The 71,188-nt window shown below is 40.9% G+C and overlaps 6 protein-coding genes across 6 annotated transcripts in view; all 6 read left to right on the forward strand.

The window, feature by feature from the left end:
• The window catches only part of LOC118079197 (vomeronasal type-2 receptor 26-like), an 8,328-nt gene extending 3,663 nt beyond the window's left edge, over positions 1-4,665 (forward strand). Inside the window, exons 3-6 of the mRNA XM_035103220.2 lie at positions 312-1,172; positions 2,189-2,416; positions 2,596-2,722; positions 3,767-4,665. Coding sequence (XP_034959111.2) covers positions 312-1,172; positions 2,189-2,416; positions 2,596-2,722; positions 3,767-4,665 — 2,115 coding nt within the window. The remainder of the gene's footprint in view (positions 1-311; positions 1,173-2,188; positions 2,417-2,595; positions 2,723-3,766) is intronic.
• A 2,845-nt stretch (positions 4,666-7,510) lies between these two features.
• LOC118079198 (vomeronasal type-2 receptor 116-like) lies at positions 7,511-17,542 on the forward strand. Its single transcript, XM_035103221.2, has 6 exons — positions 7,511-7,635; positions 9,535-9,712; positions 11,407-12,252; positions 14,767-14,994; positions 15,737-15,863; positions 16,641-17,542. Exons 2-6 carry the CDS (start codon positions 9,677-9,679, stop codon positions 17,540-17,542), a joined length of 2,139 nt encoding a protein of 712 aa, XP_034959112.2. The 5' UTR covers positions 7,511-7,635; positions 9,535-9,676.
• Positions 17,543-31,202: 13,660 nt separating this feature from the next.
• On the forward strand, positions 31,203-32,102 carry LOC132592979 (vomeronasal type-2 receptor 26-like). The gene has a single exon (XM_060281297.1). The coding sequence runs from the start codon at positions 31,203-31,205 to the stop codon at positions 32,100-32,102; it is 900 nt and encodes a 299-aa protein (XP_060137280.1).
• A 2,814-nt stretch (positions 32,103-34,916) lies between these two features.
• Positions 34,917-46,861, forward strand: LOC132593060 (vomeronasal type-2 receptor 26-like). The gene is made up of 6 exons (XM_060281819.1): positions 34,917-35,044; positions 36,589-36,766; positions 37,105-37,959; positions 39,369-39,596; positions 40,492-40,618; positions 45,960-46,861. Exons 1-6 carry the CDS (start codon positions 34,923-34,925, stop codon positions 46,859-46,861), a joined length of 2,412 nt encoding a protein of 803 aa, XP_060137802.1. The 5' UTR covers positions 34,917-34,922.
• A 3,209-nt stretch (positions 46,862-50,070) lies between these two features.
• Positions 50,071-61,322, forward strand: LOC132593061 (vomeronasal type-2 receptor 26-like). The gene is made up of 6 exons (XM_060281820.1): positions 50,071-50,198; positions 51,741-51,918; positions 52,260-53,108; positions 53,733-53,960; positions 54,689-54,815; positions 60,421-61,322. The coding sequence occupies exons 1-6, from the start codon at positions 50,077-50,079 to the stop codon at positions 61,320-61,322; spliced, it is 2,406 nt and encodes an 801-aa protein (XP_060137803.1). The 5' UTR covers positions 50,071-50,076.
• A 2,640-nt stretch (positions 61,323-63,962) lies between these two features.
• Positions 63,963-71,188, forward strand: part of LOC118079202 (vomeronasal type-2 receptor 26-like) — a 7,926-nt gene continuing 700 nt past the window's right edge. The window contains exons 1-6 of the mRNA XM_060281821.1: positions 63,963-64,075; positions 66,331-66,508; positions 66,875-67,729; positions 68,952-69,179; positions 69,641-69,767; positions 70,987-71,188. The exon at positions 70,987-71,188 is cut by the window's right edge and continues 700 nt beyond it. Of these exons, the coding sequence (XP_060137804.1) occupies positions 64,014-64,075; positions 66,331-66,508; positions 66,875-67,729; positions 68,952-69,179; positions 69,641-69,767; positions 70,987-71,188 (1,652 nt within the window). The 5' untranslated portion in view covers positions 63,963-64,013. The remainder of the gene's footprint in view (positions 64,076-66,330; positions 66,509-66,874; positions 67,730-68,951; positions 69,180-69,640; positions 69,768-70,986) is intronic.

Raw genomic sequence — 71,188 nt, forward strand, 5'->3', positions numbered from 1 at the left:
TTCTCGAAGCCACCAATATGAATCTGACCAAACTGCAGGAGGCAGTGGAAGACAGGAGTGCCTAGCGTGCTCTGGTCCATGGGGTCACAAAGAGTCGGACACGACTAAACGACTAAACAACAACAACAAAATCATACGTGTGACTTTTTACTCAATGCATGTGAACTGGTATAATTGTAATGGTTCTTCTGGTACAAATGCAGCCAATTTTGTCTGCTTCCACCTGTTACCAAGAAAACATATATGTTTAATTTAATGTGGAAATAAATGCACGTACTCTCCGTCCCCCAACACATTTTTCTTTTATTTAGCTTACCTACGGTTCAACTGCAGAAATAAATGATGTAACTGAAGCTGTTTTCTTCCATCATATGTTTCCAAATGAAGACCATCAATATAGGGGAATCCTCCAATTGCTGCTGTTTTTTAGCTGGACGTGGATTGGAGTGATTTGCTCTCAGGATGATGAGACTGGAGAAAGATTTGTAAACAGCATACTTCCCCTCTTTACCGCGAATGGGATCTGCTTTGACTTCATAGTAAGATTCCCTAACCTATCTTTTTCCAATGGCATTACAGAAATGAAGAATAAGATGAATGAGGCTAAGAAAGTCATAATAGAAAGCACTGCCAATGTGTTAGTCTTGCATGGCGATGTTAAGAATATCATCATGATGACAACACTGCTGTACATGTTTGAAATGAATATACCAGTGAAGTTAAGTGGTCAAGTCTGGATTATGGTAGCCCAGATGGACTTCTCATCAGTTGGTCATCAAAGTAGATGGAAAGCAAACTTCATTGACGGCTCTTTATCCTTTGCAGTTCATTCCCAAGAATTGTTAGGATTTCAGAAATTCCTTCAGATGAGAAATCCGGTTATAGACACAGAAGATGGCTTTATCAGGGATATCTGGCAATATGCATTCAAATGCATTCTCCCCGACTCTGATATAGGTGATCAAGATATGGAATTATGCACTGGGAACGAGAAGCAGGAGACTCTTTCTGAGCCTCTTTTTGACCCAAACGTGAGTGGCAACAGCTATAGCATCTACAATGCTGTCTATGCTTTGGCCCATGCTTTGGATGACATGCATTCATCCCACGTTAAACACAGACCAATGGTGGGTGGAGGTAACTGGAAGCTTCTGAATCACCATCCATGGCAGGTAACCTTTCCAGGTGAAAACAAGAGAACTAACTTTGACTATTGTCTTGTATTACTGTTTCTCTCTGTCAAACTTGCATGTTATGTTAGAAAACAGTTGCCTTTGGTTTATCATTCATTTTACAAGTTTAGCTTTTCTCCAGCTAGTATCTTTGTGAATTTGATTAGCTCATCATTCCGGAATGTTATAACTAACGTTATAACTAATGGCGAAGTTGTATGTTATTTCAAACACCTACAATTAGCTATCTTGTTTTGGAAAATTATCAAAAGATTGGGATAAGGTTGGGATTTGCAGTGTGTGGAGTGGGCTTAATCCTAAATTTGTTCCTAAGTATTCCCTGCCTTCTTGTGCATAAAAAGATCCCTGCTGCATCAGAACAAAGGCCTATGGAAATCAGCATCCCAGATCCCACAGTAGCCAATCAGATGTCTACTAAAAATCCACAAGTAGATCAGTAGTTCACTCCTATTGCTGCCCATGAAATTCTGAGGGGCTGTGACTCTAGACCCCAAAGTAGTCTTGTCATAGCTGCCAAGTTTTCCCTTTTCTTGCGAGGAAGCCTATTCAGCATAATGGAAAATCCCTTAAAAAAAGGGACAACTTGGCAGCTATGAGTCTTGTCCCCTTTTCAAGCTTTTTCAGTTGTGTCAATTCCCAAAATGTATTATTATGAATTCCTTTGTATTTGCGGAAGAAATACTTCTGCTTCTCTGTCCTGGATAGAACAACATTCAACTTCATTAGTTGGCCCAGTGTTTTAATGATATTAGAGAGGAAGGGGGGAAAATATCTCTAATTATTTTCACATCTGTGTGATTTTAAAAATGTATTACTACTTTTTCTGTTGTCCAAGATTCTCAAGGAGGTTGATTACAAAAATATAATAATAATAATAATAATAATAATAATAATAATAATAATAATAATACGACAGCACTGTTACTAGTCAAAGTATACTCACACCACTCGCTACATAATTATGCATGGTTTTTTTAATAATATTTTTTTTTAAGGTCCACCAGTATCTCAGGAGTGTTTCATTTAACAACAATGTGAATGAAGAAGTTTATTTTGACCAAAATGGGGAAATAGAAGCTGGATTTGATATTATAAATTGGATTGTATTCCCCAACCAGTCCTTTCTTAAAGTCAAAATTGGAAGGATAGACCCACAGGCTGCTCCTGATAAAGTGTTCAACATTTGTGAACATTCTATTGTGTGGTCTAAGAGTTTCAACCAGGTAGGGTCTCTGTGTGTTTTGGAGTGCATTGAACCATTATTCAAATATTCAATAGGCTGTTGTTGTTGTTGTTGTTGTTGTTGTTGTTGTTGTTGTTGTTGTTGTTGCATTTTCAAAATAGAAAGGCAGATACATACTTTCTGAATCCTTAAACATTTCTCTCTTTCATCTATGAACAGGCAGTGCCCCTTTCCACATGTAATGACCATTGCCATTTGGGCTATCGTAAGACCAAGAAAGAAGGCGAACACTTTTGCTGCTACGATTGCCTCCCGTGTCCGGAAGGAAAGATCTCCAATGAAAAGGGTAAGAGAAGCCTTGTCCAAAGCTTATCAGTTTATAGTCACCTGCCTTCTATCAAAAAGGTTGTTCAGATGCCTAAAGGGGTAGTGTGTGCTAACATAAGGTTATAGTAGGATACACCTAGTGTTCATGCTTAACAAATAGTGGTCAGTTCAACGGCTTGATGGAAATAATGAAAAATATCATTCTCTAAACAAACTAAGTGGAAATTTATCTCTTCAAATTCCTGTATGAAATTATCTGAGACCTGGTTTCAAACTAATGAACAACTATGCATAGATTCTGTGTGTTCATTTTATTTGCATATTTATAACTACACTTTCAAAGAAAATATAACAAATCAGTGTGCAACATACAACACATTAATAACAGTATAAACACCAGAAACATATTAATGAGAAATGGTTGGATTGAATAATAATAATAATAATAATAATAATAATAATAATAATAATAATAATAAATTTATTATTTATACCCCATCTATCTGGCTGGGTTTTCCCAGCAACTCTGGGCGGCTTCCAACAAGAGATTGAAAATACATTAAAACATCAGTCATTAAAAACTTCCCTAAACAGGGCTGCCTTCAGATGTCTTCTAAACGTCAGAAAGTTGTTTATTTCTTTGACATCTGATGGGATGGCATTCCACAGGGCGGGCGCCACTACTAAGAAGGCCCTCTGCCTGGTTCCTTGTAACTTTGCTTCTCGCAGTGAGGGAACCGCTAGAAGGTTAGTCTGAAACATACCGTAGTTGTTGGTGTAAGATAACTCAGTGAGCTTCAAGGACATTTCTATTAGGATAGGCACAGTTCTAAACACCTCTAGTCTAACACGTCTACAGTGCATTTGCTCTCCGCTAAGAGAGGCAGCTTCAGTGCTTGGTTGAATTTCCTTTGATTACAGGAGATCTACACCATTGGTTGCTTTTGGAACAGACATTCTTGTAGAGCCCTATTGAGATGGCACACGTTTCTTGCAGATTTGATTAGTATAGTAAGCTACAATTTGGGATTCTATGTACAATAAAGATTTCTATCATTTTCAGACATGGGGGATTGCTTTCAATGTCCAGAAGGACAATATCCTAACATCAACAAGGATTCCTGTATTCCCAAAAGGATAAGCTTCTTGTCTTATGAAGAACCCTTGGGGACCAGTTTGGCCATTCTGGCACTTTCCTTTTCTTCCATTACAGCTTTGGTGCTTTGGGTCTTCATTCAGCATAAGGACACTCCCATAGTCAAAGCCAACAACCAGGACCTCACCTACACTCTCCTCATCTCCCTCCTGCTCTGTTTCCTTTGCCCTCTCTTTTTCATTGGGAAACCTCAGATGGTGATGTGTCTCCTTCGACAAACCATGTTTGGTGTCATCTTCTCAGTTGCTGTCTCTTCTGTTTTGGCCAAAACCATCATAGTGTTTCTGGCTTTCATGGCCACCAAGCCTGGGTCCAGGATGAGGAAGTGGGTGGGCAATAGACTAGCTTTTTCCATTGTTCTTTCCTGCACTCTTAATCAAGCTACAATGTGCAGTGTATGGCTTGCAACCTCTCCTCCATTCCCAGAATCTGACATGAACTCCATGCCCGAAGAAATTATAGTGGAATGCAATGAAGGCTCTGTCACCATGTTTTACTCAGACCTGGGTTTCATGGGTGTACTTGCCTTTGCCAGCTTCACTATAGCCTTCTTAGCCAGGAAATTGCCAGACAGTTTCAATGAAGCCAAGTTCATCACCTTCAGCATGTTGGTCTTCTGCAGTGTTTGGCTGTCCTTCATTCCAACCTACTTGAGCACAAAGGGGAAATACATGGTGGCAGTTGAGATCTTCTCCATCTTGACCTCCAGTGCTGGCTTACTGGGCTGCATCTTTTCCCCCAAATGCTATATCATTATCCTGAGGCCTGAGCTGAACAACAAGGATATGTTAGTAAGAAGAAAGTAGCATGTGCTAAACAAATGGGGGATCATCTTAAAAGATGGTCCTGGTTGCGGGCAGGCCCTCAACCCAGTTCCCCTTACCCTGCCGTGGGCGGAGCAATACCCTCTTGCCAGGGTGGCGCCATGATCACCCAAGTCCTATTGGCCAATCATTTCATTTGGGGTGATCGTAGGGGGTTATAAACTCCTGCCCATCCCACCCCCTTTAATTTGGGTTTCCTTCGGCCTTGCTTTGGACTTCGGTTGGTCAGCCGTCTTGGGACGGGGACCAGGTAGGAATTTTTTCCCAACTGGTAGATTGATATTAGCCTTTGGGTTTTTGCCTACCTCTTAGCAATCGTCACAACTTTGTAAGGTTTGTCACTTAGGCATTGGCTTATTGTTGAGTGGGGGAGGAGAGGTCAGCCATCGCCTGCCCCTCCATTGTTCAAGGGTATTCCATTAAAGGAATCTGGGACCTGGATCCTGTCCAAAGTCTGCTTGAAGGGCTAGGGACATGCCAGTCCTCTGGGAACACTGGGGGAGATGCAGGCGGGTTCCCCCGAAGCAGCTCCCTCTTTAGGTGGTTTACCCTTACTGACTTCCTGCAAAGGGGGCAGGAGTCCGATATGGAGTAGTCTTTTGCCAATGCCTAAGCCAAAACCGCTCACATTTGTTGTAATCAATAAAGTTGTGGCCAAATTTTGCCCATTAATTTAAACTAAAATTCTGTGTCAGTGTGAATTTCTTTATTTCTAATGGGGGTTGGCTTGCAAAAGCATGCATTTGGGTCCCAGGGTGGGGTATCTGTGTTGGGGTTGGGCATTGTGCACCCTCGAGTAGCCCCAGAAAAAAGCACAGGGGATGGGGATTCTGCCTGCAGTTTTGGATAAAGTGCCTAGGAAATCTGGGGATTAGGTCCAGCCATATAACACCAGTCCTAAGACCTACATTGGCTCCCAGTATGTTTCTGAACACAATTCAAAGTGTTGGTGCTGGCCTTTAAAGCCCTAAATGGCCTCAGCTGAAGGAGCGTCTCCACCCTGACACTGAAGTCCAGTGCTGAGGGCCTTCTGGCGGTTCCCTCGCTGCGAGAAGCCAAGTTATAGGGAACCAGGCAGAGGGCCTTCTTGGTAGTGGCACCAGCCCTGTGGAACGCCCTCCCATCAGATGTCAAGGAAATAAACAACTACCTGACTTTTAGAAGATACCTGAAGGCAACCCTATTTAGGGGAGTTTTTAATGTTTCATATTTTATTGTGTTTTTAATATTCTGTTGGAAGCCGCCCAGAGTGGCTGGGAAAACCCAGCCAGATGAGGGGGGAATAATAATAATAATAATAATAATAATAATAATAATAATAATAATTAGCAATTGGGTGAAAGCTGCCGTCATAAATTAATAAGTAGGGGAAAATATATCCTAGATATCCTAGTTAACTCAGTATTTCTTTATTTGTTATTATTAAACATTGCAGCATGTAAGAGCTAATATGGTTTTTACCTAGGTCATCAAAAGAGAGTATGCTATAGATATGCAAATTTAAACATATACTATTTATTGTGCTCCAGGGTCTGGCCAAATATGTATTTTGGTTTTGGTTAACTAAACTTGTATCTCTACTATTCTATTGACTCCTTCCCACCACGTACTGATTTTCAGAGCTTTCCTATTTTGGGGCCAATAGTGACTCTTCCAGGATGATGATGATGATAGTTGTTGTTGTTGTTGTTGTTGCTGCTGCTGCTGTTGCTGTTGCTGTTGCTGTTGTTCTACTACTACAGTACTATTACTACTGCTACTACTGTAACAGAGTTTAATACTGTACAGTTCTTGAAATGGCTGTACAGCATGAAAAACTTTCAGTATGACATAGAATCATAGAATTGTAGAGTTGGAAGGGATAACTAGGATCATCTGTTCCAACCCCCCTTAAATGGAATCTTTTCCCAATCTGGAGCTTGAACCCACAACCCTGAGATGCTGTACCATCTGAGCTATGCCAGATATCCCAAGACAGTTAAAAATGATGACTGAATGGAGAAGCATTCTCGATTTGAAAAGCTGGGTGACAATCTGGAATGTGGGACCACTGCTCGGTGTTTTTTTTTTTAAAATGTACGTTGTTAGTTTTATTAGATTTTTATGTTATGGGATTATATACAGGACCTGCCCTGTGAACGTAATGTCAAGGGCAGCTAAGAAATTCCATAAATTAATAAATAAATGTTTTACGCCACCCCCAGAAATATGTAGCTTTTGCACACTGTTTTCTATTTTGGTCTCTCTGCATACTGTTTCTGTTCCTCTAGGTGGAGATCAGAGGAGAATTTTAATGAACTATGAAAAACATGTTTTCTTTGGCAATGTCTGGACAAGTGGGTGGGTCTAGCTGTCCTTTTCATTTCCTGCAATCTTCTTACGCAGTGTTTCTCTGAGGCCTTGTAGGTTAAAATGGTGTCCCATGAGATGGGTTGTAACAATGTAGGAGGGTGCCCAACGGTAGGCCCTGCCAGAGGGCTGTTTGCCAAGAAGGAACCTTCCAAACCCAACCACACCCTGCCACCTCAGGGATGAGAATCAGCATCTTGTTGAGATATGAGAGTTCAGTGTTGTCTGCAATGTCTCATAGAGCATGCTATAGCCAAGAGGTGATTATCCTCCCTGTAATTATTCAATCAACTAGGATTGTGCCTCATCGTCTCCTTAGAAAATTCCACTAGCAACTAGCAAACTATAAGTAATGAACTGATGCCTGGAGGCAAGACTTTCATGCAAGATGGTGGGGCTTGTGGTGGTTGTGTTAGTGCTGATGCCTCAGGTATCATGCAATATTCATCTTGCTAACTGTACCATCAGCAGCCTTCCTATACTTCACAAGTATTATCTGCCAGGAGAGTTTCTCATTGCCAGCATCCTTTCTCAGATCTACATTTTCTCCAATCCAATAGAATTCACTAAGCATCCCTCTGAGGAACTGCTTGATCAGCCTGTGTAAGCAATTATTTTGACTCTTTCACCCTGTCATCCTTCCAGATACTATTATCTAGCAAGTGAATGCTGGCTTTACTTTCAATGTGGTGCAAAGTCACCTTAAATGCAGTGCTATAGTTTATTGTCCCCTCTTGCCAGAAAAACAGTGCATTATAGCCAACTAAGTCATAGAACAGAGCATCTGAAACCAATAGAGTGAAGTCTACCCTGATTATGACTTAAAAATTTATTAGAAGGGAAAGACAAATTATATATATATATATATATATATATATATATATATATATATATGTTGCTTCTTGAATGGGAAACAAAAGATGAATTGACCAAAGAAACAATGATCAGGTGGGCACAAGATTTAGGGAAAATAATCATGTATGAGAGATGGGAAAATTTGTGGAATTGGGATCTAAATTACATTATGAATTATGAATTACGAGAAAGTTTTCTAAAAATGCAATATAGGTGGTACCTAACACTGGCAAAATTGGCCAAAATGTATAAAGGAACGAGTGATATTTGTTGGAGGTGCCAGGAAGAAATTGGGACTTACTTGCATGTTTGGTGGCAGTGCAAAATAATAATAATAATAAAAAGGGAAGATATATACAATGAATTGAAAAAGGATATTAAGATATTCTTTCAAAAAGGAGCCAGAATTATTTCTATTAGGATTATTAAATGATGATATAAAAGCAAAAGACAAATCCTTGGTAATGCATGCGACAGTAGCCAGCAGACTGCTCATCGCAAAGAACTGGAAAAGTGACAAAATACCAAATAAGGAGGAGTGGATTATAAAATTGATAACCTATCAAAATTTAACAATAAAAGCGGGAAGGGTGAAAGGTTTGAAAGAAGAAAAACTAGAAAAAGATTGGAAAATGTTTAAACAATATTTAAGGAAACAGGTGAAAAAAGCCAACCTCCTGGCAGAAATATAAAAGGCCCAAGGTTAAAGATGGAAAATAGGAAAAGTATGCATAATGATAGAGATATATATAAACCAGAGTAGAGGGAAGACTGGAAGTCACACGAAGTGTAGGGTGTGTGTGAGGTGGAGGTAGTCTTTTATTATTTGTATTTTATTATCTATTTATATATTTTTTCCCTTATGCATGTTTTGTTCTTTATCAGTTGCATATTTCTGTTATGTTAATTTTTTTGATGTTTGTTATATGATTTCATACAAGATTATGTTATGATTTAAAGATGATTCATATATGATTTACAATTATATATGATTTATAATTTATAGTTTTTCTATGATTTTTGTATGTTTTTTCTTTTCGATTTTTTGTTTGTATGTTTGTATATAAATAAACCTAAATTTAAAAAAAGACTAATGTTGGCTGTTACCTATTCCATCCACCCTGAAGCTATATCACTGTTATTATTACAATTGCTGCTAGTAGCAGGAGTACTGGTGCGACCAGTAGTAGTAGTAGTAGTAGCAGCAGCAGCAGTATAAGTATAAGATTTAGCTAGCATCCTGCAATCATAGATCAATTTACCCCATTGATTCCCTTGAAACCCTGCAGTCCATAATTCCATTCCATGGCAGTTTTATCGCTCAGTGCAGGTATGAGGTTTCCTCTACTGAATGATATATACTGAGTTCTGACTACCATGCCAAAACATACCGAACACACACACACACACACACACACACACACACACACACTTACACTTAGCCTTGGATAATTTAGTTTATTTATATATTGAATTGAAATGCAGCAAGTAGCATATTCTAATAGTGATGCAGCATGCAACTCTTAATCCTAGGATCTTGACGCAGAACTACCAGCACATCTTGGCCTTGTTATTTGCTATAAACGAGATCAATGAAAACCCCTTGATTTTACCAAATGTCACATTAGGCTTGAACATCTTCAATAGCCAATTCAGTGCAAGCTGGACCTACCTTGCCTCACTGGAGCTGCTCTCCACACGAGACAGGTCAGTCCCAAACTATAAATGTGATGGTCAGGACAATACGATAGCAGTCATTGGTGGACCTGAGGCTGAGATAGGTTTCCACATGGCAACCATCCTGAGCAACTACAAGATCCCCCAGGTAAGATGTGGCTTTTAGTTATGGCTCTGTAAAACTGAGCTGGTTAGCTTTGCTGGTTAGAGTGTGATGTCACAGGTTCAATCCCATTAGGAGCCAACTGAATCTTAGGGGAAGGATGCTAGCTTAGTATCTGTTTTCAGGCAGAAGGTTTCAGCCATATCCAGGTAGGGACGGAAAAGGACTTATGCCTGGAACCCTGGAGAGCTGCTGCCATCAGTGTAGACAATACTGTGTTAAATTATTGGGCACTGAGTTGTAAAGGTGCTGACCTTTAAAGCCCTAAACGGCCTCGGCCCTGTATACCTGAAGGAGCACCTCCACCCCCATCGTTCAGCCCGAACACTGAGATCCAGCGCCAAGGGCCTTCTGGCGGTTCCCTCACTGCAAGAAGCAAAGCTACAGGGAACCAGGCAGAGGGCCTTCTCGGTAGTGGCACCCACCCTGTGGAACACCTTCCCATCAGAGGTCAGAGAGATAAACAACTTCCTGACATTTAGAAAATACCTAAAGGCAGCCCTGTTTAGGGAAGTTTTTAATCTGTGATATTTTAATGTGTGTTGGAAGCCACCCAGAGTGGCGGGGGGGGGGGACCCGGCCAGATGGGTGGGGTATAAACAATAAACAATAAATTATTATTATTATTATTATTATTATTATTATTATTATCATCATCATCATTATTAAATTCCAAGCAAGCAGCTCTGGTTTTACCTGTACTGTCATTTAACGTGGATAGTAAGTTTGCTGTACCTTCATTAATTCTCTGTTGTCCATATCACGTTCTCCTCCAAATCACTGCCTTCCCACAGTTTCCCTTCCCTACATTTATATTTTCTCATGCCCTCTCCTTTTGGAGTATCCCTTGTGTGAGAAAATATGGACTAAAGGAGGGGAATGTGTTGCAAGGAGAAAGTTATATGGACAGCAGAGGTTTATTGGAGGTACAGGAAGTTTGCTATCCACAATTAACGACAGTATGGATGAGCCCTCGGTGGTGTTAGGAAATTATTTTGACTTTGTGTCTGTGGAAAGCTGGCTGAAGAAGTTCCATGATGATATAGGATTCAATCCCCTTGGGTCTGTCCCATCTCATCATGCAGACCTTGAATGCAAGTATTCTCAGAATCTCCCACTGTAAACTTGTAAGAGCCACACGGAGATTTTATGAAAGGCAGCACAGAAATGTTTTAAGATAAATAAAATAGTCAATCAACACCTGGTGAGCACTAATTTGGGGATGACTATTCCATGGAGTAAAAAACATATTTGCCAAAACTGTAGTTTTGGGATCTCATCACAATAAGAGAGATGAAGAAACATTTGAATTCTCCTCGTTACACAAGTTGTTATTAACCCAAAGAAAATACAGCCACGTTCCTTGCTGTGGCCATCAAAACAAGGGGACAATTACTAAAGGCAATATGAGTGCTGATTCAAAATAGTATGCACTTCTTAACTATGATTGTTCATGGATTTTGTTATAATCCCATTTTTAAAGGCACAATTTGTGTGGTTGTATCTTATATTTTTTTTCTCTGCTGTGTTCATTGAAATGTGGATTGGAGCTTTGTTGACGTGTGGGGACGAACATTGCATTACTGTTTGGCAATTTTATGGGTTAATATGCAGCCACAGAGAAACTTTAGTTTGGAAATAGGCCTGTCATCTTTCCCACCCTCTGTTATTTTCTATAGTTCACATACGGTTCTGCTCCTGCAATAAATGACCATATTCAAGGAGCTTTCTTTCACTGGATGTTTCCAGACGGGTCCTATCAATATCGGGGCATTCTCCAGTTACTGCAGCATTTTCAATGGACATGGGTTGGAGTGCTTTTTCAGGATGATGACAATGGAAATAAGTTTGTACAAAATGTGCTTCCCGTGTTTTCACAGAGTGGTATATGCTTTGACTTTATAGAAAGATTCCCAGCACTGCCTTTTTACTGTGATTTTTCTCAATTGGTAGAGGAAACAGTTGTAATACATAAGGTCATCATGGGAGCAACAGCCAATGTATTGGTCTTACATGGTGAAATCCAGGGCATGATGACTTTGAGGATGTTGCTCCAGTTTTCAGAATATGATGATCTGCCAACAAAGACCAAAGTCTGGATCATGACAGCCCCGGTGGATTTCACATCAGTCAGCATTCAAAGACTGTGGAAAATAGACTTCCTCCATGGTGCTATGTCCTTTGCAGTTCACTCAAACGAGGTGTTGGGCTTCCAGAAATTTATTCAAAACCAGAGCCCTACCTCAAGAAAGCAAGATGGATTTATCCAAGTCTTCTGGGAGCAGACATTTAGCTGTTGGTTCCCTGACTCAAGGACGGATAAGCCGATTGAGAAGAATTGCAGTGGGGAGGAGCAGCTGGAAACTCTTCCTGCATCTGTTTTTGAAATGGGCATGACTGTCCACAGCTACGGTATCTACAATGCTGCCTATGCTCTGGCTCACGCTTTCCATGCCATGCAGTTATCCAAATTTAAACATAGAAGACAAGGAAAGCAAAAACTTCTGAATCAACAGCTGTGGCAGGTAACATAATGGGCAGATGAATGCAAAAGAGCTTGTAGTGTTTGTGGGTTCATGGACAGTCAAAGCCAAAGTAGTGCTCTGAAGGTGTGGGTGAAATCTAGCTTCCATCAGCCCCAGCCAACATGTCCAATAATCAGGGGTGATTTGTTAGAGTCCAACACCATCTGGCGGGGCACAACATTGGTTGCCTTTGTCTTGTAATGTTGTCTACTCAAATGTACTTTTGTCATGAGATCCCTTTCTCATCAGTTTATCGGCATTCCTCTCCACAATTAAGAAGACAGTGATGATCTTGGTTGTTTTGGTTTTCATCCCTAATCAGTATATGCTAATGTTATAAAACTCACGATTCTGGGAAGATTGCAACATTGCACTATGTTGATTGTTCTGTCTTGCCAAATGGGACGACCATCCATCTCCTTTCCCCTTGCACTGCTCTGAGGGTTCTCCTACCCTCTAGGGCTAATTTGGGGACATGGAGGAGGAAAGCCCTCTTATGCTGGCAAAAGTCCTTGTGTCAGCTTCTGATGTGGGGACTCATTAGTTGAATCCCACCCATTATATATTGGTAAGAGATATAACACCATATGATTGATTAATGGATATGTATTGCTTGAAGGGAACCACACTGTTCTTACAACTCACTAAGAACGATCTCAGTGGTAGAGCATCTGCTGGCGAAGATTTATGGTCCAATGCCCAGCGTCTCCAGGTACGGTTGGGAGAAACCCAAATCTGAAACTTTGGAAAGCCATTGCCAGTCAGTGTAAAAAATGCTGAACTAGGTGGAGCAATTGTCTGACACAGGCAGCTTCCTGTGTTCTTATGTGCTCTGCTCCCGATCCTCCATTCATTTCTATATTGCCTCTTTTGGATGAGAGAAAGAATTCTGTGCATCTTTACTAAGACTCTGGATTTATTGTTTGATTTTTTTTTTTTAGAACTCTCTCTGTGTGTTTAAGTATAGAAGCCAACTTTTTTAGGATAGCTGTGCCATGTTTTATCCTTCAAAGCCATTTTTTTCATGCTATGGTAGCCCTTTAATTAAAAAAAATGGAACCCCACCACTTCAAAGATCAAATTGTTCTTCAATCTAGTGTGCTAAAGGGTGTGCAGGTGTGTAGGTTATGCCATTGTTGTATGAATATATTGGAACTGAGTATGTAACTATTACTACGGTACTAGCAGTAGCCTACATATAACTTTTAAATAAATCAGAAATAAATGTATTCTCTCTAATTTTGTTCCCTGCTCCCATGGCAGCCATTTTGTGACTGGCACTCAAAATTAGAAATGTTTGCTAGTCCAAAAAATGTTGGTTGAGAAAAGTTGCTGAGTTGAATTATGCACCCTTTAAAAAACCTAATATATTGCATAAGCAAACCTAAAAGTGTAAGCCTGAGCATTATCTTGTTATGGCAAAAAAAGGGCTTCTCCTTTCAAGAAACCTGTTTGGTATTCTGCCTACTCTATTTATTTTCTTTAAGAAGTAAGCCTAGTTGGAAAAGCTATTTCCCACATTCTGCTCTGCTAAGGGTAGCGAATGTAGTGCCCTTGAACTTCAACTTCCGTTGGCCCCTGTCAGTATGACAGTATTCATGAATAATGGGAGTAGTAGTCATCAACATCTGGAAAGCACCTTGGCTACCTCTGTATTATACCATTGGAATATAGTTAGTAATTTATTTTCAGTAACAATAGTAGCTGAAAAGGAGCTGGTGCTAGCTCCAACTCTTCCATATATTCTACACCAGGCATCCCCAAACTGCGGCCCTCCAGATGTTTTGGCCTACAACTCCCATGATCCCTAGCTAACAGGACCAGTGGTCAGGGAAAATGGGAATTGTAGTCCAAAACATCTGGAGAGCCAAAGTTTGGGGATGCCTGTTCTACACAAAGATATGTGTTGGAAGCTTTCTGGCAGTATACGCATATAGATTCATTTTTAAAAGTGTTAGGTACTATCTAAATTAGAACTTATGGAAACTTTCCTTAAGTATTTCCAGAATGACATTTTCAAAATATTGTTATATCACCAGTGCCAGGGACATAAGTGGCCTGTTGGGTGGGGTGGAGCTACTACTCTAGCTTCCCAGCAAATAGCTCACTGCTGCTTACCATGTGGGAGGGTGGGGAGATTGGTGTGGTTCAAACACATCAGCAGGAACAGTTTGTACCCTAATGACCTCTCTGCTGTCTTCTCTCCCTGCCTACATCCTGCAACAGTGTCTTCACCTGCCAGGAAGCAGGTTCTGTTCCAGCTGATGAGTCAATTCCAGGTTAGGTAGATTTGAACAGAACTGAAGTTTATCCACTACCAATTGGTAGGCTATCAGGTGATCATAGGTACTTATTTGACATGCCATCTAAGGAGCAGACAGGACTAAAATATGTGGTGCAAGAGCACAATCGTATAGTGAAATATATTTTATGTATTTAGTTTTTTTAATCATAGAACATCATGAAGTTGAGTATTGTGTAATACTCTTTTTCTTTTCTTTTCTTCTTTTTTAGCTCCACCACTTTCTGAAAGGTGTCTCGTTTAACAACAGCGCAGAGGAAACTGTGTCCTTCAACCAAAAAGGGGAATTAGTAGCGGGATTTGATGTTATAAATTGGATCACTTTCATAAATGAGTCTTTCCTTAGAGTGAAAGTGGGTAGAATAGACCCGAAGGCTCCCCCTGCCAAAGTCCTCATTCTTCAAGATGATGACATTGTGTGGCCCAGGAGCTTTAATCAGGTAACGACTGTGCATATCTCAACTTCAAAATATGCTTCCAGTAATAGAGCCCAATTGCCAATTGCCTGCTAGATGCTTTCAAGTATTATACCATTACAGGAATGAGAAACTTATAAACCTCCAAATTCCTGGGGTGTTGGTAGTTGAAGTCCAGAAACATCTGGACAATGATAGGTTCCCAATCCACAGCACCCACCTATTTTTAATCAATCAATCAATCAATCAATCAATCAATTATCTTTGTAAACTTCATGCAAAGATCATTGGGAGGTTCACAACATGAAAAATACAAAACGAAAAGTCAAAAGGCATAATAAAACAAAGCACAAGCAAAACAAGCCATTAACCCCACTAACCACTATCATTTAAAAGTCCAAACAAAATTTAAAAATTCCTTCCAGTAGCACCTTAGAGACCAACTAAGTTTGTCATTGGTATGAGCTTTCGTGTGCATGCACACTTCTTCAGATACACAGCTGCTGGCAAAGTGGTGCGGCTCCCCCCAAAAAGCAGCCCTGGAGCGTGGGGCAACAGCACCAATCCTGTCCAGGGCTCCCAAGCCACCAAATTTTAAAGGTGTGGCTTATTTGCAGGTGTGGCTTATATTTGGGCCAGTACGGTGCTTCTATTTTCAGAATCCAAAGATGATTTCAATGATTTCTTGGGAAGTGGTTTAAATATTGCAATTCAAACCCCATAGAAGTATTGGATTATAAATTATTCTCTCCTCTTTTATGGACAGACATGGCCGCTTTCTTTGTGTAATGACAAGTGTCATTCAGGTTACAGAAGAAAAAAGAAGGAAGGGAAACAATTTTGCTGCTATGATTGTATTCCATGCCCGGAAGGGAAGATCTCAAACAAGAAGGGTAAGATTAGTTGTGTATAAAGCTTTTGAACTTTATTGACAGTGATCCTACATGTGCGTATTGCACATCATGCTATACCGTAACTTTCTCAGAGCTGGTGTCCTCAAGAGATTTTGTACTGCAACTTCTTTCAGTCACCTCTTAGTCTCCTAGCTCTCATCCAGGCCACCTCCCATTAACCCTGCCTTTCACCCAGGGTCCAAACAAACTCAGATATAATCCCCAGAGTTTCACAGTGACAGGCAACAAGGTTAATGGAGCTTCCTCAGAACGCCCACATCTGAATCCCATTCAGCTTCTCTGCACACACCCTCTTTCAAATTATAGCAAATTTAGATTAGCAGGGTTCCCAGGGGGTTGAACAGATGGCAAACCGGACACCCCTCAACTCATATTGCCCTTGTAATTTCCTGTTCTTTGTCAGGCTAGATGCAGAGCTACCTACACACCCATACCTAATCAACAAGATGGGGAACAGGAACTACACATTCCAACCAAATGGCCCATGTTAGAATGCCCAGTTAGTGATAGTGAGCGGAAAACATATTTCTTCAGTTATGGGATTCTGTTTCCTATAGTCACTGTGGTCTAAAACGTCAGTTTTCTCCTGGGCCATCAATATGGCTTCTTTGAAATACAACTGAATGTGAATGACTCAATAACATATTCCAGATGTTAACCAGGGAACAATAATTCAGGGCTTTCAAATAAGAATCCTTGATTATGCTTGTTTAAGAATTGTACAATATACAAGGCTGTAGAGAAATGTTTTTTCAGATATGGATGACTGCATACTGTGCCATGGTGGACAATACCCAAATAATGACCGGGATCTATGCCTTCCAAAAGATATAAGCTTCTTGTCTTTCGAAGAACCGTTAGGGATGAGCACCTCCATTTTTGCTCTTATCTTTTCTTCCATCACAGTCTCGGTGCTTGGAATTTTCATAAAGCACAAAGACACTCCTATAGTCAAAGCCAACAACATAGACCTCACTTACACCCTGCTCATCTCTCTCCTATTCTCCTTCCTTTGTGTATTCCTATTCATTGGCCAGCCAGAGAAGTTGACGTGTCTCCTTCGACAACCTGCTTTTGGCATAATCTTCTCCATGGCTGTTTCTTGTATTTTGGCCAAAACCATCACTGTGGTGTTGGCTTTCATGGCCGCAAAGCCAGGATCCAGTATGAGGAAATGGGTGGGGAAAGGATTGGCCATTGCCATTGTTCTGTGCTGCTTCACGATTCAAGCCACTATCTGCACTGTGTGGCTGGCAACTTCTCCTCCATTTCCAGATTCAGACATGCACTCAATGGCTAAAGAAATTATACTGGAATGTAATGAAGGCTCAGCCACCATGTTTTACTATGTTCTTGGTTTTATGGGTTTACTTGCCTTCGTCAGCTTTACAGTGGCTTTCCTAGCCAAGAAGTTACCCGACAGTTTTAATGAAGCCAAGTTCATCACCTTTAGTATGTTGGTCTTCTGCAGTGTTTGGTTGTCCTTTGTTCCAACTTACTTGAGCACGAAAGGAAAATACATGGTGGCTGTGGAGATCTTTTCCATCTTGGCCTCTAGTGCTGGTTTACTGGGTTGCATCTTTTCCCCCAAATGCTACATCATAGTCGTGAGGCCTGATCTGAACAACAAGGCACAGCTCATTAGAAGAAAGCATTAAGGAACATAAAGGTCTGTGATCCTCAAAAAGATAAAGTTATCTGTGACTATGTTGTTCCCCATATTGTTGGGGAGCGGTCCCCTAACCCCTATGAATAATGGGGCATTTGGTAATGGTTATATTAGTTACATTTCTTGGTAGAGAATTGGCATGATCTAGCCACACCTCCTCTTAATCTGGCATTTCAAGATTGCAAAACTCTGCCCATCCTCCCCCCCAGCTGTGCAAATAGGGTTGTTGTTGTTGTTGTCATTCCTAAATTTGCCACTGGAAGGGAGATTGTTCACATATTCTGAAGCATCATAGTGGTGAATGCAGAATAAGCCAAACCGAAGTCTCAATGAGGTGAAGCAGAACAGGGAGTCTCAATGGCTGTTAAGTTTAACGGTTGAAGATTTTATGACACTGACAGGACCCCTCTGTACACTGTACATGAGAGCAAACATGGTGCACATAGTTAATGTTAAGCACTTTATGTATTGAACTTAAACACACCCATCCCTTTAGATGTTAATCTATACAGTACTGCTTTACCCATTTCAAATACTGACTGTATTTGAAGGCTGTTCTGCTTATTCATCTGAGTGGGGGCCTGCCAGCACCACTGATGTCACTGATTTGATGCATGAAGTCACAGGTGAGGTCACCAACACATTAGTAACAGGAGATATTAGCATGAGTTTGGGTGATTGACTTCAGCTAGTTAAGCATGTTACAGATGTAAATTAATAAATATTATGGCCCATAGTTCAACCCATTCATTGTCTCATGTCTTCATTTTGCTGGTGTGTGTGTGTGTGTGTGTGTGTGTGAGAGAGAGAGAGAGAGAGAGAGAGAGAGAGAGAGAGAGAGAGAGAGAGAGAGAGAGAGAGAGCGCACAATAAACACCAGGATAAAACTAGACTCTACAGAGATAGAGTGGGAGATCCCATTGTAAATGTTGGGAGTTCATTATTGCGTGTGGAGACCCTTTAATCCAGGCCTAGAAATAAATACAGACATGACTCGTGTTTTGGTTTGGTTTTTGGCAGAATTTAGGCCACAACTTTATTGATTACAAATCAAGTGAGTGGTTGCAATTCAATTCAAACCTTTATTGTGTTAGCATACAGCCATAGCAAAATAAAACAATACAAAAATGCCAGAGACAAGCAACAAAGCATAATTCAAGGCGATATTGCTGGCGTAATAACATTTAAATTACCCTAAGACAATAATGCAAAGATTTAGATGTCAGCGCCAAAAATCTAATATGCGGATAATATGAGTGGTTGCATAGGCTCTGGTTCCAAAAGCTACCTAGGTAGCACTGACTCAGGGCACACCATGAGTCCGCAGCCAGGTGCACATCTGGGATGGGGTTACCTGACTGGCGTGTGCCAGCCAGGGCCTGATTCCCCCACATGTGCCCAGAACACTGGATAGGGCATCCCCTGGGGGAATACCAACCATTGGCCCAATGGATTCCTTTAAGAGGAATACCTGTTTTTCGATAGGGTGGTAAGGGATCATTCCACCCCTATCAGCATGAACCAGAGCCTATCCGCAACCGTACAAGTTGTGACAATTTGCTATGTGGCAGGCGAAACCCAAGTGGCACAGCCAATCAGCCAAGTGGGGGAAATTCCTGCCATGCCCCTGCACCAACGGTAGATGACACACGACGGCACAGCAAGGTCAAGCGAAGCCCTAAAATTAGGGAGAGGTGGGCAGGTGTTTTGGTGCACAGTGCTGGAGAAGAAGATCTCGACAGTCACGTGCAACGATTAAATAGTGGTCCATCTGAATCTTTGATTGACAGGCCCTCAGCCCAATTGCACCCCTTCAGATGGACCACCAATAGGGTGTTGTGGCTGCTCCAATTGTCCCCGCCCCAACACAGACCTGGTTGCCAGGACCCACTGCAACACGTGCCCTCTCTTGCAGGGAGGACCCAATTTATTAAGCATAACTTGTTCCATGGTTTTAAGTGAATTGAGCCATGCCTGACTTGTGCCTAACCGAAGCTTGCTTTACGGTGTTGATTTATCAAATGCCATGAAACAGTGGACCAAGGGCGTACCCACCATACGGCAAGTTAGGGCAGCTGCCCTACTCTAGAAGCAGGGCTGGTGGGCAGAGGCAGAGCACAGCCCGGCGGAGCGCGAGTTCGCCATTCCCGCCGCGCCGCGCCGCACCCTCCCTCCAGCTCCCCGGCGCGCCCTCAGGCAAGGCCAAGCGCGGCGGGGAACCAGGGAGCGGGGAACCCACGCTCCTCCTCGCACAGCCTACAGCGTCAGGAGCGCTGCCAAAAGGCTTCCTCCCTGCAACAAGGCGCTGCGGATTTGAGTTCCGCTCTCAGAGCCCGCGCCTCCTTTGCAGCAACGCGGTGAGAGGGCTTCTCCCATCCCACCCACTTCCTTCTCCCCACCCCCCACAAATACGGTACTGGGCACCCGCCCCCCTCTCGAAAGCTGCTCGATCATTGCCTGTGCCTGCCTGCAGTGCCTTCATTTCAAGCGGGCTCAGGGTTTGCAAGGCGACGGTTGTGTGCACAGCGCGCACGGATTCGGAATCGGCCTCGATGAACGCGGCGGGGCTGACTCAACAGATGCACTGCAGGGATGCGCAGGTTCTCCAGCGAGACTGGCGGGATTTCCACCGCCCCCTCCATTATCTCTACGCAGACCTTTTCCTGCCTCCTTCCCCCAAAGCCCCGTATTCCCTTTCCTCCCGGTAGACATCCCCGCTTTTTGCAACGCGGTTGTCAGACCCAAAGCAAAATAATTAAGACGCCGTCGGCAGAACCGCGGCTATCTTTTTGTGAGACATCAATTAGGGATAAAGGGGCAGGTTTGTTCCAAGGGATGCTGCGGTGCGACAATACTTCAATACTTCGATACGTGTCTTGTTACGTAGTAAGAGGTAACCCGTTTGCGATCAGGCTGGCCGCCACACAACCTCCCGCAGCCCATATAATCCTAGCAGAGACCGTTTTCCCAACGGAGTTGCTATATACAGTATATATATGCTGTGCTCTGTCTTTACTCGTCTTGCATTAACATATGTCCTTCTCTACCACACACATCTATTGCAATCCGCAAACCTTAAGCCACCAGCAGATACGCTCATCAAATGTTCTATTTTAAGAACATTTTAAAAGCATCTGTTCCCGCCCACTTTGTGGCCCCTCCCCTTCCGTGCCTTGGCCCCTCCCCTTGCCCCCCCCCTAGTTTTGATCCTGGGTACGCCCATGCAGTGGACTGAAGCTAGGAGAGAACACAACTTAACACAGCAGAGTTACATTCATGTCTTATCACCAAAATAAAACCTATGGAACAAGGCTTCTTCTGTGACCATTTCTGTGGCCATTTCCCCAAACAAACCTATCAGTTCCATTACCCAGCTGATTTGCACATCTCAAATCTTTATTACTTAGGCATGAAATCATACAGTATTACAAGTAGATTGCTGCACCACTCAAATATAACTTATAACAACAATAACTATAGATCAACACTAACAACAGAGTCAATTGTCTTCTGTATTGCAAATATTATTTGGGTATTAATCTCTGCCAGTAACTGAAGAAAACCTAAATTCAAGGTATGCTTTGTATGTTTTTGAGGAGGGGCTTTGGCCTCCTTAGGCCAAATATTTAAAACATTGATTGTATACTTTTACAAACTCTGGGGTAGCCTTGAGCATGATACCTCTCTCTTGTTTATCAGTGGCCCTGTTTTCATTACAGTCCTACTGGCCATCACAACTGAGTTTTGATAGCAGAAGTTCATAAAGTATGCAAGACTTCTTGCCACTTTTGAAAAGGGAGACCTTGCAAACTACTCCCTCTTTTTTGTTAGTATTCATTTTTGAACACATTACTTCCAGTTTGTTATTTCTTACTATGGGTCATTACAAACCAGCTGGGTCCCACTGCACATGTCCAAAGGAGACTTCTCTCCAGTTGTGTTAAATAATTTTTCTTCTGCAATATCTCACAGAACCAAACTGGTAAGGGACCCCTGACTGTTAGGTCCAGTCGCGGACGACTCTGGGGTTGCAGTGCTCATCTCACTTTACTGGCTGAGGGAGCCGTTGTACAGCTTCTGGGTCATGTGGCCAGCATGACTAAGCTGCTTCTGGCGAAACAGAGCAGTGCACGGAAATGCCGTTTACCTTCCCGCCGGAGTGGTACCTATTTATCTACTTGCACTTTGATGTGCTTTTGAAATGCTAGGTTGGCAGGAGCTGGGACCGAGCAACGGGAGCTCACCCCGTCGCGGGGATTCGAACCGCTGACTTTCTGATCGGCAAACCCTAGGTTCTGTGGTTTAGACCACAGTGCCACCCACATCCCTAGTTTAAGTAAAATTGATAAAATTGAACCCCGAGGAACTCCACATGGAAGGCTCCACAGGGCTGAAGAGTACTCCTCAAGCATCAGCCTATGGAAATGGCCCTCCAAGAAGGCTCAGAACAACTGCAAAGTGCTCCTAACTTGGACAGCTGGTCCAGAAGGATACCAAGGTCAATGTTATCAGAAGCTGCTAAGAGGTCAAGGGGTATTAACAGGGACACATTTTCCCTGTCTCTCTCTGGACAGAGGTCATCATGCAGGGCAACCAAAGCTGTTTCTGTGACAAAATAAGAGATTGATCTGGAAAGCCAGTTTCCTCCAAAGTCACCTGGATCTGGTCCATGACCACCAACTCAAGAACCTTGCCCAAGAAATGGAGATTGGCAACTGGCTGGTAGTTACTTAGATTTTCTGACTCCATGGCCACAGGTTGTATACCCCCTGGCCTGGAAGTATTTCCTTCCATCCTGTACCTCAACTATGCCCTGAAATAAGTACCATCAGGCTGTGACCTAAACCAGTCAATGGATATACTATTTTTATTTTATTTTTACCCCAAACTTATTTTGTTTGGTCAAGGAACTCTCCTCCAGAGTTCCTTGACCAAACAAAAGCTATATGACAGAGGTCCCTCTTCTCCGATTCATGCAGATCAATTGAAGAAGATTATTCATCCCTCTCCATTCATCAAATGACTGACCAGATGACTGGGGAGGGAGAAGCTGAACCCCCAACAGATTGAAAAGCTGTGTGCATCCCAGGGTTCTCTTATTTAAGCTGGTGTCAAAATGGTGGGGTCTTGGAAGAGGGGGGATTAAACACTGTGGTCTGGGTAGGCAGGTACTGAGCTACGGTAACAATGAAAGAAAAATCAGGAAGAAAGGGGGATGCTTGTAAGCCACTCTGTTCATCACCCTCTTCTTCCCTCTACCATGGCCTTGCCAGGTCTTCCATTGCAGCTTGCCTGTTGTCCTCTGAAGAAGCGCCAGCACACTGGCAACAGCAGGCAGGCAATGGTGCAGCCTGCAGGAGTGATAGGGTCTAGAAGCAGTGGGTGTGGGTGTCTACAATGGCCAAGGAGCAGAAAGAGGTGGCAAGCACAAGAAAGAGGTGGGAAGACAGGTGAACTAATACCAGTGTACTGGAGGAAGCAAAGATCACCAGTGTTGAAGCAATGATTCTTCAACACCAACTTCATTGGACTGGTCATGTTGTGCGGCGACTGATGATCGTCTTCCAAAGCAACTATTCTATTCCGTACTTAAAAATGGAAAGCGTAGTGCTGGTGGTCAACAAAAGAGGTTTAAAGACTGTCTCAAGGCAAATCTAAAAAAAATGTAGTATAAACACTGACAACTGGGAAACACTGGCCTGCGAGCGCTCCAGTTGGAGAACAGCCTTTACCAAAGGTGTCATGGGCTTTGAAGAAACTCGATCTCAGGACGCAAGGGAGAAACGTGCTAGGAGGAAGGCACGCTTGGCAAATCCACACTGTGATCAACTCCCGCCTGGAAACCAATGTCCCCACTGTGGAAGGGAGTGTGGATCCAGAATTGGCCTCCACAGTCACTTATGGACCCATTGTTAAAACCGTGTTTTTGGAAGACAATCTTACTCGGCTACGAGTGATCGTCAAAGAAGAAGAGAGGCAAATGCCCAGTAGTGGTGGGTGTTAGATGCTCAGAAGCAGGTGTCTGTTGGAGGCAAGAAAGAAGACGTAGCAGCAGGGGTTGGCGGCACTGCCACAAGTTTTGTCTCAAGTGGCAAAATGCCCCTGCCTGCCCCTGCATACTCCTATACAAGGGGGAAGCTGCCCCTGCTCCATAATAATTGAAGTTCCCATTTGAATGTTGATTCTTTCTCATTTTGTAAATCCAGCCCAAGTTAGAAAAATCTTTCTTCCTTTCCCTCCCTCCCTCCTTTCCTTCCTGACTTATTTTTCTGTTGGCCTCATCTTGCTTTTTCTTAGCTCACCTGCCACTTGCAATCCCATAAACGACCACAGGTGGCTTCTATTGAGTTGTAATAACTACATTTCCTCTGTACTAGCACAGAGAAACTACAACAGTATTGACTCCTGCAGCCCATAATCATCAAAATTGCCATGGTTAATTCTACTTCTTTTCAAGTCCCTATAGATTTCCAGTGAACACGGCAAAACAATGAAGTCTGAATGATGTCGTTAATATTCCTTGCTCCATTTGGAGCTGGGTCTAGAGACAGATTTATACCCTTCCACCCTCCTGATTCTTTTCATTGTCAGGGCTTCCAAATCAACCTATGGTGTGATTGTTCTTGCTACTTCAGTAATCATGTTAGAAGAGTCAAATTGGTGACTGGGAGGTAGATTTTCAGTCAATATGGTACTATTCATGGTCTCAATATTAGTGTTCCTGCCTTATATGATATGCAGTGTTCCTGTTGCCACATACACTGCTGACACTCCTCTTTCTATTATGCACAATTATTATCATTCAGGAGATCTCATCATTGCTGGAATTATTTCTCAGATCTACATGACATTTGATTCAATGGATTTCAGAGGACATCCATCTGAGAAACTGATTGATGATATCATGTACGAAGTAGCTGTTTTTAATCATATCATAATATCCACAGGCATTCTGATCTGATGTCTTTGGGTTTATGTGGGTGGGGAGTGATTGCCAAAAAGACAGTCGATCTGCTTTTAGACTCTTCTTGGATGCGGCTGCATCTCAATTTTTTAAGTTAGCTCTTTCACTGTAGGGTTCAGGATTTCCATGCCACAAGTTATAATTGATGGAGGTTGGCTGGGATGCATACAACATTCCAGCCTACCTACATCAGTGAGGTGTAGATAGGCAAAACTTTGATCAGGTTTAATTGCTGTTTGAAGTACTTAATTTAACATTGGAATGGGAGAGATCATCAGGGGGTTTGGCTTGGGTGTTCATCAGTATGCGGATGATTCCCAGCTCTACATCTCTTTCAAATCAGAACCAGTGAAGGCGGTGAAGGTCCTCTGTGAGTGTCTGGAGGCGGTTGGAGGATGGATGGCAGCTAACAGATTGAGGTTGAATCCGGACAAGACAGAAGTACTGTTTGTGGGAGACAGGAGGAGGGCAGGTGTGGGGGACTCCCTGGTCCTGAATAGGGTAACTGTGCCCCTGAAGGACCAGGTAAGGAGCCTGGAAGTCATTTTGGACTCACAGCTGTCCATGGAGGCACAGGTTAATTCTGTATCCAGGGCAGCTGTCTATCAGCTCCATCTGGTACACAGGCTGAAGCCCGCGGACTGTCCCGCCAGAGTGGTGCATGCTCTAGTTATCTCCCGCTTGGACTACTGCAATGCGCTCTACGTGGGGCTACCTTTGAAGGTGACCCGGAAACTACAACTAATCCAGAATAGCATAAGTACAACAATAGCAACAGCTGATATAATGATCGACTTAGGTAATTTGATAGCAAAATCAAAAATTATTACCAGCCATCTACCCTTACCCCAAGGCTCTTTCCATTACTGGAATTCTGGTAGCTCATCATTCTATTACCAATGACAGTTTTCCTGCAACTTGCCGGAGTGCTGTCCTTTGCTACACAATACGCTATATATCGCTCTCAAACATTTAGAAAAACCAGGATGCCATAAGCTATCCTTGTGCCAAATTTAAATATTTAAATATTTAAAGTGAAAAAAAGGCCCTGCGATTAGCAATGTTGAGAAACAGGATCCAGAACTTCTTCAATAAAGAAAATCACTAATAAAATATTTGGTCAAACCGTTTGTAACTGTGAAGAAACCACTGAAATATAAAACTTCCAAAATAGAATTTATGGCCATTATAAAACATTTCTGCTTTTATTTATTGACAGGGACAACCCCTTTCTGTGTGTAATGACAATTGCCATCCAGGGTATAGGAAGATAAAGTTGGAAGGGAAGCCATTTTGCTGCTATCGTTGCCTCCCATGTCCTGAAGGGAAGATTTCAAATCAGAGTGGTAAGAAATGCAATGTAGAGCACTTCTTCAAATATAATGGGCAGTATCCAACTACTTAGATGTGCTCGGATAATGACTTTTGAGCTTCCCCTCCCTCATCTCGTTGTTGTTGTTGTTGTTGTTGTTGTTGTTGTTGTTGTTGTTGTTGTTATATCTATACCACCCCATACCCGAAGTTCCCCTTCATGGATCAATGCCTTGTTGTGGCGAAGGGGCTTGCATAACTCAGACAAGCTATGAGCTATGCCATGCAGGGCCACCCAAGATGGACAGGTCAGAGTGGAGAGTTTTGACTAAACGTGATCCACCTGGAGAAGGAACTGGCAAGCCACTCCAGTATCCCTGCCAAGAAAACTCAATGGACAAAGACAACAGGCATATAAAAGTTATGACGCTGGAAGATGAGCCCCTCAGGTCGGAAGGCGTCCAACATGCTACTGAGGAAGAGCGGAGGACAAGTACAAGTAGATTCAGAGCTGATGAAGCGGCTGGGCCAAAGCCGAAAGGACGCTCAGTTGCGGACATGCCTGGAAGCGAAAGGAAAGTCCGATGCTGTAAAGAAAAATATTGCATAGGAACCTGGAATGTAAGAACCATGAATGGAGGTAAGCTGGATGTGGTCAAAAATGAGATGACAAGAATAAATATCGACATCCTGGGCATCAGTGAACTAAAATGGAAGGGAATGGGCGAATTCAGTTCGGATGACTATCATATCTACTACTGTGGGCAAGAATCCCGTAGTAGAAATGGAGTGGCCCTCATAGTCAACAAAAGAGTGGCAAAAGCTGTAATGGGATGCAATCTCAAAAATGACAGAATGATCACGATACGAATCCAAGGCAGACCTTTTAACATCACAGTAATCCAAGTTTATGCACCAACTACTGGTGCTGAAGAAAGTGAAATTGACCAATTCTATGAAGACCTACAACACCTTCTAGAAATGACACCAAAGAAGGATGTTCTGCTCATTACAGGGGATTGGAATGCTAAAGTAGGGAATCAAGAGATAAAAGGAACAACTGGCAAGTTTGGCCTTGGAGTTCAAAATGAAGCAGGGCAAAGGCTAAAAGAGTTCTTTCAAGAGAACAAGCTGGTCATCACAAACACTCTTTTCCAACAACACAAGATACGACTCTACACATGGATATCACCAAATGGGCAGCATCGAAATCAGATTGATTATATTCTCTGCAGCCAAAGATGGAGAAGCTCTATACAGTCAGCAAAAACAAGACCTGGAGCTGACTGTAACTCATATCATCAGCTTCTTATAGCAAAATTCCAGCTTAAACTGAAGAAAGTAGGAAAAACCACTGGGCCAGTAAGATACAATCTGAATCAAATCCCTTATGAATACACAGTGGAAGCGAGGAACAGGTTTAAGGATTTAGATTTGGTGGACAGAGTGCCTGAAGAACTATGGATGGAGGCTCGTAACATTATACAGGAGGCAGCAACGAAAACCATCCCAAGGAAAAGGAAATGCAAGAAAGCAAAATGGCTGTCCAACGAGGCCTTACAAATAGCGGAGGAGAGGAGGCAAGCAAAATGCAAGGGAGATAGGGAAAGATACAGGAAACTGAATGCAGATTTCCAAAAAACAGCAAGGAGAGACAAGAGGGTCTTCTTAAATGAGCAATGCAAAGAAATAGAGGAAAACAATAGAATGGGGAAAAGCAGAGATCTGTTCAAGAAAATTGGGGATATGAAAGGAACATTTCGTACAAAGATTACCATAATCAAGGACAAAAGTGGTAAGGACCTAACAAAAGCAGAAGACATCAAGAAGAGGTGGCAAGAATACACAGAGGAATTATACCAGAAAGATATGGAGGTCTCGTACACCCCAGGTAGTGTGGTTGTTGACCTTGAGCCAGACATCTTGGAGAGTGAAGTCAAATGGGCCTTAGAAAGCACTGCTAATAACAAGGCCAGTGGAAGTGATGATATTCCAGCTGAACTATTTAAAATTTTAAAAGATGATGCTGTTAAGGTGCTACACCCAATATGCCAGCAAGTTTGGAAAACTCAGCAATGGCCAGAGGATTGGAGAAGATCAGTCTACATCCCAATTCCAAAGAAGGGCAGTGCCAAAGAATGCTCCAACTACCGCACAATTGCGCTCATTTCACACGCTAGCAAGGTTATGCTTAAAATTCTACAAGGCAGGCTTAGGCAGTATGTGGACCGAGAACTCCCAGAAGTGCAAGCTGGATTTCGAAAGGGCAGAGGAACCAGAGACCAAATAGCAAACATGCGCTGGATTATGGAGAAAGCTAGAGAGTTCCAGAAAAACGTCTACTTCTGCTTCATTGACTATGCAAAAGCCTTTGACTGTGTCGACCACAGCAAACTATGGCAAGTTCTTAAAGAAATGGGAGTGCCTGATCACCTCATCTGTCTCCTGAGAAATCTCTATGTGGGACAAGAAGCTATAGTTAGAACTGGATATGGAGCAACTGATTGGTTCAAAATTGGGAAAGGAGTACGACAAGGTTGTATATTGTCTCCCTGCTTATTTAACTTATATGCAGAATTCATCATGCGAAAGGCTGGACTAGATGAATCCCAAGCCGGAATTAAGATTGCCGGAAGAAATATCAACAACCTCAGATATGCTGATGACACAACCTTGATGGCAGGAAGTGAGGAGGAATTAAAGAACCTTTTAATGAGGGTGAAAGAGGAGAGCGCAAAATATGGTCTGAAGCTCAACATCAAAAAAACCAAGATCATGGCCACTGGTCCTATCACCTCCTGGCAAATAGAAGGGGAAGAAATGGAGGCAGTGAGAGATTTTACTTTCTTGGGCTCCTTGATCACTGTAGATGGTGACAGCAGTCACGAAATTAAAAGACGCCTGCTTCTTGGTAGAAAAGCAATGACAAACCTAGACAGCATGTTAAAAAGTAGAGACATCACCTTGCCGACAAAGGTCCGTATAGTTAAAGCTATGGTTTTCCCAGCAGTGATGCATGGAAGTGAAAGCTGGACCATAAAGAAGGCTGAGCGCCGAAGAATTGATGCTTTTGAATTATGGTGCTGGAGGAGACTCTTGAGAGTCCCATGGACTGCAAGAAGATCAAACCTATCCATTCTGAAGGAAATCAGCCCTGAGTGCTCCCTGGAAGGACAGATCGTGAAGCTGAGGCTCCAATACTTTGGCCACCTCATGAGAAGAGAAGAATCCTTGGAAAAGACCCTGATGTTGGGAAAGATGGAGGGCACTAGGAGAAGGGGACGACAGAGGACAAGATGGTTGGACAGTGTTCTCGAAGCTACGAACATGAGTTTGACCAAACTGCGGGAGGCAGTGCAAGACAGGAGTGCCTGGCGTGCAATGGTCCATGGGGTCACGAAGGGTCGGACACGACTGAACGACTAAACAACAACAACATACCCGAAGTTCTGTTCATGAACAGCCCTGGAACCTTGTAAATCTACTCTGGATTTTCCCTCCGCCCTCCAGAGCAGGTAAGAGTTAGATGTGGAGATAACACACAGAGAGAAGAGAACCCTGCATTTCATTGCACAAGCAGAAATTATTGCTGCAGTGCATCTAATTTGTTTCTGACTGCCAATTGGAATTAATAATCCAAACTATTGATGTATATATCAGGCTCCACAGGCATTGATTGATTGATTGATTTTTTTAATTTTTGCTATTTCAAAGGTGACATAACCATTGCTGATGTAACAAGTGTCGTCACTGTATCTTTTTTGTATCAATTTCTGTAAGGGCTTTATGTGGGTGGTTTATTTTTTTAAAAAAAAGTTGTTAACTTTTAAAAACTTTTAAAAAAAAATTAAAACAAATTTTATTAGGAAAATTCAACAATATTACATATATATTACAAACATATTACAAGCCTAACCTTACATACACTATTTCATACATTCTTATTTGGAAATACAATACTGACTGCACACATCTACATACTCATTTCCCCCACCACCACCCGATGTGATAGACTTCCAATCACATCAGCTCTAATTTATTTTACATTCCATTACTTTCTCTTGCATACTGTTATCTCTATACACTTCTTATCCTTCTTTACTATAAATACTAACTAATACTAATTAATATTTCATATATCATTTTCATCTTCCTGTTTCTCTATATCAGACATCCCCAAACTTTGGCCCTCCAGATGTTTTGGACTACAATTCCCATCATCCCTGACCACTGGTCCTCTTAGCTAGGAATCATGGGAGTTGTAGGCCAGAACATCTGGAGGGCCGCAGTTTGGGGATGCCTGCTCTATATGTTTATTACAGAACTTGTCTTAATCTGATATAAGTTCCAGCTTTTCAATATACTTTTTAAAATATTCTTTAAACATCTTCTATTCTTTCTCCGTTTTTTCTTTTGAAACCCTTCCAATATTCCCAATTAATTTGACCAAATTATAATATTCTATGAATTTTGCTAGCCACTCTGTTTTCGTTGGTATCTGGACACTTTTCCATTTTTTTTGCTAACAGTAGCCTCACAGCCACTGTTGCATATAGATACAATACCTTGTCTGCTTCCTTTAAATTTACTGGCACTATTCCCAATAGAAATCCTTCTGGCATCTTCTTGAATATTCATTTAAATATTTCATTAAAAATAAAATCCCAACATTGTTTAATATTAGCACAGTCTCACCAAATATGCATCATGATTCATGATTCAAAAATGTTTTTAAATGTAGTACTATATTTTGTTGTAAGGCATCTGAAAGCTCAGGGGGAAGGGTTGGTAATAAAGTAAAATAAAACCAATCAAATATAATATAGAACATGATTTCAGAGAAATATGGTGGAATTCATTATAACCAATCTGATGACTGAGGGCATTCCCGGATCACTGATAATTTGAGGTTTTTGGCAGACATAATACTGGGTAACGAGATCATCCAAAACAGAGGGCATCTGATCTGCATGCAGAAGGTCACAGATTCAATCCCAGCATCATCTATCAGAAATGCTGGAGAGCCATGGACAGTCTGCGGAGAGAATTATGAGCCAGAGAGATCAATAGTCTAATCTGCTATAAGGTAGATTCCGGTGTTCCTGTGTTATGAGAAGATTTCCCCAATATAAATACACTTATTTACTATAAGGAAGATGCTTCTTCTACCAAATGAAACGGCTTCCTCCAAGAGAGAACAGTGACTGTTTCAAAGAAACTCCACTGAATGTAATTTGTTGAAGAAAAAAGCTTGGCTTTTACATTTATGTGAGCTTCCTTGATTCAGGACTTCATAGTACTAACGCTTAAATACTGCAGGGCACTATGTATTGCTGTTTTTATTTTAAAGAAAACCATGTTTTGCTTTCCAGACATGGATGCGTGTTTTCAATGTCCAGAAGACCAGTATCCAAATGACCAACATGATTCCTGCATTCCGAAATATACAAGTTACTTATCTTATGAAGAACCTTTGGGATTATGTTTCGCTGTTTCTGCTCATTCCTTATCTGTTCTCACGTTTTTGGTACTCAGAGTCTTCATTAAGTACTGGCATACTCCCATAGTCAAAGCCAACAACAGGGACCTCACCTTCGCACTCCTAATATCCCTCGTGCTCTCTTTCCTTTGCGCTCTGCTCTTCATTGGCAAGCCTAATAAGGTGACCTGTCTCCTTCGACAAATTACTTTTGGTCTCATCTTCTCAGTGGCGGTTTCTTGCATATTGGCCAAAACCACCATAGTGATTTTAGCTTTCATGGCTACCAGGCCAGAGTCCAGTATCAGGAGATGGGTGGGGAATAAATTGGCCATTACCATTGTTCTTTCCTGCTCCCTAATTCAGACCAGTCTTTGTTGTGTGTGGCTGGCAACATCACCCCCATTCCCAGATCTAGACATGCGCACAATGACTGAAGAGATTGTGCTTGTATGCAATGAAGGTTCAGTCACCATGTTCTACTGTGTCCTGGGCTTCATGGGCTTCCAGGCCACAATCTGCTTCATTGTGGCTTTCCTGGCTAGGAGATTGCCTGACACGTTCAATGAAGCCAAGTTCATCGCCTTCAGCATGTTGGTCTTCTGTAGCGTATGGTTGACCTTTATCCCAACCTACCTGAGCACAAAAGGGAAATACATGGTGGCTGTGGAGATCTTCTCCATTTTGAGTTCTGGTGCTGGCTTACTGCTCTGCATCTTTTCCCCCAAATGCTACATTATTCTGCTTAGGCCTGACTTGAACAAAAGAAAACAGCTGATAAAGAGGCCAAACTGAAGGAATTTAACTTTTCTTATTCTTTAATTTGCTCATTTCAAACTTGTGTCTCCATACACACCTGCAAAATACTAAATCATGTTTAGATGAAAAGCCCATCGGGGCATGTTGATTATTCAGGTGTGGTAGAGCAGGGAGATCATATGGAATAATGGGCATGGCTGGCCTGTTATGTGAACAATCTCCTATGGTAACAAATGATTACCTGGGAACTTACTGTCTTCAGAAAGTGGGACCTGCATATAGATTAAACTACCATTCACTTTCCCTGGACTTAACCAGTCCCTCATCTCACCACACTTTCAAGACATTTTTACTCTCAAGGGACACCCCTTTTGTCTTTCTTTGCCTCTCAAACATTCCTGTCCATCCTTGGACTTTTATGTGGCTGCAGAGCAGAATGGCTGATGACTCAATAGCTGAATTAATTAAGACACTTTTTCCATTGGAATGAGCAGCTTGTATTATTTGAAATCCCACTTGATTAGACAATGCATCCATACATTTATGCGTGCAATTCAAAGGCTAGATTTGTATTATTATTAGTACACAAAGCTGGTGGTGTTACTGTTGGTTTGCTCCTATATTATTGTTTGTAAAACACCATATGGTGTTTATATGCATATTGGAAACCACCGAGAAATTTTAAAAGCAAGGAAATGCAAGCATGTCAAGTGAATTTTGTAATAAAGCACAGGACTTGTAATGAACATCTGAGACTGGTGATTCTTGATCATATTTGGATCTTTAGTTAACAAAACAACAACAACAACAACAACAACAACAACAACAACAACAACGGTTGCCGATAGTCACAGTCTTCTTCCACATTTTTTGAATGCTGATACCAAGAAATGGAAAAGAAACACAGAGTTGAAATACAAGAGATATTCAGGTGAGGTTTAATGTTCTTGCAATTGAAAACTTCCATTCTGAAGAGTTAGCTGCCATCAAAAAGGTCTATTTCATTCTTCTCCTGCCCAAACTTTGTGCAGAAATAACTTTTTTCTGGGGGTATGCAGGGGTACGCATACCCCTAAACATTTTGTGAATCTTTGTACTTTTGTCCATTTACTGTATTTATTTTTCCTGATTTGAACTATAAAATGGTGATTTTCTTGAGTCAAAATGAGAGTTCCAATAAACATTTTTAAAGAAAAAAAAGGACTGGAAATAAAATGGTAAAAAAGGTTATCAAATTAGTATTAATACTTGAGAAACAGGATGAAAACTAAGATGGGGGTTGGAGCTTTGCATGCTAAGAGAATGGAAGGTGTTTGTAAAGGAAGCAAATTAGATTGCAGGGCAGCTAAATAAATTCTTTACACCTTCTTTCACTGTGTAGGGTATACTGCAGATACTAGTGCCTGAACAGATATTTCCAAAAGAACTCTCAAGTAAAAAAAGGGGGTGAATGTCCAGACCTTCCTGGAAAACTGCAATTCACAAGCCTCTCCTACTTAAGCTGGTCTTGGAAGAAGGGGCATCAAATGTACTTGAGGGCTGTATTACGCCTTCACAGGAACAGATGGCCCATGAGGCACTATGCAATGGTTTCCTCAGGGTGGCAGGTTCCTAAATATTCCCGGTGCTCACTGAGTCCTCTTGCTCCTCTGCAAGTGCAGCTGTGTCCCCCTACCATGACAATTCAACTGAATGACAGAAGTATTGGCTCACGTGTCCCATAATCATCAAAATTGTCATGGCTAATTCTAGTGTGGTGTAGTGCTTAATAGCGGTAGACTCATAATCTAGGGAACCGGGTTCACGTCTCCGCTCCTCCACATGCAGCTGCTGGGTGACCTTGGGCTAGTCACACTTCTCTGAAGTCTCTCAGCCCCACCCACCTCACAGGGTGTCTGTTTTGGGGGAGGAGGGAAAAGGAGATTGTTAGCTGCTTTGAGACTCCTTTGGGTAGTGATAAAGTGGGATATCAAATCCAAACTACTGCTCCTCCTCTCCTCCTTCTATTTCTTTTCAAGTCCTTCCTTCCTTCCTTCCTTCCTTCCTTCCTTCCTTCCTTCCTTCCTTCCTTCCTTCATTTCCCTCCGTCCCTCCCTCCCTGCCTGCCTGCCTGCCTTATTTTTCTGTTGGCCTCATCTTGCTTCATAATAATTGAAGTTCCCATTTGAATTTTGCTTCTTTCTCATTTTGTAAATCCAGCCCAAGTTTGAAAAATCAATCTTTCTTTTCTTTTCTTTTCTTTTCTTTTCTTTTCTTTTCTTTTCTTTTCTTTTCTTTTCTTTTCTTTTCTTTCCTTCCCTCCCTCCCTCCTTTCCTTTCCTTTCCTTCCTGCCTTATTTTTCTGTTGGCCTCATCTTGCTTTTTCTTAGCTCACCTGCCACTTGCAATCCCATAAATGACCACAGGCGGTTTCTATTGAGCTGTAATAACTACATTTCCTCTGTACTAGCACAGAGAAACTACAACAGTATTGACTCATGCAGCCCATAATCATCAAAATTGCCATGGTTAATTCTACTTCTTTTCAAGTCCCTATAGATTTCCAGTGAACACGGCAAAACAATGAAGTCTGAATGATGTCGTTAATATTCCTTGCTCCATTTGGAGCTGGGTCTAGAGACAGATTTATAGCCTTCCACCCTTCTGATTATTTTCATTGTCAGGGCTTCCAAATCAACCTATGGTGTGATTGTTCTTGCTATTTCAGTAATCATGTTAGAAGAGTCAAATTGGTGACTGGGAGGTAGATTTTCAGTCAATATGGTACTATTCATGGTCTCAATATTAGTGTTCCTGCCTTATATGATATGCAGTGTTCCTGTTGCCACATACACTGCTGACACTCCTCTTTCTATTATGCACAATTATTATCATTCAGGAGATCTCATCATTGCTGGAATTATTTCTCAGATCTACATGACATTTGATTCAATGGATTTCAGAGGACATCCATCTGAGAAACTGATTGATGATATCATGTACGAAGTAGCTGTTTTTAATCATATCATAATATCCACAGGCGTTTTGATCTGATGTCTTTGGGTTTATGTGGGTGGGGAGTGATTGCCAAAAAGACAGTCGATCTGCTTTTAGATTCTTCTTGGATGCGGCTGCATCTCAATTTTTTAAGTTAGCTCTTTCACTGTAGGATTCAGGATTTCCATGCCACAAGTTATAATTGATGGAGGTTGGCAGGGATGCATACGTCATTCCAGCCTACCTACATCAGTGAGGTGTAGATAGGCAAAACTTTGATCAGGTTTAATTGCTGTTTGAAGTACTTAATTTAACATTGGAATGGGAGAGATTATCAGGGGGTTTGGGCTGGGTGTTCATCAGTATGCAGATGATTCCCAGCTCTACATCTCTTTCAAATCAGAACCAGTGAAGGCGGTGAAGGTCCTGTGTGAGTGTCTGGAGGCGGTTGGAGGATGGATGGCAGCTAACAGATTGAGGTTGAATCCTGACGAGACAGAAGCACTGTTTGTGGGAGACAGGAGGAGGGCAGGTGTGGGGGACTCCCTGGTCCTGAATGGGGTAACTTTGCCCCTGAAGGACCAGGTAAGCAGCCTGGAAGTCTGGCATGGGGGGGGGGATGGCCTTCCGGCTGACTGTCTGCCGGTCCCTTCTTCCACTGCTCTCTCTCCCTCCCCCTGGAGCAAGGGCTCTCTGATGCTGTCAGAGCCTTGGTTCTCCCTTTCTGTTTCCTGGCTCTTGTAACCTGATCCTGTGCTTGACTTACTGCTTGGAGAGGAACTCGACCTGATGAGGGGGGGGGGGTGTTCCCTGTAAGCCTTCCCCCTTACAGTATACTTTTACACTCTCATTATTGCCCTAGATAATATTATTCATTGATTCTTCATTCACCAAGCTACTTCTCCCCCCCCAATAAATTCAATGCATTGTTGACAATGATTTAGTTGTTTATTTAGTTGTACCTTGGCTGTTGTTTCTGTGGGTTTCCTTTACCATGTGTCCAGCTAGACTTTTCCAACCACAGATTGTGCTTGCAGTCACTCCCACAATACCTGTTCCAGTAAACTGGAATTTTCAGGCTTCTATTTAATCTCTATAATCCTTATATTTAATCAATTGTGTGATATACAGCATATGTAAACTATATATGTAGATATGCAACTATATAAATATATAGGTATGTATGCATAGCACTTTCTAAAATTCCAACAAGTTGAAATCTCCAATACAGGAATGAGTACCAATGTTTCTTCACAATTCTCTGCACTGCAAACATATTATCTTTGTGTGTGTGTGTGTGTGTGTGTGTGTGTGCGCGCGCGCCCACCCACCACAAGCAATGTTATTAGCAGGCATATATTGAAATCAAATGTTACACATTTTATATTCAGAAGCCGGTGCACTTTGACACAGCATGCCAATCCCATTGCAGACTCTTTTTCCAAAACTATCAGCATATCTTGGCCTTGGTATATGCTGCAAAGGAGATCAATGAAAATCCACAAATGTTGCCTAATATTACCCTGGGCACACACATCTATAATAGCTATTTCCAAGCAAGCTGGACCTACCTCGCTTCAATGGACCTTCTCTCCACACAGGGAAGATTTATCCCTAACTTCAAGTGTGATGCCCAAGACAACGCAATAGCTGTTATCACAGGACCAAATTCTCACATCTGTCATTTCATGGCACACATTCTTAGCACCTACAAGATGCCACAGGTAGGATGTGCTTATCAAACATGGATTTGCAACTAATTTATTCCCCAATTCTCCTCTCTGTGAATTTTTGTTTTTGGAGGTAGAAAGCACCAGGATTGAAGCTGTTTATAAGTCAAAAAGATGTAATCAAGGAAAATAATTCTTCTCTTTATTTCATTTGTGGGGATATTGATGAATACTTTCTCTTCTTGAGTAGGTAGTTCCCAACCAGCTCCAGAAACTTGTGGATATGATTAATTGTCTAGTTCTTAGTTTAGGGTTCAGATTTAGTTGTGATACTGAAATTGTATATTAGACACAAACTCCCCTATCTCCCAATTTTTGTTTTTGTTTCTTAGCTTGTATATGGCTCTGCTCCAATGACCAATGGCAACCCTGAAGCTGTTTTCTTCAACCGGATGTTCCCAAATGAAGACCATCAAACATGGGGGATTCTTCAGTTGCTGCTGCATTTTAAGTGGACATGGATTGGTGTGGCTTATATAAGTATTCAAAGTGGAGAGAAATTTATACAGAATGTGCTTCCCATGTTTTCACAAAGAGGTATATGCTTTGATTTTATAGAACAACTGCCAAAAGAATCCTTTTCCAGTAACTTTGATGAAATGATGAATGGCTTTTCTCGGGTAAACAGTATTGTTCTGAGGAGCAGTGCCAGCACTGTGATCATACATGGTGATGTTCAGTTCACAGTCATTCTTAGAACGAGTCCAATGCTTGCTGAATATGATGGCATAAAAATGAACAGTAAAGGTAAAGTCTGGATTATGACAGCCCAGATGGAGTTCACATCAGTTCCCTTCCAAAGAATGATGAGCTTAGAGGCCTTCCATGGAGCTTTATCCTTTGCAGTTCCTTCTAAGCAGGTATTCGGATTCCTGGAATATCTTCAGATGAAAAACCCTACCTTGGAAAAGGAAGATGGTTTTATCATGCTCTTTTGGGAAAAGGCATTTGAATGTTCTTTCCCCACGGATGACACCACAGATGAGGAAATGTGTACTGGAGAAGAGAAGTTGGAGACTCTTCCTACCTCTGTTTTTGAAATGAGCATGACTGGCCACAGCTACAGTGTCTACAATGCTGTCTATGCCGTGGCGCATGCTTTGCAAGCCATGCATTCATCCAAATTCGGACACAGAGCAATGTCATATGATGGGAGAGGGATTCTTCTAAAACAGCAGTTGTGGCAGGTAATATTCTAAGTGCCTTTCAATGTTGTTCCCCAACTCCACAATCTTTGTAAAAAAATAGGGAAGTCAGCCGTGGGAAGGTTAAGCCAGAGAATCAGCATACTGTTTTGTAATGAGCATGACTGGCCAAAGGCAATATGTCAATGCCAGCCACATCTTTATTACTTAAATGCAAATGAAGAGTAATGGATGGAGAGAGGTGGGTGCTTCTGATTCTACAGCCATGGCAACTAATGTCCTGAATGCATATCTACAGAGGAATCCATCATAAATGCATATTCAACCGAACGCCATTAAATGTCTGTCTACATCTTAGGGCTGGAATGTTGACATCTGACTGGCATTTTTGCCATAGTTTCCCATCTGAGCCAATTTGATACTTCTCCCCTGCATTCAGTTCCCAGTGAAGACTATGAAACAACTCACCATTGTCAGACATAATCTTTTTTGCCAGTGATGTGTAAAAGAGAGCTGTATTTCCATTCTTCCAATTCATTTTGCTTGTTCATGAGATCTGATTTCTGCAAGCAAGACCACTAACCATAGTTTCCAAAAGGTCGAAACCATCACTATATTTGCCTATTATTGTGCATTTATGATTGCATGTTGGGGTCCCCAAAACCACCCCTCAAAATAATTCACACCACAGACAGAATTTATGTTTTGGGTTTTTGGCATGAATTTGGCCACAACTTTATTAAAATACAAAATAAGTGAGTGGTTGCGTAGGCATTGGTTCTCCAACTGTCCCCTAAGGTCAGAACTAAACTAGCCTTGTCAACAAGGGGAAACCCTACAGGGAGAGACAGGGAGCCGGGTGCTTGGCCCTGCCCTCAGGCTCCCAGGGGCTCTCGCGCGGCCCTGGCCCCTGACCGGAGGTTACGGACACTGCATATCGAGCCCCTGTATTCCTGACCGGAATTTCCCCAACACTCAGGCATTAACTTGAGGGGCCAACACAGTCAACAAGACCCTCATACAACCAAAATAACCAATGCCTAACCACCAACTTTACAAGTTGTGACCATTTGCTATGCAGTAGGCAAAAAACAGATGGCACCAGACAATCAGCCAAATAGAAAAATTCCAACCAGGCCCCTGCCAAGCAGACGACCCCATGATAGGCACAGCAAGGTCAACACAGAGGCCTAAACATAGGGAGGGAGGGCGGGTGATCCGAAGAACGCAGCCAAGAGGAGGAACAAATCACGTGCTTCCCTTTTATACCCCTGGCTGTCCCTCAGAAATTGAAACATGCTTTTCTCCCCAACAACACCCTGGATCCAATCAGAATGGTGGCCAACTCACAATAGCCCCCACCCCAGTAACTCAGGGGGAGTTTGTTAGGCCTCCACCACAACACGTGCTCTCGATGGAGAACCTGCATTGTGTGTCTTGCTTCCATTTAGATTCACCACTATCTGAGAAGTGCCTCGTTTAACAACAGTGCAGGTGAACAGGTTACTTTCGATCAAAGCGGGCAAGTTGTCGCTGGGTTTGATATTGTAAACTGGGTCACATTCCCAAACCAATCCTTTCTCAGAGTCAAAGTTGGAAAAGTAGACCCCTTGGCTGCCAAGGACAATGGGTTCACCATTTCTGCAGATGGCATTGTTTGGCCAAGCATCTTTAACCAGGTAGGTCTTGTGCAAATTTCAGCATTCAGGAGGATGTCTCCAACCTGGTAGGAAAGAACCTGAACCATTAAAAAACAACAACATGGGTCTAATTGTGGCTTTAACAGGGGAGTGAAAACACAGCCATCATGCTAGTACTCACTGCTAGCTTTATCCTCCATTAATTTGTTCTAATCCTCTTTTAAAGCCATCATTGTATCCTGTACGAATAAGTGTCACATATTTTCCTAGCTATGCAGATAGACAGACTTCCTTCTATGTGTCCTGAATGTTTCAACATTCAGCTTCATTGAATATCCCTGAGTTCTAGAGTTATGAGAACATTGGACCTGAATTTATTTGAAATTGTAATTTGTTATTTTATTTATACAACTCTCTCACTTTTATTATATATCCAGTTGTTCTTAATCTGTTTTTATAGTGTAGCAAATTTCTTAAGGAAGCCTCATGAGGAGCAATTCATTTTTTTTAAAAAATAAATTTTATTAATTTTATACAGACAAAACAAACAAAACATACAATATAGCACTGTCCCTTCGTTTTCCCTCCACCCACCGGTCCACCTCTGCCACCGGTAGTACTCGTGTGCGTTAAGAATCAAAGGGGTCCATTGTAAGTTATGAGTAGCAATTCATAAACAAATTGATAAACAAACAAACAAACAATAATGATAACTTATTGTGCCTTTATCTGCTTTGGTGCATATTAAGAGGTCTTACCTGCCCTGCGATTAGCAATGGTGAGAAACAGGATCCAGAACTTCTTCAATAAAGAAAATCACTAATAAAATATTTGGTCAAACCGTTTGTAACTGTGAAGAAACCACTGAAATATAAAACTTCCAAAATAGAATTTATGGCCATTATAAAACATTTCTGCTTTTATTTATTGACAGGGACAACCCCTTTCTGTGTGTAATGACAATTGCCATCCAGGGTATAGGAAGATAAAGTTGGAAGGGAAGCCATTTTGCTGCTATCGTTGCCTCCCATGTCCTGAAGGGAAGATTTCAAATCAGAGTGGTAAGAAATGCAATGTAGAGCACTTCTTCAAATATAATGGGCAGTATCCAACTACTTAGATGTGCTCGGATAATGACTTTTGAGCTTCCCCTCCCTCATCTCGTTGTTATTGTTGTTGTTGTTGTTGTTGTTGTTGTTGTTATATCTATACCACCCTATACCCGAAGTTCCCCTTCATGGATCAATGCCTTGTCGTGGCGAAGGGGCTTGAATAACTCAGAGAAGCTATGAGCTATGCCATGCAGGGCCACCCAAGATGGACAGGTCAGAGTGGAGAGTTTTGACTAAACGTGATCCACCTGGAGAAGGAACTGGCAAGCCACTCCAGTATCCCTGCCAAGAAAACTCAATGGACAAAGACAACAGGCATATAAAAGTTATGACGCTGGAAGATGAGCCCCTCAGGTCGGAAGGCGTCCAACATGCTACTGAGGAAGAGCGGAGGACAAGTACAAGTAGATTCAGAGCTGATGAAGCGGCTGGGCCAAAGCCGAAAGGACGCTCAGTTGCGGACATGCCTGGAAGCGAAAGGAAAGTCCGATGCTGTAAAGAAAAATATTGCATAGGAACCTGGAATGTAAGAACCATGAATGGAGGTAAGCTGGATGTGGTCAAAAATGAGATGACAAGAATAAATATCGACATCCTGGGCATCAGTGAACTAAAATGGAAGGGAATGGGCGAATTCAGTTCGGATGACTATCATATCTACTACTGTGGGCAAGAATCCCGTAGTAGAAATGGAGTGGCCCTCATAGTCAACAAAAGAGTGGCAAAAGCTGTAATGGGATGCAATCTCAAAAATGACAGAATGATCTCGATACGAATCCAAGGCAGACCTTTTAACATCACAGTAATCCAAGTTCATGCACCAACTACTGCTGCTGAAGAAAGTGAAATTGACCAATTCTATGAAGACCTACAACACCTTCTAGAAATGACACCAAAGAAGGATGTTCTGCTCATTACAGGGGATTGGAATGCTAAAGTAGGGAATCAAAAGATAAAAGGAACAACTGGCAAGTTTGGCCTTGGAGTTCAAAATGAAGCAGGGCAAAGGCTAAAAGAGTTCTGTCAAGAGAACAAGCTGGTCATCACAAACACTCTCTTCCAACAACACAAGAGACGACTCTACACATGGATATCACCAAATGGGCAGCATCGACATCAGATTGATTATATTCTCTGCAGCCAAAGATGGAGAAGCTCTATACAGTCAGCAAAAACAAGACCTGGAGCTGACTGTAACTCAGATCATCAGCTTCTTATAGCAAAATTCCAGCTTAAACTGAAGAAAGTAGGAAAAACCACTGGGCCAGTAAGATACAATCTGAATCAAATCCCTTATGAATACACAGTGGAAGTGAGGAACAGGTTTAAGGATTTAGATTTGGTGGACAGAGTGCCTGAAGAACTATGGATGGAGGCTTGTAACATTATACAGGAGGCAGCAACGAAAACCATCCCAAGGAAAAGGAAATGCAAGAAAGCAAAATGGCTGTCCAACGAGGCCTTACAAATAGCGGAGGAGAGGAGGCAAGCAAAATGCAAGGGAGATAGGGAAAGATACAGGAAACTGAATGCAGATTTCCAAAAAACAGCAAGGAGAGACAAGAGGGTCTTCTTAAATGAGCAATGCAAAGAAATAGAGGAAAACAATAGAATGGGGAAAACCAGAGATCTGTTCAAGAAATTGGAGATATGAAAGGAACATTTCGTACAAAGATTACCATAATCAAGGACAAAAGTGGTAAGGACCTAACAAAGGCAGAAGACATCAAGAAGAGGTGGCAAGAATACACAGAGGAATTATACCAGAAAGATATGGAGGTCTCGTACACCCCAGGTAGTGTGGTTGCTGACCTTGAGCCAGACATCTTGGAGAGTGAAGTAAAATGGGCCTTAGAAAGCACTGCTAATAACGAGGCCAGTGGAAGTGATGATATTCCAGCTGAACTATTTAAAATTTTAAAAGATGATGCTGTTAAGGTGCTACACCCAATATGCCAGCAAGTTTGGAAAACTCAGCAATGGCCAGAGGATTGGAGAAGATCAGTCTACATCCCAATTCCAAAGAAGGGCAGTGCCAAAGAATGCTCCAACTACCGCACAATTGCGCTCATTTCACACGCTAGCAAGGTTATGCTTAAAATTCTACAAGGCAGGCTTAGGCAGTATGTGGACCGAGAACTCCCAGAAGTGCAAGCTGGATTTCGAAAGGGCAGAGGAACCAGAGACCAAATAGCAAACATGTGCTGGATTATGGAGAAAGCTAGAGAGTTCCAGAAAAACGTCTACTTCTGCTTCATTGACTATGCAAAAGCCTTTGACTGTGTCGACCACAGCAAACTATGGCAAGTTCTTAAAGAAATGGGAGTGCCTGATCACCTCATCTGTCGCCTGAGAAATCTCTATGTGGGACAAGAAGCTACAGTTAGAACTGGATATGGAGCAACTGATTGGTTCAAAATTGGGAAAGGAGTACGACAAGGTTGTATATTGTCTCCCTGCTTATTTAACTTCTATGCAGAATTCATCATGCGAAAGGCTGGACTAGATGAATCCCAAACCGGAATTAAGATTGCCGGAAGAAATATCAACAACCTCAGATATGCAGATGACACAACCTTGATGGCAGAAAGCGAGGAGGAATTAAAGAACCTTTTAATGAGGGTGAAAGAGGAGAGCGCAAAATATGGTCTGAAGCTCAACATCAAAAAAACCAAGATCATGGCCACTGGTCCTATCACCTCCTGGCAAATAGAAGGGGAAGAAATGGAGGCAGTGAGAGATTTTACTTTCTTGGGCTCCTTGATCACTGTAGATGGTGACAGCAGTCACGAAATTAAAAGACGCCTGCTTCTTGGGAGAAAAGCAATGACAAACCTAGACAGCATCTTAAAAAGCAGAGACATCACCTTGCCGACAAAGGTCCGTATAGTTAAAGCTATGGTTTTCCCAGCAGTGATGCATGGAAGTGAAAGCTGGACCATAAAGAAGGCTGAGCGCCGAAGAATTGATGCTTTTGAATTATGGTGCTGGAGGAGACTCTTGAGAGTCCCATGGACTGCAAGAAGATCAAACCTATCCATTCTGAAGGAAATCAGCCCTGAGTGCTCCCTGGAAGGACAGATCGTGAAGCTGAGGCTCCAATACTTTGGCCACCTCATGAGAAGAGAAGAATCCTTGGAAAAGACCCTGATGTTGGGAAAGATGGAGGGCACTAGGAGAAGGGGACGACAGAGGACAAGATGGTTGGACAGTGTTCTCGAAGCTACGAACATGAGTTTGACCAAACTGCGGGAGGCAGTGCAAGACAGGAGTGCCTGGCGTGCAATGGTCCATGGGGTCACGAAGGGTCGGACACGACTGAACGACTAAACAACAACAACATACCCGAAGTTCTGTTCATGAACAGCCCTGGAACCTTGTAAATCTACTCTGGATTTTCCCTCCGCCCTCCAGAGCAGGTAAGAGTTAGATGTGGAGATAACACAGAGAGAGAAGAGAACCCTGCATTTCATTGCACAAGCAGAAATTATTGCTGCAGTGCATCTAATTTGTTTCTGACTGCCAATTGGAATTAATAATCCAAACTATTGATGTATATATCAGGCTCCACAGGCATTGATTGATTGATTGATTTTTTTAATTTTTGCTATTTCAAAGGTGACATAACCATTGCTGATGTAACAAGTGACGCCACTGTATCTTTTTTGTAACAATTTCTGTAAGGGCTTTATGTGGGTGGTTTATTTATTTATTTTTTAAAAAGTTGTTAACTTTTAAAAACTTTTTAAAAAAATTTAAAACAAATTTTATTAGGAAAATTCAACAATATTACATATATATTACAAACATATTACAAGCCTAACCTTACATACAATATTTCATACATTCTTATTTGGAAATACAATACTGACTGCACACATCTACATACTCATTTCCCCCACCACCACCCGATGTGATAGACTTCCAATCACATCAGCTCTAATTTATTTTACATTCCATTACTTTCTCTTGCATACTGTTATCTCTATACACTTCTTATCCTTCTTTACTATAAATACTAACTAATACTAATTAATATTTCATATATCATTTTCATCTTCCTGTTTCTCTATATCAGACATCCCCAAACTTTGGCCCTCCAGATGTTTTGGACTACAATTCCCATCATCCCTGACCACTGGTCCTCTTAGCTAGGAATCATGGGAGTTGTAGGCCAAAACATCTGGAGGGCTGCAGTTTGGGGATGCCTGCTCTATATGTTTATTACAGAACTTGTCTTAATCTGATATAAGTTCCAGCTTTTCAATATACTTTTTAAAATATTCTTTAAACATCTTCTATTCTTTATCCGTTTTTTCTTTTGAAACCCTTCCAACATTCCCAATTAATTTGACCAAATTATAATATTCTATGAATTTTGCTAGCCACTCTGTTTTCGTTGGTATCTGGACACTTTTCCATTTTTTTCCTAACAGTAGCCTCACAGCCACTGTTGCATATAGATACAATACCTTGTCTGCTTCCTTTAAATTTACTGGCACTATTCCCAATAGAAATCCTTCTGGCATCTTCTTGAATATTCATTTAAACATTTCATTAAAAATAAAATCCCAACATTGTTTAATATTAGCACAGTCTCACCAAATATGCATCATGATTCATGATTCAAAAATGTTTTTAAATGTACCGTAGTACTATATTTTGTTGTAAGGCATCTGAAAGCTCAGGGGGAAGGGTTGGTAATAAAGTAAAATAAAGCCAATCAAATATAATATAGAACATGATTTCAGAGAAATATGGTGGAATTCATTATAACCAATCTGATGACTGAAGGCATTCCCGGATCACTGCTAATTTGATATTTTTGGCAGACATAATACTGGGTAACGAAATAATCCAAAACATAGGGCATCTGATCTGCATGCAAAAGGTCCCAGATTCAATCCCAGCATCATCGATCTGAAATGCTGGAGAGCCTTGGACACTCTGCAGAGAAAATTATGAGCCAGGGAGATCAATAGTCTAATCTGCTATAAGGTAGATTCCTGTGTTCCTGTGTTATGAGAAGATTTCCCCAATATAAATACACTTACTTACTATAAGGAAGATGCTTCTTCTACCAAATGAAACAGCTTCCTCCAAGGGAGAACAGTAACTGTTTGAAAAAAAAAAAAACTCCACTGAATGTAATTTGTTGAAGAAAAAAGCTTGGCTTTTACATTTATGTGAGCTTCCTTGATTCAGGACTTCATAGTACTAACGCTTAAATACTGCAGTGCACTATGTATTGCCGTTTTTATTTTAAAGAAAACCATGTTTTCCTTTCCAGACATGGATGCGTGTTTTCAATGTCCAGAAGACCAGTATCCAAATGACCAACATGATTCCTGCATTCCGAAATATACAAGTTACTTATCTTATGAAGAACCTTTGGGATTATGTTTCGCTGTTTCTGCTCATTCCTTATCTGTTCTCACGTTTTTGGTACTCAGAGTCTTCATTAAGTACTGGCATACTCCCATAGTCAAAGCCAACAACAGGGACCTCACCTTCGCACTCCTAATATCCCTCCTGCTCTCTTTCCTTTGCGCTCTGCTCTTCATTGGCAAGCCTAATAAGGTGACCTGTCTCCTTCGACAAATTACTTTTGGTCTCATCTTCTCAGTGGCGGTTTCTTGCATATTGGCCAAAACCACCATAGTGATTTTAGCTTTCATGGCTACCAGGCCAGAGTCCAGTATCAGGAGATGGGTGGGGAATAAATTGGCCATTACCATTGTTCTTTCCTGCTCCCTAATTCAGACCAGTCTTTGTTGTGTGTGGCTGGCAACATCACCCCCATTCCCAGATCTAGACATGCGCACAATGACTGAAGAGATTGTGCTTGTATGCAATGAAGGTTCAGTCACCATGTTCTACTGTGTCCTGGGCTTCATGGGCTTCCAGGCCACAATCTGCTTCATTGTGGCTTTCCTGGCTAGGAGATTGCCTGACACGTTCAATGAAGCCAAGTTCATCACCTTCAGCATGTTGGTCTTCTGTAGCGTATGGTTGACCTTTATCCCAACCTACCTGAGCACAAAAGGGAAATACATGGTGGCTGTGGAGATCTTCTCCATTTTGACTTCTGGTGCTGGGTTACTGCTCTGCATCTTTTCCCCCAAATGCTACATTATTCTGCTTAGGCCTGACTTGAACAAAAGAAAACAGCTGATAAAGAGGCCAAACTGAAGGAATTTAACTTTTCTTATTCTTTACTTTGCTCATTTCAAACTTGTGTCTCCATACACACCTGCAAAATACTAAATCATGTTTAGATGAAAAGCCCATCAGGGCATGTTGATTATTCAGGTGTGGTAGAGCAGGGAGATCATATGGAATAATGGGCATGGCTGGCCTGTTATGTGAACAATCTCCTATGGTAACAAATGATTACCTGGGAACTTACTGTCTTCAGAAAGTGGGACCTGCATATAGATTAAACTACCATTCACTTTCCCTGGACTTAACCAGTCCCTCATCTCACCACACTTTCAAGACATTTTTACTCTCAAGGGACAACCCTTTTGTCTTTCTTTGCCTCTCAAACATTCCTGTCCATCCTTGGACTTTTATGTGGCTGCAGAGCAGAATGGCTGATGACTCAATAGCTGAATTAATTAAGACACTTTTTCCATTGGAATGAGCAGCTTGTATTATTTGAAATCCCACTTGATTAGACAATGCATCCATACATTTATGCGTGCAATTCAAAGGCTAGATTTGTATTATTATTAGTACACAAAGCTGGTGGTGTTACTGTTGGTTTGCTCTTATATTATTGTTTGTAAAACACCATATGGTGTTTATATGCATATTGGAAACCACCGAGAAGTTTTAAAAGCAAGGAAATGCAAGCATTTCAAGTGAATTTTGTAATAAAGCACAGGACTTGTAATGAACATCTGAGACTGGTGATTCTTGATCATATTTGGATCTTTAGTTAACAAAACAACAACAACAACAACAACAACAACAACAACAACAACAACAACAACAACAACAACAACGGTTGCCGATAGTCACAGTCTTCTTCCACATTTTTTGAATGCTGATACCAAGAAATGGAAAAGAAACACAGAGTTGAAATACAAGAGATATTCAGGTGAGGTTTAAGTTTCTTGCAATAGAAAACTTCCATTCTGAAGAGTGAGCTGCCATCAAAAAGGTCTATTTCATTCTTCTCCTGCCCAAACTTGGTGCAGAAATAACTTTTTTCTGGGGGTATGCAGGGGTACGCATACCCCTAAACATTTTGTGAATCTTTGTACTTTTGTCCATTTACTGTATTTATTTTTCCTGATTTGAACTATAAAATGGTGATTTTCTTGAGTCAAAATGAGAGTTCCAATAAACATTTTTAAAGAAAAAAAGGACTGGAAATAAAATGGTAAAAAAGGTTATCAAATTAGTATTAATACTTGTTGAAACAGGACGAAAACTAAGATGGGCATTGGAGCTTTGCATGCTAAGAGAATGGAAGGTGTTTGTAAAGGAAGCAAATTAGATTGCAGGACAGCTAAATAAATTCTTTACACCTTCTTTCACTGTGTAGGGTATACTGCAGATACTAGTGCCTGAACAGATATTTCCAAAAGAACTCTCAAGTAAAAAAAGGGGGTGAATGTCCAGACCTTCCTGGAAAACTGCAATTCACAAGCCTCTCCTACTTAAGCTGGTCTTGGAAGAAGGGGCATCAAATGTACTTGAGGGCTGTATTAAGCCTTCACAGGAACAGATCGCCCATGAGGCACTATGCAATGGTTTCCTCAGGGTGGCAGGTTCCTAAATATTCCCGGTGCTCACTGAGTCCTCTTGCTCCTCTGCAAGTTCAGCTGTGTCCCCCTACCATGACAATTGAACTGAATGACAGAAGTATTGGCTCACGTGTCCCATAATCATCAAAATTGCCATGGCTAATTCTAGTGTGGTGTAGTGCTTAAGAGCGGTAGACTCATAATCTAGGGAACCGGGTTCACGTCTCCGCTCCTCCACATGCAGCTGCTGGGTGACCTTGGGCTAGGCACACTTCTCTGAAGTCTCTCAGCCCCACCCACCTCACAGGGTGTCTGTTGTGGGGGAGGAGGGAAAAGGAGATTGTTTGCTGCTTTGACACTCCTTTGGGTAGTGATAAAGCGGGATATCAAATCCAAACTACTGCTCCTCCTCTCCTCCTTCTATTTCATTTCAAGTCCTTCCTTCTGTTGTGACGTGGGGTTTGTGATTTCAGCTCTCTTGACAAAACATGCTGGAGACAGTTCTCTAGTAACAGCTCTTTATTAAAGTGAACAAGACTGACTGTGAGGGCAGGAAGGCTACATTTATAGGGACAGGGAACTAGCTAGAAGGGGATACATTTTGGAGGGAACAATATCAGGCAATCACAGTGCTGCCTTTTGGAGGGAACCAATAAGACAGAGGATCCAAATACAGCAGCTTAAATGAACCAATAGTAGCTGTACCCTCTGGAACCAAAAGGCAGTTACTTTATCCTAATGCAAATACAGACAATAATAATACAGAGATAAAATCCTTTGACTCAATACACAACACCTTCCTTCCTTCCTTCCTTCCTTCCTTCCTTCCTTCCTTCCTTCCTTCCTTCCTTCCTTCCTTCCTTCCTACCTTCCTTTCTTTCCCTCCGTCCCTCCCTCCCTCCCTGCCTGCCTGCCTGCCTTATTTTTCTGTTGGCCTCATCTTGCTTCATAATAATTGAAGTTCCCATTTGAATTTTGCTTCTTTCTCATTTTGTAAATCCAGCCCAAGTTTGAAAAATCAATCTTTCTTTTCTTTTCTTTTCTTTTCTTTTCTTTTCTTTTCTTTTCTTTCCTTTTCTTTCCTTCCCTCCCTCCCTCCTTTCCTTTCCTTTCCTTTCCTTCCTGCCTTATTTTTCTGTTGGCCTCATCTTGCTTTTTCTTAGCTCACCTGCCACTTGCAATCCCATAAATGACCACAGGCGGCTTCTATTGAGCTGTAATAACTACATTTCCTCTGTACTAGCACAGAGAAACTACAACAGTATTGACTCATGCAGCCTATAATCATCAAAATTGCCATGGTTAATTCTACTTCTTTTCAAGTCCCTATAGATTTCCAGTGAACACGGCAAAACAATGAAGTCTGAATGATGTCGTTAATATTCCTTGCTCCATTTGGAGCTGGGTCTAGAGACAGATTTATAGCCTTCCACCCTTCTGATTATTTTCATTGTCAGGGCTTCCAAATCAACCTATGGTGTGATTGTTCTTGCTATTTCAATAATCATGTTAGACGAGTCAAATTGGTGACTGGGAGGTAGATTTTCAGTCAATATGGTACTATTCGTGGTCTCAATATTAGTGTTCCTGCCTTATATGATATGCAGTGTTCCTGTTGCCACATACACTGCTGACACTCCTCTTTCTATTATGCACAATTATTATCATTCAGGAGATCTCATCATTGCTGGAATTATTTCTCAGATCTACATGACATTTGATTCAATGGATTTCAGAGGACATCCATCTGAGAAACTGATTGATGATATCATGTACGAAGTAGCTGTTTTTAATCATATCATAATATCCACAGGCATTCTGATCTGATGTCTTTGGGTTTATGTGGGTGGGGGAGTGATTGCCAAAAAGACAGTCGATCTGCTTTTAGATTCTTCTTGGATGCGGCTGCATCTCAATTTTTTAAGTTAGCTCTTTCACTGTAGGATTCAGGATTTCCATACCACAAGTTATAATTGATGGAGGTTGGCTGGGATGCATACAACATTCCAGCCTACCTACATCACTGAGCTGTAGATAGGCAAAACTTTGATCAGGTTTAATTGCTGTTTGAAGTACTTAATTTAACATTGGAATGGGAGAGATCATCAGGGGGTTTGGCTTGGGTGTTCATCAGTATGCGGATGATTCCCAGCTCTACATCTCTTTCAAATCAGAACCAGTGAAGGCGGTGAAGGTCCTGTGTGAGTGTCTGGAGGCGGTTGGAGGATGGATGGCAGCTAACAGATTGAGGTTGAATCCTGACAAGACAGAAACACTGTTTGTGGGAGACAGGAGGAGGGCAGGTGTGGGGGACTCCCTGGTCCTGAATGGGGTAACTTTGCCCCTGAAGGACCAGGTAAGCAGCCTGGAAGTCTGGCATGGGGGGGGGGAATGGCCTTCCGGCTGACTGTCTGCCGGTCCCTTCTTCCACTGCTCTCTCTCCCTCCCCCTGGAGCAAGGGCTCTCTGATGCTGTCAGAGCCTTGGTTCCCCCTTTCTGTTTCCTGGCTCTTGTAACCTGATCCTGTGCTTGACTTATTGCTTGGCGAGGAACTCGACCTGATGAGGGGGGGGGGGTTGTTCCCTGTAAGCCTTCCCCCTTACAGTATACTTTTATACTCTCATTATTGCCCTAGATAATATTATTCATTGATTCTTCATTCACCAAGCTACTTCTCCCCCCCCCAATAAATTCAATGCATTGTTGACAAAGATTTAGTTGTTTATTTAGTTGTACCTTGGCTGTTGTTTCTGTGGGTTTCCTTTACCATGTGTCCAGGTAGACTTTTCCAACCACAGATTGTGCTTGCAGTCACTCCCACAATACCTGTTCCAGTAAACTGGAATTTTCAGGCTTCTATTTAATCTCTATAATCCTTATATTTAATCAATGGTGTGATATACAGCATATGTAAACTATATATGTAGATATGCAACCATATAAATATATAGGTATATATGCATAGCACTTCCTAAAATTCCAACAAGTTGAAATCTCTAATACTGGAACGAATACCAATGCTTCTTCACAATTCTCTGCACTGCAAACATATTATCTTTGTGTGTGTGTGTGTGTGTGTGTGCGCGCGCGCCCACCCACCACAAGCAATGTTATTAGCAGGCATATATTGAAATCAAATGTTACACATTTTATATTCAGAAGTAGATGCACTTTGACACAGCATGCCAATCCCATTGCAGACTCTTTTTCCAAAACTATCAGCATATCTTGGCCTTGGTATATGCTGTAAAGGAGATCAATGAAAATCCACAAATGTTGCCTAATATTACCCTGGGCACACACATCTATAATAGCTATTTCCAAGCAAGCTGGACCTACCTCGCTTCAATGGACCTTCTCTCCACACAGGGAAGATTTATCCCTAACTTCAAGTGTGATGCCCAAGACAACGCAATAGCTGTTATCACAGGACCAAATTCTCACATCTGTCATTTCATGGCACACATTCTTAGCACCTACAAGATACCACAGGTAGGATGTGCTTATCAAACATGGATTTACAACTAATTTATTCCCCAATTCTCCTCTATGTGAATTTTTGTTTTTGGAGGTAGAACGCACCAGGATTGAAGGTGTTCATAAGTCAAAAAGATGTAATCAAGGAAAATAATTCTTCTCTTTATTTCATTTGTGGGGATATTGGTGAATACTTTCTCTTCTTGAGTAGGTAGTTCCCAACCAGCTCCAGAAACTCGTGGATATGATTAATTTTCTAGTTCTTAGTTTAGGGTTCAGGTTTAGTTGTGATACTGAAATTGTATATTAGACACAAACTCCCCTATCTCCCAATTTTATTTCATTTTGTTTCTTAGCTTGTATATGGCTCTGCTCCAGTGACCAATGGCAAGCCTGAAGCTGTTTTCTTCAACCAGATGTTCCCCAATGAGGACCATCAGACCTGGGGGATTCTTCAGTTGCTGCTGCATTTTAAGTGGACATGGATTGGGGTGGCTTATATAAGTATTGAAAGTGGAGAGAAATTTATACAGAATGTGCTTCCCATGTTTTCACAAAGAGGTATATGCTTTGATTTTATAGAACAACTGCCAAAAGAATCCTTTTCCAGTAACTTTGATGAAATGATGAATGGCTTTTCTCGGGTAAACAGTATTGTTCTGAGGAGCAGTGCCAGCACTGTGATCATACATGGTGATGTTCAGTTCACAGTCATTCTTAGAACAATGCTTGCTGGATATGATGGCATAAAAATGAATAGTAAAGGTAAAGTCTGGATTATGACAGCCCAGATGGAGTTCACATCAGTTCCCTTTCAAAGAATGATGGACTTAGAGGCCTTCCATGGAGCTTTATCCTTTGCAGTTCCTTCTAAGCAGGTATTCGGATTCCTGGAATATCTTCAGATGAAAAATCCTACCTTGGAAAAGGAAGATGGTTTTATCATGCTCTTTTGGGAAATGGCATTTGAATGTTCTTTCCCCATGGATGACACCACAGATGAGGAAATGTGTACTGGAGAAGAGAAGTTGGAGACTCTTCCTACCTCTGTTTTTGACATGAGCATGACTGGCCACAGCTACAGTGTCTACAATGCTGTGTATGCTGTGGCGCATGCTTTGCAAGCCATGCATTCATCCAAATTCGGACACAGAGCAATGGCATATGATGGGAGAGGGATTCTTCTAAAACAGCAGTTGTGGCAGGTAATATTCTAAGTGCCTTTCAATGTTGTTCCCCAACTCCACAATCTTTGTAAAAAAATAGGGAAGTCAGCACTGGGAAGGTTAAGCCAGAGAATCAGCATACTGTTTGAAATGAGCATGACTGGCCAAAGGCAATATGTCAATGCCTGCCACACCTTTATTATGTAAATGCAAATTAACAGTAATGTATGGAGAGAGGTGGGTGCTTCTGATTCTACAGCCATGGCAGCTAATGTCCTAAATGTATATCTACAGAGGAATCCATCATAAATGCAATTTCAACAGAAGACCAGTAAATGTCTATCTACAACTTAAGGCTGGAGTGTTGACATCGGAATGGTATTTTTGCCATAGTTTCCCTTCCGATCCAATTTGATATTGCTCCCCTGCAATCATTTCCCAGTGAAGACTATGAAACAACCCACAATGGTCAGACTTATAATCTTAATTGTCAGTGATGTCTAAAAGAGAGCTATATTTCCATTTGTCCAATTCATTTTACTTATTCATTAGATTTGATTTCTGTAGGCAAGAGCACTAACCATAGTTTCCAAATGGTCATTGCCATCACTATATTTGCCTGTTATTGTGCATTTATGATTGTGTCTCTTTGCTTCCATTTAGATTCACCACTATCTGAGAAGTGCCTCATTTAACAACAGTGCAGGCGAACAATTTACTTTTGATCAAAGTGGGCAAGTTGTCGCTGGGTTTGATATTGTAAACTGGGTCACATTCCCAAACCAATCCTTTCTCAGAGTCAAAGTTGGAAAAGTAGACCCCTTGGCTGCCAAGGACAATGGGTTCACCATTTCTGCAGATGGCATTGTTTGGCCAAGCATCTTTAACCAGGTAGGTCTTGTGCAAATTTCAGCATTCAGGAGGATGTCTCCAACCTGGTAGGAGAACCTGAACCATTAAAAAACAACAACATGGGTCTAATTATGGCTTTAACAGGGGAGTGAAAACACAGCCATCATGCTAGTACTCACTGCTAGCTTTATCCTCCATTAGTTTGTCTAATCCTCTTTTAAAGCCATCATTGTATCCTGTACGAATAAGTGTCACATATTTTCCTAGCCATGCAGATAGACAGACTTCCTTCCACGTGTCCTGAATGTTTCAACATTCAGCTTCATTGAATATCCCTGAGTTCTAGTGTTTTGAGAACATTGGATCTGAATTTATTTGAAATGGTAATTTGTTATTTTATTTATACAACTCTCTCACTTTTATTATATATCCAGTTGTTCTTAATCTGTTTTTATAGTGTAGCAAATTTCTTCAGGAAGCCTCATGAGTAGCAATTCATAAACAAATTCATAAACAAACAAACAAACAAACAAATAATAATGATAATGTATTGTGTCTTTATCTGCTTTGGTGTGTATTAAGAGGTCTTACCTGCCCTGAGATGAGCAATGGTGAGAAACAAGATCCAGAACTTCTTCAATAAAGAAAAGCACTAATAAAATATTTGGTCAAACCATTTGTAACTGTGAAGAAACCACTGAAATATAAAACTCCCAAAATAGAATTGATGGTCATTATAGAACATTTCTGCTTTTATTTATTGACAGGGACAACCCCTTTCTGTGTGTAATGACAATTGCCATCCAGGGTATAGTAAGATAAAGTTGGAAGGGAAGCCATTTTGCTGCTATCATTGCCTCCCATGTCCTGAAGGGAAGATTTCAAATCAGAATGGTAAGAAATGCAAAGTAGAGCATTTGTTCAAATTTCAAATATAATGTGCTCGGATAATGACTTTTTAGCTTCCCCTCCCCCGTCTCTGTGTTGTTGTTGTTGTTGTTGTTGTTGTTGTTGTTGTTGTTGTTGTTATTTCTATACCACCCTATACCTGAAGTTCTGTTCATGAACAGCCCTGGAACCTTCTAAATCTACTCTGGATTTTCCCTCCGCCCTCCAGAGCAGGTAAGAGTTAGGTGTGGAGATAACACAGAGAGAGAAGAGATCCCTGCATTTCATTGTACAAAGCAGTACCAGTGCATCTATTTTGTTTCTGACTGCTCATTGGAATTAATCCAAAATATTGATGTATATATCAGGTTCCACAGGCATTGATTGATTGTTGGTTTTTGTTTTGTTTTTACTATTTCGAAGGTGACATAACCATTGCTGATGTAACCAGTGACGGCATTGTATCTTTTTGTAAAAATTTCTGTAAGGGCTTTATGTGGGTGGTTTATTTATTTTTTTAAAAAAGTTGTTAACTTTTAAAAACTTTTTAAAAAAAATTAAAACAAATTTGATTAGGAAAATTCAACAATATCAACAATATTACAATATATTACAAACATATTACAAGCCTGACCACACTCATACATACATTCTTAATTGCAAATACAATACTGACTGCGCACATCTACATACTCATTTTCCCCACCACCACCCGATGTGATAGACTTCCAATCACATCAGCTCTAATTTATTTTATATTCCATTACTTTCTCTTGCATACTGTTATCTCTATACACTTCTTATCCTTCTTTACTATAAATACTAACTAATACTAACTAATATTTCATATATCATTTTCATCTTCCTGTTTCTCTATATGTTAATTACAGAACTTGTCTTAATCTGATATAAATTCCAGCTTTTCAATATACTTTTAAAAATATTCTTTAAACATCTTCCATTCTTTCTCCGTTTTTTTCTTTTGAAACCCTTCCAATATTCCCCATTAATTTGACCAAATTATAATATTCTATTAATTTTGCTAGCCACTCTGTTTTCATTGGTATCTGGACGCTTTTCCAATTTTTCGCTCACAGAAGCCTCACAGCCACTGTTGCATATAGATACAATACCTTGTCTGCTTCCTTTAAATTTACTGGCACTATTCCCAATAGAAATCCTTCTGGCATCTTCTTGAATATTCATTTAAACATTTCATTATAAATGAAATCCCAACACTGTTTAATATTAGCACAGTCCATAGCTGCCAAGTTTTCCCTTGTCTCGCGAGGAAGCCTATTCAGCATAAGGGAAAATCCCTTGAAAAAAGGGATAACTTGGCAGCTATGGCACAGTCTCACCAAATATGAATCATGATTCAAAAATGTTTTTAAATGTAGTACTATATTTTGTTGTAAGGCATCTGAAAGCTTAAGGGGAAGGGTTGGTAATGAAGTAAAATAAAACCAATCAAATATAATATAGAACATGATTTCAGAGAAATATGGTGGAATTCATTATAACCAATCTGATGACTGAGGGCATTCCCGGATCACTGATAATTTGAGGTTTTTGGCAGACATAATACTGGGTAACGAGATCATCCAAAACAGAGGGCATCTGATCTGCATGCAGAAGGTCCCAGATTCAATCCCAGCATCATCTATCTGAAATGCTGGAGAGCCATGGACAGTCTGCAGAGAGAATTATGAGCCAGAGAGATCAATAGTCTAATCTGCTATAAGGTAGATTCCTGTGTTCCTGTGTTATGAGAAGATTTCCCCAATATAAATACACTTATTTACTATAAGGAAGATGCTTCTTCTACCAAATGAAACGGCTTCCTACAAGAGAGAACAGTGACTGTTTCAAAGAAACTCCACTGAATGTAATTTGTTGAAGAAAAAAGCTTGGCTTTTACATTCATTTGAGCTTCCTTGATTCAGGACTTCATAGTACTAACGCTTAAATACTGCAGTGCACTATGTATTGCTGTTTTTATTTTAAAGAAAACCATGTTTTCCTTTCCAGACATGGATGCGTGTTTTCAATGTCCAGAAGACCAGTATCCAAATGACCAACATGATTCCTGCATTCCGAAATATACAAGTTACTTATCTTATGAAGAACCTTTGGGATTATGTTTCGCTGTTTCTGCTCTTTCCTTATCTGTTCTCACGTTTTTGGTACTCAGAGTCTTCATTAAGTACTGGCATACTCCCATAGTCAAAGCCAACAACAGGGACCTCACCTTCGCACTCCTAATATCTCTCCTGCTCTCTTTCCTTTGCGCTCTGCTCTTCATTGGCAAGCCTAATAAGGTGACCTGTCTCCTTCGACAAATTACTTTTGGTCTCATCTTCTCAGTGGCGGTTTCTTGCATATTGGCCAAAACCACCATAGTGATTTTAGCTTTCATGGCTACCAGGCCAGAGTCCAGTATCAGGAGATGGGTGGGGAATAAATTGGCCATTACCATTGTTCTTTCCTGCTCCCTAATTCAGACCAGTCTTTGTTGTGTGTGGCTGGCAACATCACCCCCATTCCCAGATCTAGACATGCACACAATGACTGAAGAGATTGTGCTTGTATGCAATGAAGGTTCAGTCACCATGTTCTACTGTGTCCTGGGCTTCATGGGCTTCCAGGCCACAATCTGCTTCATTGTGGCTTTCCTGGCTAGGAATCAATCAATGCCTGTGGAACCTGACTCCAGGTAGGTCTTGTGCAAATTTCAGCATTCAGGAGGATGTCTCCAACCTGGTAGGAGAACCTGAACCATTAAAAAACAACAACATGGGTCTAATTGTGGCTTTAACAGGGGAGTGAAAACACAGCCATCATGCTAGTACTCACTGCTAGCTTTATCCTCCATTAGTTTGTCTAATCCTCTTTTAAAGCCATCATTGTATCCTGTACGAATAAGTGTCACATATTTTCCTAGCCATGCAGATAGACAGACTTCCTTCCACGTGTCCTGAATGTTTCAACATTCAGCTTCATTGAATATCCCTGAGTTCTAGTGTTTTGAGAACATTGGATCTGAATTTATTTGAAATGGTAATTTGTTATTTTATTTATACAACTCTCTCACTTTTATTATATATCCAGTTGTTCTTAATCTGTTTTTATAGTGTAGCAAATTTCTTCAGGAAGCCTCATGAGTAGCAATTCATAAACAAATTCATAAACAAACAAACAAACAAACAAATAATAATGATAATGTATTGTGTCTTTATCTGCTTTGGTGTGTATTAAGAGGTCTTACCTGCCCTGAGATGAGCAATGGTGAGAAACAAGATCCAGAACTTCTTCAATAAAGAAAAGCACTAATAAAATATTTGGTCAAACCATTTGTAACTGTGAAGAAACCACTGAAATATAAAACTCCCAAAATAGAATTGATGGTCATTATAGAACATTTCTGCTTTTATTTATTGACAGGGACAACCCCTTTCTGTGTGTAATGACAATTGCCATCCAGGGTATAGTAAGATAAAGTTGGAAGGGAAGCCATTTTGCTGCTATCATTGCCTCCCATGTCCTGAAGGGAAGATTTCAAATCAGAATGGTAAGAAATGCAAAGTAGAGCATTTGTTCAAATTTCAAATATAATGTGCTCGGATAATGACTTTTTAGCTTCCCCTCCCCCGTCTCTGTGTTGTTGTTGTTGTTGTTGTTGTTGTTGTTGTTGTTGTTGTTGTTGTTGTTGTTGTTGTTATTTCTATACCACCCTATACCTGAAGTTCTGTTCATGAACAGCCCTGGAACCTTCTAAATCTACTCTGGATTTTCCCTCCGCCCTCCAGAGCAGGTAAGAGTTAGGTGTGGAGATAACACAGAGAGAGAAGAGATCCCTGCATTTCATTGTACAAAGCAGTACCAGTGCATCTATTTTGTTTCTGACTGCTCATTGGAATTAATCCAAAATATTGATGTATATATCAGGTTCCACAGGCATTGATTGATTGTTGGTTTTTGTTTTGTTTTTACTATTTCGAAGGTGACATAACCATTGCTGATGTAACCAGTGACGGCATTGTATCTTTTTGTAAAAATTTCTGTAAGGGCTTTATGTGGGTGGTTTATTTATTTTTTTAAAAAAGTTGTTAACTTTTAAAAACTTTTTAAAAAAAATTAAAACAAATTTGATTAGGAAAATTCAACAATATCAACAATATTACAATATATTACAAACATATTACAAGCCTGACCACACTCATACATACATTCTTAATTGCAAATACAATACTGACTGCGCACATCTACATACTCATTTTCCCCACCACCACCCGATGTGATAGACTTCCAATCACATCAGCTCTAATTTATTTTATATTCCATTACTTTCTCTTGCATACTGTTATCTCTATACACTTCTTATCCTTCTTTACTATAAATACTAACTAATACTAACTAATATTTCATATATCATTTTCATCTTCCTGTTTCTCTATATGTTAATTACAGAACTTGTCTTAATCTGATATAAATTCCAGCTTTTCAATATACTTTTAAAAATATTCTTTAAACATCTTCCATTCTTTCTCCGTTTTTTTCTTTTGAAACCCTTCCAATATTCCCCATTAATTTGACCAAATTATAATATTCTATTAATTTTGCTAGCCACTCTGTTTTCATTGGTATCTGGACGCTTTTCCAATTTTTCGCTCACAGAAGCCTCACAGCCACTGTTGCATATAGATACAATACCTTGTCTGCTTCCTTTAAATTTACTGGCACTATTCCCAATAGAAATCCTTCTGGCATCTTCTTGAATATTCATTTAAACATTTCATTATAAATGAAATCCCAACACTGTTTAATATTAGCACAGTCCATAGCTGCCAAGTTTTCCCTTGTCTCGCGAGGAAGCCTATTCAGCATAAGGGAAAATCCCTTGAAAAAAGGGATAACTTGGCAGCTATGGCACAGTCTCACCAAATATGAATCATGATTCAAAAATGTTTTTAAATGTAGTACTATATTTTGTTGTAAGGCATCTGAAAGCTTAAGGGGAAGGGTTGGTAATGAAGTAAAATAAAACCAATCAAATATAATATAGAACATGATTTCAGAGAAATATGGTGGAATTCATTATAACCAATCTGATGACTGAGGGCATTCCCGGATCACTGATAATTTGAGGTTTTTGGCAGACATAATACTGGGTAACGAGATCATCCAAAACAGAGGGCATCTGATCTGCATGCAGAAGGTCCCAGATTCAATCCCAGCATCATCTATCTGAAATGCTGGAGAGCCATGGACAGTCTGCAGAGAGAATTATGAGCCAGAGAGATCAATAGTCTAATCTGCTATAAGGTAGATTCCTGTGTTCCTGTGTTATGAGAAGATTTCCCCAATATAAATACACTTATTTACTATAAGGAAGATGCTTCTTCTACCAAATGAAACGGCTTCCTACAAGAGAGAACAGTGACTGTTTCAAAGAAACTCCACTGAATGTAATTTGTTGAAGAAAAAAGCTTGGCTTTTACATTCATTTGAGCTTCCTTGATTCAGGACTTCATAGTACTAACGCTTAAATACTGCAGTGCACTATGTATTGCTGTTTTTATTTTAAAGAAAACCATGTTTTCCTTTCCAGACATGGATGCGTGTTTTCAATGTCCAGAAGACCAGTATCCAAATGACCAACATGATTCCTGCATTCCGAAATATACAAGTTACTTATCTTATGAAGAACCTTTGGGATTATGTTTCGCTGTTTCTGCTCTTTCCTTATCTGTTCTCACGTTTTTGGTACTCAGAGTCTTCATTAAGTACTGGCATACTCCCATAGTCAAAGCCAACAACAGGGACCTCACCTTCGCACTCCTAATATCTCTCCTGCTCTCTTTCCTTTGCGCTCTGCTCTTCATTGGCAAGCCTAATAAGGTGACCTGTCTCCTTCGACAAATTACTTTTGGTCTCATCTTCTCAGTGGCGGTTTCTTGCATATTGGCCAAAACCACCATAGTGATTTTAGCTTTCATGGCTACCAGGCCAGAGTCCAGTATCAGGAGATGGGTGGGGAATAAATTGGCCATTACCATTGTTCTTTCCTGCTCCCTAATTCAGACCAGTCTTTGTTGTGTGTGGCTGGCAACATCACCCCCATTCCCAGATCTAGACATGCACACAATGACTGAAGAGATTGTGCTTGTATGCAATGAAGGTTCAGTCACCATGTTCTACTGTGTCCTGGGCTTCATGGGCTTCCAGGCCACAATCTGCTTCATTGTGGCTTTCCTGGCTAGGAGATTGCCTGACACGTTCAATGAAGCCAAGTTCATCGCCTTCAGCATGTTGGTCTTCTGTAGCGTATGGTTGACCTTTATCCCAACCTACCTGAGCACAAAAGGGAAATACATGGTGGCTGTGGAGATCTTCTCCATTTTGACTTCTGGTGCTGGGTTACTGCTCTGCATCTTTTCCCCCAAATGCTACATTATTCTGCTTAGGCCTGACTTGAACAAAAGAAAACAGCTGATAAAGAGGCCAAACTGAAGGAATTTAACTTTTCTTATTCTTTACTTTGCTCATTTCAAACTTGTGTCTCCATACACACCTGCAAAATACTAAATCATGTTTAGATGAAAAGCCCATCAGGGCATGTTGATTATTCAGGCGTGGTAGAGCAGGGAGATAATATGCAATAATGGGCATTACTGGCTTGTTATGTAAACAATCTCCTACGGTAACAAATGATTACCTGGGAACTTACTGTCTTCAGAAAGTGGGACCTGCATATAGAATAAAATACCATTCACTTTCCCTGGACTTAACCAGTCCCTCATCTCACCACACTTTCAAGACATTTTTACTCTTAAGGGACAACCCTTTTGTCTTTCTTTGCCTCTCAAACATTCCTGTCCATCCTTGGACTTTTATGTGGCTGCAGAGCAGAATGCCTGATGACTCACTAGCTGAATTAATTAAGACACTTTTTCCATTGAAATGAGCAGCTTGTATTCTTTGAAATCACATTTGATTAGACAATGCATCCATACATTCTTGCGTACAGTTCAAAGGCTAGATTTGTATTATTAGTAGTACACAAAGCTGGTGGTGTTACTGTTGGTTTGCTCCTATATTATTGTTTGTAAAACACCATATGGTGTTTATATGCATATTGGAAACCACCGAGAAATTTTAAAAGCAAGGAAATGCAAGCATTTCAAGTGAATTTTGTAATAAAGCACAGGACTTGTAATGAACATCTGAGACTGGTGATTCTTGATCATATTTGGATCTTTAGTTAACAAAACAACAACAACAACAACAACAACGGTTGCCGATAGTCACAGTCTTCTTCCACATTTTTTGAATGCTGATACCAAGAAATGGAAAAGAAACACAGAGTTGAAATACAAGAGATATTCAGGTGAGGTTTAAGTTTCTTGCAATAGAAAACTTCTATTCTGAAGAGTGAGCTGCCATCAAAAAGGTCTATTTCATTCTTCTCCTGCCCAAACTTGGTGCAGAAATAACTTTTTTCTGGGGGTGTGCAGGGGTACGCATACCCCTAAACATTTTGTGAATCTTTGTACTTTTGTCCATTTGCTGTATTTATTTTTCCTGATTTGAACTATAAAATGGTGATTTTCTTGAGTCAAAATGAGAGTTCCAATAAACATTTATAAAGAAAAAAAAGGACTGGAAATAAAATGGTTAAAAAGGTTATCAAATTAGTATTAATACTTGTTGAAACAGGACGAAAACTAAGATGGAGGTTGGAGCTTTGCATGCTAAGAGAATGGAAGGTGTTTGTAAAGGAAGCAAATGAGATTGCAGGGCAGCTAAATAAATTCTTTACATCTTCTTTCACTGTGTAGGGTATACTGCAGATACTAGTGCCTGAACCGATATTTCCAAAAGAACGCTCAAGTAAAAAAAGGGGGTGAATGTCCAGACCTTCCTGGAAAACTGCAACTCACAAGCCTCTCCTACTTAAGCTGGTCTTGGAAGAGGGGGCATCAAGTGTACTTGAGGGCTGTATTATGCCTTCACAGGAACAGATCACCCATGAGGCACTATGCAATGGTTTCCTCAGGGTGGCAGGTTCCTAAATATTCCCGGTGCTCACTGAGTCCTCTTGCTCCTCTGCAAGTGCAGCTGTGTCCCCCTACCATGACAATTGAACTGAATGACAGAAGTATTGGCTCATGTGTCCCATAATCATCAAAATTGCCATGGCTAATTCTAGTGTGGTGTAGTGGTTAAGAGCGGTAGACTTATAATCTGGGGAACCGGGTTCGCGTCTCCGCTCCTCCACATGCAGCTGCTGGGTGACCTTGGCCTAGTCACACTTCTCTGAAGTCTCTCAGCCCCACCCACCTCACAGAGTGTCTGTTGTGGGGGAGGAGGGGAAAAGAGATTGTTAGCCGCTTTGAGACTCCTTTGGGTAGTGATAAAGCGGGATATCAAATCCAAACTACTCTTCTTCTTCTTCTTCTTCTTCTTCTTCTTCTTCTTCTTCTTCTTCTTCTTCTTCTTTTTCTTTTTCTTTTTCTTTTTCTTTTTCTTTTTCTTTTTCTTCCTTCCTTCCTTCCTTCCTTCCTTCCTTCCTTCCTTTCTTTCTTTCCCTCCGTTCCTCCCTCCCTCCCTCCCTGCCTTATTTTTCTGTTGGCCTCATCTTGTTGTTTCTTAGCTCACCTGCCACTTGCAATCCCATAAACGACCACAGGTAGCATCTATTGAGCTGTAATAACTGCATTTTCTTCTGTACTAGCACAGATAAACTTCAACAGTATTGACTCATGCGGCCCATAATCATCAAAATTGCCATGGTTAATTCTACTTCTTTTCAAGTCCCTATAGATTTTCAGTGAACATGGCAAAACAATGAAGTCTGAATGATGTGGTTAATATTCCTTGCTCCATTTTGGAGCTGGTTCCAGAGACAGATTTATACCCTTCCACCCTCCTGATTCTTTTCATTGTCAGGGCTTCCAAATCAACTATGGTGTGATTGTTCCTGCCACTTCAGTAATCATGTTAGAAGAGTCAAATTGGTGACTGGGAGGTAGATGTTCATTCAATATGGTTCTATTTGTGCTCCCAGTATTTGTGTTCCTCCCCGATTTGGGATGTGAAACAACCATTGCCACATGCACTGCTGTTACTCCTCCTTCTATTATGCACAAATATTATCATTCAGGAGATCTCATAATTGCTGGAATTATTTCTCAGATCTACATGACATTTGATCCAATGGATTTCAGAGGACATCCATCTGAGAAACTGATTGATGATATCATGTACGAAGTAGCTGTTTTTAATCATATCATAATATCCACAGGCGTTTTGATCTGATGTCTTTGGGTTTATGTGGGTGGGGGAGTGATTGCCAAAAAGACAGTGGGGGAGTGATTGCCAAAAAGACTGCTTTTAGACTCTTCTTGGATGCACCTACATCTCAATTTTTTTATGTAAGCTCTTTCCAGATAATTTCTTTGTAGGGCTCAGGATTTCCATGCTAAATGCAGATAGGCAAAACTTTGATAAGTTTTTATTGTTGTTTGAAGTACTTAATTTAACATTGGAATTATTATTAGTAGTAGTAGTAGGAATAGCATAAGTGCAGCAGTAGCAACAGCTGATATAATAGTCAACTTAGGTAATATGATAGCAAAAGCAAAAATTCTTATTGGCCATCTTCCCTCACCCAAAGGCTCCTCCAAGTATGTGGAGGGCACAGGAATTCTGGTAGCTCATCATTTATTACCAATGACAGTTTTCCTGCTACTTGCCGGAGTGCTCTCCTTAGTTACACAATACACTATAAATCCCTCTCAAAAATTTAGAAAAATCAGGATGTCATAAGCTACCCTTGTGCCAAATTTAAATATTCAAAGTATATATATAAAATGTAGGTGCTAGTGAATTAAAACTATTGGTTGCTGGAAATCTATGGTTGGCACAGGATGTGGCATCCAACTGTGAGCAATTCTCCCAAATATGTATATGTATCATCGTTCTAGGAAGCCATCTGAACCAGAGTTATACACAATCAACACAGAGACATTTAAATGTCAGAGAGGCAATAAATTCCTTGCACAACCTGTCACACTGCAAGAACAGGTTCTTTACAATATATGAAGCAAAGTAGAATCATAGAGTTGGAAAAGACCACAAGGGCCATCCAGTCCAACGCCCTGAAACAGGAGGGAAGACCAGACCCATGACCTTGTTGTGGTTTTAGGAGTAGTAGGGAGTCTGATTGGAGGTTACAGAAATGAATTAGCGCCCCATCTCTATTGTGTATACTTTTATACTCTCATTATTGCACTAGATATTATTATTCATTGATTCTAAACCTGCTAACTTCATTCGCCAAGCTAATTCCCCTTGCTCCATAAATTCAATGTGTTATTGAGAATGATTTAGTTCTTTATCATGTACCTTTGCCCCAAATGACTGGTGTTTCTGTGGGTTTCCTTTACCATGTGTCCAACATGAACTGGTGGCCTTTTTAGACCACAGGCTGTGCTTGCAGTCACCCCCCACAATACCCATTCCAGTAAACTGGAATTTTCAGGCTTGTTTGCATTTGACCCAATCTATTAACAGGTGCCTATTGAGTGAACTGATTTCCTTATATTTAATCAATTGTGTGGTACACAGCATACATAAACTACTGTATATATGTAGATGTGCAACTTTATAAATATTTAAGTATACAGGTATATGCCTAGCACTTTCTAAAATTCCAATAATACAGGAATCAGTACTAATGCTTTTTCACAATTCTCTGCACTGCAAACATATTATCTTTGTGTGTATTTCTTTGTGTGTGCGCAAGCAATTATATTAGCAAGCATATATTGAAATTGAACGCTACACCAGCTAGACTGGTGACTGGGAGCAGCCGCCAGGACCACATAACACCGGTCCTGAGAGATCTACACTGGCTCCCAGTACGTTTCTGAGCACAATTCAAAGTGTTGGTGTTGACCTTTAAAGCCCTAAACAGCCTTGGTCCTGTATACCTGAAGGAGCTTCTCCACCCCCACTGTTCAGCCCGGACACTGAGATCCAGCGCCGAGGGCCTTCTGACGGTTCCCTCATTGAGAGAAGTGAGGTTACAGGGAACCAGAGAGAGGGCCTTCTTGGTAGCAGCACCCGCCCTGTGGAATGCCCTTCCATCAGATGTCAAGGAAATAAGCAGCTATCCTACTTTTAAAAGACATCTGAAGGCAGCCCTGTTTAGGAAAGCTTTTAATATTTAATGCTGTATTGTTTTAATATTCAATTGGGAGCCGCCCAGAGTGGCTGGGGAGACTCAGACAGATAGGCGGGGTATAAATAATAAATTATTATTATTATTTATTATTATTATTATTACACATTTCATATTCAGAAGCAGACACTTTGACACAGCATGCCAATCTCATTGCAGACCCTTTTTCCAAAACTACCAGCATATCATGGCCTTGGTATATGCTGTAAAGGAGATCAATGAAAATCCACAAATGTTGCCTAATATTACTCTGGGCACACACATCTATAATAGCTATTTCAGAGCAAGCTGGACTTACCTCGCTTCAATGGACCTTCTCTCCACACAGGGAAGATTTATCCCTAACTTCAAGTGTGATGCCCAAGACAATGCAATAGCTGTTATCACAGGACCAAGTTCTCACATCTGTCATTTCATGGCACACATTCTTAGCCTCTATAAGATGCCACAGGTAGGATATGCGTATGAAACTTGGATTTACAAACAATTTACTTCTCAATGCTCTTGTATGTAAATTTTTGTGTTTGCAGATAGAAAGCAACATGATTGAAGGGAATAAAGACATAACTTTGAAATATGCTCATAGGTCAAAACAAATGTAATTAAGGAAAACAATTCTTCTCTTTATTTCATTTGGGTGGCGATATTATAATGGAAGACTATTCCATCCTCTTAAGTGGGTAATTCCCAACCAGCTCCAGGCACTTTGGGATAAGATTAATTTTGTAGATATTCATTTAGGGCTCAGATGCAGTTTTGAAACTGAAATTGTATTTCAAACAAAAAGCTATCTCCCAATTTTTTTTATTGTTCTTAGCTTGTATATGGCTCTGCTCCAATGACCAATGGCGACCCTGAATCTGTTTTCTTCAACCGGATGTTCCCAAATGAGGACCATCAAACATGGGGAATTCTTCAGTTGCTGCTGCATTTTAAGTGGACATGGATTGGGGTGGCTTATATAAGTAATGATAGTGGAGAGAAATTTATACAGAACGTGCTTCCCATGTTTTCAGAAAGAGGTATATGCTTTGATTTTGTAGAACAACTTCCAAACGAATCCTTTTCCAGTAACTTTGATGAAATGATGGATGGCTTTTCTCACATATACAGTATTGTTCTGAGGAGCAGTGCCAGCACTGTGATCATACATGGTGATGTTCAGTTCACGGTAATTCATAGAACAAGTCTAATGTTTGCTGAATGTGAGGATATACAAATGAACAGTAAAGGTAAAGTCTGGATTATGACAGCCCAGATGGAGTTCACATCAATACCCTTTCAAAGAATGATGGGCTTAGAGTCCTTCCATGGAGCTTTATTCTTTGCAGTTCCTTCTAAGCAGGTATTCGGATTCCTGGAATATCTTCAGATGAAAAACCCTACTTTGGAAAAGGAAGATGGTTTTATCATGGCCTTTTGGGAAAAGGCATTCGAATGTTCTTTCCTCATGGATGACACCACAGATGTGGAAAGGTGTACTGGAGAAGAGAAGTTGGAGACTCTTCCTACCTCTGTTTTTGAAATGAGCATGACTGGCCACAGCTACAATGTCTACAATGCTGTCTATGCCGTGGCGCATGCTTTGCAAACCATGCATTCATCCAAATTCAGACACAGAGAAATGGCATATGATTGGAGAAGGAATCTTCTGAATCAGCAGCTGTGGCAGGTAATATTTTGAGTGCCTTAATGCAGAACAGGACACCATATCTATCTAACAACAAGTCAGGATTGTGCTATAGGTCAGTGATAGAGCATCTGCTTTGCACATAGGACTCTTCAAGGTCAATTTTTGACAACTTAAATTAAATATGAATGGTAGAAGATCCGGTATGAAATTCAGGGAATAAGGTGCAAGTCCATGTAAATAGTACACAGAGAAAGATGATAAAGTGGTCTGACTCAGTCTAAGTCAGCATCATTATAGAAACCCTACCTCATAAAAGTTTTATCTTTTTGGAATAGCATTTCATTGTTGCTCCTTTTTGTTGTTTAGTCATTTAGTCGTGTCCAACTCTTCATGACCCCATGGACCATAGCACGCCAGGCACTCCTGTCTTCCACTGCCTCCCGCAGCTTGGTCAAACTCATGTTCATAGCTTTGAGAACACTGTCCAACCATCTCGTCCTCTGTCGTCCCCTTCTCCTTGTGCCCTCCATATTTCCCAACATCAGGGTCTTTTCCAGGAAGTCTTCTCTTCTCATGAGGTGGCCCAAGTATTGGAGCCTCAGCTTCAGTATATGTCCTTCCAGTGAGCACTCAGGGCTGATTTCCTTCAGAACGGATAGGTTTGATCTTCTTACGGTCCATGGGACTCTCAAGCTCAACAATTTATTTTAAAAAATTGGGATGTCAGCACTGGGAAGGAGCTGCTAGAGAATCAGCATACTGTTTTAAAGGAGCTTGACTGGCCAAAGGCACAATGTCAATAATGTCAACAATGAATAGTAATGGATGGGAAGAGGTGGGTGCTTCTAATTCTACAGCCATGGCAGCTAATGTCCTTAATGCATGTCTACAGAGGAATCCATCATAAATGCATATTCATCCGAACACCATTAAATGTCTGTCTACATCTTAAGGCTGGAGTGTTGACATCTGAATGGTATTTTTGCCATAGTTTCCCATCTGAGCCAATTTGATACTTCTCGCCTGCATTCAGTTCCCAGTGAAGACTATGAAACAACTCACCATTGTCAGACTTGTAATCTTTTTCGCCAGTGATGTGTAAAAGAGAGCTGTAGCTTCATTCTTCCAATTCATTTTGCTTGTTCATTAGATTTGATTTCTGTAGGCAAGACCACTAACCATAGTTTCCAAACGGTCATTACCATCACTATATTTGCCTATTATTGTGCATTTATGATTGTGTCTCTTTGCTTCCATTTAGATTCACCACTATCTGAGAAGTGCCTCGTTTAACAACAGTGCAGGCGAACAGGTTACTTTTGATCAAAGCGGGCAAGCTGTCACTGGGTTTGATATTGTAAACTGGGTCACATTCCCAAACCAATCCTTTCTCAGAGTCAAAGTTGGAAAAGTAGACTCCTTGGCTACCAAGGACAAAGGGTTCACCATTTCTGCAGATGACATTGTTTGGCCAAGCATGTTTAACCAGGTAAGTCTTGCGCACATTTCATTACTCACAATCATATCCATAATCTGGGGGGGAGGGGGGACGGATCAGAACCACTTTTTTTAAAAAAAATACATGGGTCTAACTGTGGATTTAACAGTGGAGTCAAAGCACAGTCATCATGGCTAGTAGTCACTCCTAGCTTTATCCTCCCTTATGAGAAACAGTTCACAATTAATTAACAAAATAATAATAATAATAATAATAATAATAATAATAATAATAATAATAATAATGTCGCGTAATCTGCTCTGGAGTATATTGTGTTAAGAGTTGTTACATGTCCTAAGATGAACAATGGTGAGAAACAGGATGCAGAACTCTTTAAGTGTTGTAAATCAGTCATAAAATATTTGGTCACACCATTTGTAACCGCTGAAATATAAAACTCCCAAAACAGAATTTCTGGATGTTAGAACATTTCTACTTTCATGTATTGACAGGCACAACCCCTTTCTGTGTGTAATGACAACTGCTATCCAGGGTATAGTAAGATAAAGTTGGAAGGGAAGCCATTTTGCTGCTATCGTTGCCTCCCATGTCCTGAAGGGAAGATTTCAAATCAGAGTGGTAAGAAATGCAATGTAGAGCACTTCTGCAAATATAATGGGCAGTATCCAACTACTTAGATGTGCCAGGACAATGACTTTTGACCTTCCCTTCCCCGTCTCTCCATGAACAGCATTGGAATGTTTTAAATCTGCTCTGGGTTTCCCCTCTGCCTGCCAGAGCAGATCTGAGGTGGGTGTGGAGAGAACACACAGAGAGAAGAGAGACTTGCATTCCATTGCGCAAGCAGAAATCCTTGCATGAGTGGATCTGTTTTGTTGGATACTGCCCATTAGATATTGATTTATACATAAGGTTCCACAGGAAGTCATTACCATAGAATATTATTATTTTTTGCAATTCCAAAGATGATATTACCAATCCTTTTGTGAAACGAATTAAAAAATAGTTTCTTCTCTAAGCATGGTGACTCGTCAGTTCCATTGCTACCCCTGATGGTGGCCTTTTGTCCATTTACTGTGTTCATTTCCCCTGATTTGAAGTATAAAATGGTAATTTTCTTTAGTCAAAATGAGAGTAACCGTAAACATTTTTTTAGGGGGGGGAAGCATGGGATATAATGATTGCTGATATAACAAATGATGACACTGTACCTTTTGTAAGTGTTTATAATAGTTGTGAAGTTGTTAAGATATCAAAACAATCATATAATATAGTATATAATTTCAGAGGAGTATGGTGTATTTAATTAAATCCAGTCTGGTGGCTGAAGGGCATTCCTGGATCAGTGCTGTTTTGGCTTACTGCCAAATACTGGGGAATATATAATACTGGGGAATGAGATCACCCATAACTCAGTGGTAGGGAATCTGATCTGCCTGCAGAAGGTCCCAGATTCAATCCCAGCATCATCTGTCTAAATGCTGGAGAGCCATGAACTGTCCGCAGAGAGAATTATGAGCCAGAGAGATCAATAGTCTAATCTGCTATAAGGCAGCTTCCTATAACCCTATGAGAAGATTTCAACATAAAGACAATTTCTTAGTATAAGGAATATGCTTCTTCCACCAAATGAAACGGCTTCCTCCAAGGGAGAATGGTGACTATTTGGAGTAAACTCCCCTCAATGTAACACTTAATTTTTTGAAGACAAAAAGCATGGCTTCTACATTCATGTGAGCTTCCTTGATTTAGGACTTCATAGTATTAATGCTTAAATACTGCAGTGCACTATATACTGCTGTTTTTATTTTAAAAATAACCTTGTTTTCCTTTTCAGACATGGATGAGTGTTTTCAATGTCCAGAAGACCAGTATCCAAATGACCAACATGATTCCTGCATTCCAAAATATATAAGTTACTTATCTTATGAAGAACCTTTGGGATTATGTTTTGCTGTTTCTGCTCTTTCCTTATCTGTTCTCACATTTTTGGTACTCAGAGTCTTCATTAAGTACTGGCATACCCCCATAGTCAAAGC

This window comes from Zootoca vivipara, chromosome 13, assembly GCF_963506605.1.
Source record: "Zootoca vivipara chromosome 13, rZooViv1.1, whole genome shotgun sequence".
NCBI lineage: Eukaryota > Metazoa > Chordata > Lepidosauria > Squamata > Lacertidae > Zootoca > Zootoca vivipara.

Excerpts from the sequence above, each read along its gene's own strand:
- LOC118079198 (XM_035103221.2), top strand. The coding sequence starts at position 9,677 with ATGGCAACCATCCTGAGCAACTACAAGATCCCCCAG. Across the intron at positions 9,713-11,406 it reads GCAACTACAAGATCCCCCAG|TTCACATACGGTTCTGCTCC; the intron begins GTAAGATGTGGC and ends TATTTTCTATAG. Across the intron at positions 12,253-14,766 it reads TGAATCAACAGCTGTGGCAG|CTCCACCACTTTCTGAAAGG; the intron begins GTAACATAATGG and ends CTTCTTTTTTAG.
- LOC132592979 (XM_060281297.1), top strand. The coding sequence starts at position 31,203 with ATGGATGCGTGTTTTCAATGTCCAGAAGACCAGTATCCAAATGACCAA.
- LOC132593060 (XM_060281819.1), top strand. The coding sequence starts at position 34,923 with ATGCACAATTATTATCATTCAGGAGATCTCATCATTGCTGGAATTATT. Across the intron at positions 37,960-39,368 it reads TAAAACAGCAGTTGTGGCAG|ATTCACCACTATCTGAGAAG; the intron begins GTAATATTCTAA and ends GCTTCCATTTAG. Across the intron at positions 39,597-40,491 it reads GGCCAAGCATCTTTAACCAG|GGACAACCCCTTTCTGTGTG; the intron begins GTAGGTCTTGTG and ends ATTTATTGACAG.
- LOC132593061 (XM_060281820.1), top strand. The coding sequence starts at position 50,077 with ATGCACAATTATTATCATTCAGGAGATCTCATCATTGCTGGAATTATT. Across the intron at positions 51,919-52,259 it reads GCACCTACAAGATACCACAG|CTTGTATATGGCTCTGCTCC; the intron begins GTAGGATGTGCT and ends TTTGTTTCTTAG. Across the intron at positions 54,816-60,420 it reads GAAGATTTCAAATCAGAATG|ACATGGATGCGTGTTTTCAA; the intron begins GTAAGAAATGCA and ends TTTCCTTTCCAG.